General features: G+C 40.4%; 2 protein-coding genes across 2 annotated transcripts; one reads left to right on the plus strand and one right to left on the minus strand.

Annotated features, from left to right (window-relative positions):
- The first annotated feature begins 5,553 nt into the window (after positions 1-5,553).
- On the plus strand, positions 5,554-53,074 carry KPNA3 (karyopherin subunit alpha 3). The gene is made up of 17 exons (XM_014868836.2): positions 5,554-5,807; positions 25,158-25,202; positions 33,282-33,371; positions 33,562-33,591; positions 33,683-33,735; positions 33,820-33,915; positions 35,961-36,046; positions 38,996-39,082; positions 39,488-39,657; positions 40,786-40,830; positions 43,404-43,535; positions 44,682-44,810; positions 46,447-46,551; positions 46,684-46,755; positions 46,862-47,024; positions 47,916-48,010; positions 50,340-53,074. The coding sequence occupies exons 1-17, from the start codon at positions 5,730-5,732 to the stop codon at positions 50,436-50,438; spliced, it is 1,575 nt and encodes a 524-aa protein (XP_014724322.1). The 5' UTR covers positions 5,554-5,729; the 3' UTR covers positions 50,439-53,074.
- Positions 53,075-61,819: 8,745 nt separating this feature from the next.
- Positions 61,820-64,316, minus strand: ARL11 (ARF like GTPase 11). Its single transcript, XM_014895378.2, has one exon. The coding sequence runs from the start codon at positions 63,874-63,876 to the stop codon at positions 63,271-63,273; it is 606 nt and encodes a 201-aa protein (XP_014750864.2). The 5' UTR covers positions 63,877-64,316; the 3' UTR covers positions 61,820-63,270.
- Positions 64,317-70,320: the final 6,004 nt, after the last annotated feature.

The following is a 70,320-nucleotide window of genomic DNA, read 5'->3' on the forward strand; positions in this document are numbered from 1 at the left end:
GTTAAAAAGCATGAACAAAGATGCTGAGCCAGCAACTTGGCTCAGACAGACCACAGAGAACCTATGAATAACCAGAGGTTTCACGGTTCCTCCTTCACTAACAATGTCCCCCAGATTCTGAAAATGCAGGCAGACTATCCAGCTGCTCCCTCAATGCTTCTGTTCCTCATCTGCAGATAATGAGGCATTTGTAAATCCTGACCCTGAGCTGTTCACTGGTTCTCCCAAAGCCAGCCTCATGCCAGCTCCCTCACCAGCGCTTTGTGTTGCTCCCAGAAGTGACTTTTTCCATAAAGGGCAGCTCTCTGGGACTGGTCATGGCACAGAGATACTGAGGAGGGCTCTCATTCCCCTGAGCCCTTTAGCAGCCTGCACAGCTCCTGAGAGCCCACTGGAGCTGCTTGTTTTTTGCAAGGTGCCATTGACCATGCTGCCTATGGGTAGTGGGATGTGGTTACCGCGCTGCAAAGAGAGAGAAAAGACAGTAACACACACGGACTCCTTTTGGGGAAAAAAGGCCAACTTTATTGTACAGACAGCCCGTATTTAAAGTGTGTTACGTGCAGCTAGGACAGGACAGTAGTTCATTGGACAATTGGGACAAACATCTCTTGGGACAGCATGTCCGGATGTCCCGTGGGAAAGACACCAGGTGTTAATCTTTGTTATGACTTCTTTTCTGTTTTTCACCAAGTTATCACTCCGGGGGACTGCCTCCCTTAACTGAAGCTGTAGTCAGCTTGTCAGCCTGGGAATGGACCTGAGAGACAGGAGAAATCCAGGCCTGAAAGAAATTGCCAAGCTGAATTTCCTAGCTCTCTAAATGTGTGTGTCCACAGTGGGATAAGGTGCTCTGCTGCAGAGAAGAGACTTCCAGATTGCCAGGTTTGCTGAGACACTGTTGAAAGACTGGGAAATAACATCAGACATGAGATGCACAGCCCTACTGTAGCCAGAGAGTGTTTCCTTGCATGTATCATCCAAACCTACGGCTGGAGTTTTCCTCCAAAAAAGCAGCTGTTTTCACCCTAGACTGGAGTCTGGCACAAGGTAAGCTGCCTCCAGGGTGGGTGGCCAGAGAAGGGACAAAGCAGCAACAGGACAACCAGGTGATACCCATAACCTGCTGCTTTGAAACTGGAGGACCACACTGTACTCCGGGACTACTTCGGTGTCAAATTCACACTGACATTGTTCACTGAGCACTAATTTTCTACTGTGAATATAAGAACTATTGTGGGTCAGACCAAAGCATGTCTGAATAAGAATTCAGTAAGACTGTTGCATCTCCAAGAGTCACCAGTAAATGGATGTATTAAGAAAAGCATAAGAACAAGAAAAAAAGTGATGCTCCCCCCAATACTTCCTCAGTGTTTCAACTGTTTTCAGCTTAGGGATTTCCTGACCTGGGGGTTGTGGATCTTTCTACACAGCAACTTACCATGGGCTTGTCTTCAGTGGATCTATCTCATGTGTGCATTACCTCTTAGCTCACAAGGCATTTGTTGTCAGCTTTTGACAAACTGGAGTGTCTACCAGGATTTAGCTCACTGTCATTACTAAGCCATTGCTGCAATGAGGTAAGAACATAACTCTTTTCCTATGAAGACAAATTTTTTACCTCAACGTTGGAGGGAACTGCAAACACACATTAATGGTCTCACCAAAACAATACATGTACCTTAAGGGAAAATGAGTGTCAGAGGCATAGCTTTCATTTACTGCATGCATTACTCATCCCTTTTTGCAAGAGAGGAACACCCAAGGGGACGCTGCTCAGCCAGTTGCCAGAGAGCTGTGTGTATGGGACAGCCACAGAGGGCCTACAGGGGTGACATGTGGTTACAGCTTCTGCATCCCAGGTCACAGGTGCTCGGGTATCCCATTCTGAGGTGGGCAAGCAAGGCACGAGACCCATGGGTGCTTTAGGTAACAGCTTAAACTTCAGCAGCAATCCTTGTACCTTTCTGTGATTACAAGTTGCACGATTTTACAGATCGTTCTTGGTGTGTGGCTTGTAGCCAAGTGAGCAGCAGTGTTTCAAGACAATCCCACCTTGCCAGCCATCCCACTCCTCTGCTGGGGAGGTATCCATACCTCCTCCACCCCAAAGGTCTTGGCTTCAGCTGCTCATGGCTGTGATCAGAGACTGAGGAGCTGACATGTTTTATTAGTTTCTCCTGCCTTGCCTTCTAGCACCCATTAGCAGGGTGGGACTGCATCTTCAATCAGTGCACCTAAACCTCCCCAATCTTTCTTGAAGGGATTGCCAGCAAGAATATGACTCAGGTTCATTACATTTCTTTTACACACTGGTTTTCTTGCAGCTCTATTGACAAAATCGCTGGCTGCAAAAGAGCAAGTGGCTGGCAACCACAGGGTGAGTGGCCTCTGACTCTGACACTGCAGGTGGACTCCTGAGGTGACCACAAGCTCTTCCCAAAATATAGCAATATTCATTGGGCTGATCCAGTTTTGCTGGAGCCAACAGGTCATCCCAGAAACAAGCACTACTCAACTCTGTCCAGTAATGGGACACCTTAAAAGTTCTTGTTGTCCCATATCTTTGAATTGTGAAAGATCTTTCCTTCTCATAGCTCTTAAAGCTACAGGGTTTATGTTGTCAGGGTGCTGAAGGCACTCACAGCCAGCCCTTGGTGGCCCTAACCCTTTCCTACCTCCCAGCCAGGACACCCAGCGCCCACATTTGGGCCAGGGCTGCAGTGGAGCATGAGATTGGCACCACTGTAGCACCACTGCAGCAAAGGATGGAAATGGAGCACAGGGAGGCTGCTCAGGGTCAGTGAGTCCTTTAAAGGTGCTCATGGCCCTGACACATACCTGGCAGGTCTTGGCAACAAGAACATATTGATATGAAATTCATGGTGATGAAGAATGGCCACCCAGATCTACATGGTTTGTTCTGTTTTCAAAGTAGCAAAGTACTAATTTCTTATATTTTAGTAATGACTGTTAAAAGTAGTATTTGCTTGACTGCATCAAAATGTGTTCTCTGAGTACATGTAACTTCAATTACCAAGTCAAGAGCTCCACCACAAAGCTTTTTTCAGGCAGTAAAGCCAAGTAAACTTCCATGTAGCTCTGTCTAAGAGGTGTTCAATTCCTGAGTGTCTACTAGGACTAATGAAATGCACAATAGCAACTCTGAAGGGCTTATATCAAGGAAGAAACAGGAAAGAAAAAAAAAAAAGTAAATCCTATCTAGTGGAATGAGTATAAATGTATGGATTGGTAAATCGAGTTATCCCAGCCTGGAGACACTTGATTATTTAGTTGCAAGTTTTCCTTTTACCTCTCAGTTTACGCTGAGTGGTGCTGAATAATAATCTTTTGTTCATGGTAAAGGTGACCAATTCTCCCAGAGGAGAGCAGATCCTGCCGAGCAGGGATCATATCAGCATTGCTGCACTGTCCTTACCAGGCCTGAGTCAGCCACAGCTGGCAGCTGCAGCCACCTTCCCTGGGGTGGGAAGGGGTAAAACAAAGTTCTCTGCTGCTGAATCTGCTATAGGAGCTCTCCTGAAGACAGCTGGACAGCTTTAGACAATTTTCTTTCAAATTTTCCTTTCCTATGTAAGTGACAGAACCTAGAAGCCATCTCTGACAAACGCTGGCCACACCAGTTGTGCCTTTTTTGCTTTGCCTGCTTCTCACTCCTCTTCCACTCCTAGCAACAATGGTGCAGCATGCACAGATAAAGCTGTTGGGAAAAGGCACAGAGGAAAATGTATTGGGAGTCAAAACTACTTGGAAACGAGAGAGATTGAAATGCTATATTGATCCATCAGATAAGAACATTTGGCACGCAGCTCAATGAGGGTGAGGAAGAGCATTAGTCTTCCAGATTTTTACTCATCTCCATCAGGCTGCAATCCTTGTTTTGCCAGAGCTGTGAGGTACAAGTTACAGTCACTTGAATGATCCAAAGTTGGGAGAAGGCAAATAAAAAGCTGAGCTGTCAATTAGAGGGAGAGACTCTGAAAGAGGTCTGTGAAAAATTTATATATAGCTATAAGGATCTGTTGCAGAACCTGATGTGGTATAAGATCAGCTATATTTGAATGTTACATGTTTTCATTATTTTGGGGGTTTGTTTTTCTTGGATAATACTCTGCTCTATGCAAGGTGTTAGATCCCTGCTTACCACTGTCTACAACTACATCACCCACATATATCCGCTTTTCTACCACAGAAATTCCAGGTGTGACTTCAGGGCACTGTATTTGACCCACACTGCTGTGCCCAAGCTGCCATCAGTCTGGAGGTGCTGGGTCTGTCTGCAGTCTGTCCAAACACTCCCAGAGCTGCACATGGGCAGTCGTGGTGCGATAACTTTGGGAACAATTTGTATGGCTGGCAGAGCCCCTTTGTGCTCTGTGTTACACCAGGGACAGGGCTCCAGCTGCCACGTGCACGTGTGGTATGAGGGATGTGTTGGCAAAGCGCTGGATTTGCTTTTTCCAGGCAGGGTTTGCTTGCATGGCAGACTCACTCACCAAAGGAGACTTGAGGCTTCCCAAAACACCTGGATTTCTTATGTGCTTGTTGTGTAGCGTTTCCCAGGCAGCACACAGCAACCTTAGTGCAGTCACGAGGAGCAGAGGGAGGTGCAGAGCAGACCCGGGACACAGCCTTGGCTGGCAGAGCTGCCTGAGGACACTGTGCACGAGCTGTGCCAGTGGGGTCACCCCAGAGCGCATTTGGGGGGAACAAACCCACAGCTAACAAGACCAATGGAATCCTGGAATCCCTGCTGAGGCCACATCTGGAGTGCTGTGTCCAGTCCTGGCTCCTCAGCACGAGATATACAGGGAGCTCCTCCAGCAGGTCCAGGGGAGGGATACAGAGATGATTAAGGGACTGGAGCATCTCTCCTATAAGGAAAGGCTGAGGGAGCTGGGCCTGTTCAGCCTTGAGAAGGCACGACTGAGAGATCTCATCAGTGCCTATGAGTAAGTGAAGGGAGGTTGCCAAGAGGATGGAGCCAGGCTCTTGTCAGTGGTTCTGAGCAATAGGACAAGAGGCAACAGGAAGACACTGATGCACAAGAAGTTACACCTGAATATGAGAAAAAGTTTTTTTACTGTGTGAGTGACCACACACTGGAACAGTTTGCCCAGAGAGGAGACTGTGGAATTTCCTTTCTTGAAGATATCAAGAACTTTTTGGACACAATCCCACACCACGTGCAATAGGCTCGCCCTCCTTGAGCAGGGAGATTGAACCAGATGTCCCACTGCAGTCCCTTCCAACCAGACCTATTCTGCATGCACAGCACCGTGAGGCCCTCTGTTCTCCCGGAGCCGCAGAGCGCCCAGCGTCGAGCTGGAACCCCGCGGCCGAGCCGCTGCTCCACGTGCGGAGCCGCCGTCCCAAGGACTACACACCCCAGAATGCCATGCGGGGCGGGGCGGGATCGGGGCGGGGCAGAGACGGGACCAGAGCCGGGATGCCGCGTCGCGATTGGACGGTGTCCGCCCGCCCTGCGCGTCACGTGCGCTCGCGCCCCCCGTTCCCCGCCCTCCCACCCCTCTCCCAGTCACTCAGCAACGGTGCGCGCGCGCGCGCCAGCGGCTCTCCCCCCCCCTCCCCGCCCGTTTTCCCCCCCTCGCGCTCGTCACGGAGCGCGTCCCGCTTCCCTCCGCCCCTCGCGCGAGCCGCCGCCGGGAGCCGCCGGAGCTGCCTCGCAGGAGCCGCCGGGAGCCGCCATGGCCGAGAACGCCGCCGCCACCGGCCTGGAGAGCCACCGCATCAAGAGCTTCAAGAACAAGGGCCGCGACGCGGAGGTGCGTGTGGGGCCGGCGGGGCCCCGGCCGGGCCCAGCCTCCGCCGGCGGCCGCCAGAGGAGGGGCCGGGCCGGGCCGCGCTCGCGGCGGGAGGAGGCGGCGGGGGGAGCGCCCGAGGGGGGTTTTTTTCTTCGCCGTCATGCGGGCGGGCGCGGCCGGCGGGGGGCGGAGGCGGCGGCGCGGGGGGAAGGGTTGGCGCGGCCGGGCCGCCCGCGGGCCCCTCCGCCGCCTGCCCGACTCGCCGGGGCCCGGGCAGGGCCGGCGGGATGCGGCACCTTCTCCTCCCGCGGCGCTCCCCGCTCACGCCCCGGCGGTCTCCCCGTCCTGCCGCCTTTCCCGGGCCCGGGACTCGGATGGGGCTTCGGACAATGGTGCCGGCCGCCTTTTGTGCCGCCCCCGGGGCGGTGGCGGCCCTTCCGCCGGGGCTCGGGGCTGCCCTGCCCTCGCCCCGCGGTGCCCCTGTCGCACACGGAGGCCTGTGCTGGTACCGGGGACCGCTCCCACGCTCCGGTGAGCCTTGTTACAGTGTGCTGTGCTGCCCCGTTTTGTTCCCTGTCTTACCGTGTATCAACCCATTTTTTCTTTTCATTTTTTATATTTTATTTTCAAATGCTGGTAGGCACATCAGTAATGGTGTGCTAGGCGTCTCCATCTAAATGAGGGAGGAGTGCGGTGCTCGGGTAGTAGTTTACTCCCCCGAATTCGAGAGTTTCAGGGTTTTTGGTAGCTTATTCCCTAGATATGTTCCAGAGGTCTTCTAATCTGTGTCATTATTGGATGCATCTTCAGCTCTACTCGCAATTGAAAGAGGAAATCCCAAATCTCGTGTTTAAGTTTCTCTAATAGGAAAAGGAAGGGGGAGGGAGCTCTGAAATCAGGCTAGGATTGAAATCGGCTTAGGATTCGCTAGAGTGAAAACCTAAATGTGTGTCAGATTACTTTGACTTCACCTGAGGGTGTTTTCCGTGCTTCTTTTGATTTTATCACTTAACTTTTGTGATCAGTAGACTGGAATTTTAGTCCTCTGAAAGCACATTCTGTATTTTAGCACAATTCACACTTCTGCTGCTATTGTTTGGGTGGAGACAATTTCATGCAGGTCAGGCTTAGCAGCAGCAGTGTCTTTAAGATGACATTCACACTGTAAAGTAATCTTTAGTTTTTATTTAAATCTGCAACAGTGAATCTTTCTCACAGAAAATATTGCGTGTATGGAGTATGATAGCTTCAACACTTCTGGCTAACATTAGTAGATGTTAGAAAGTAACTAAAAATTGCCCATCCTTCTGTTTAGCAGTTGCTTCTCAGGGTAAGGAGGGGGGCGTGGTGCATTTCTCTTTCCCCTTCTCATCCAGTGAGGCTCTTCCTGCTGCTCCTCATTCATTTTGTCCTTGTCTCATCTCTCCGTATTGGTTACCAGCTTTGTTGCTGCTTTCTCAGTCACTGGCCTGAATCCATCAGAGCTCTAAACAGGGAAAGGTTAGGTATGTTCATGCCTAGTGTGAGCTGATCTGTCATCCACGCTTGCTTATATTATAGCATGCCCAGGACTAGGGGAATTGAATATCTGCCTCCATGGGTCGGAAGGAGGGAATGGACTGCCTAAGCTTTGCTGAGATTACTTCTGCCAGACGAGCTAAGGTAGCTTGGCTCTCATTTCCCCCTGAAGGGGAGTAATTATTTTGAAGTAGTGTATTTGCTATTACACAGAAGTATATCCCTAGGGTTGTCTTCCAGTGTGCTGACTGATTTCCTTTCTGTGGCTGAGCCTAAGACTAGTGCAGAGCTCCAGTAATGGTAATGTGGTTAAAGCTCTCATATATGCTTTTGAAAAGAGTTAAAATCTAGGTAACATACTTACTTTGCACTAACAAATAGATAGAATGCAGAGGTATTTTAAAGTTGTATACCCATGGAGATATGCTAAAATGAAATTTACGTTCACTTAAAGGACTTTGAAAGATTGGAAGTGTTTCAGTGTCTTTCAAAACAACTTAATTTGTATTAAATATCAGAGATTTTCAACTAAACCTCCTTTTTGACTCTTTTCTGATCTGGGTATTTAAAAGTTCATGTTGGAAGTACCCTTCTGGAGTAAACTTTATCTAACTTAAGCCTCTAAAAGTAAAACAATGTAAGTTGAGTTTAGAGCGGAGATTGGGTGAGCACAACAGAGCTATATAATTGCCATTAGTTACTGTGCCTCTCTTGAGGAACTCATACATAGACTGACGTGCTGATTGCACAGATTCTCTGTGTAGTGAAAGTTACTGGCTCTTCACAAAGTATTTGTTTTCTAAATCAAATATATCTAATTCTCAACTGTCAGCAATTAAATACACTTGGTTTTCTCCTTGTACTGCAATGAAGAGTTTTACATAGAGGTCTTGCCTCCAATTTTCTGTACTCAGCTTTGGAAATCAGGAGGCATCAGTGCTTTCATTGGCATTGATCTACATCTTCTCATTTTGTCAAATTCCACCAAAGAGAAATTAAAGGTTTAGAATGATGGCATAATAAGTCATGGTCTGGTATCTAGATTATATCCTCTGGAAAATTTAAAATATTCAAAGCTGTACAGTTTCAGCTTCAGTTTGAAAACAGTGGCGCTTGAGTCACCTTCTGCCTGGAAACATTCATTGCCTTTGAACACATTCTTTAGTAATCTTCCTTTGACTGCTATTAAATACTTGTGAGTTACTATTGATCCCCTCTGGGTACAGACTCTTCTGGCAGACCAAAATACTTACTCCTTTAATTTGTAGGTAACTCATATTTTATTACTGGGTTTGCTGGGCCATATAATTGTCTTTGCTTTTTCTTAATGCAACTTTAAGGGAAACAAAAGATGAGTAAGTACTTTTAGATTTTGTTGGGTACCCCGTACAGCTTCTCATTGTGCTTTTCTAAGAGCAAAGGAACAGATTTGTTGAGCAGAAATCAAAGCTTCTGAATCTTTGACTTGCACAGGTTCATTCTCCTTTTTCTAGTTTCAGGTTTGGGTGGAAGTTGACATTGTTGTCTTCCTCTTTTAGGGAGGTAGACTTGTTGATGTTAAACTGGAATTCTCATTTTGGGATATTAATATTCCAAAAAATATTTAGCCCTCAAAAGGGGTAATAGCAAAATCAAATGCCAGAAACTTAAGTATTCTTCACTTAATATGAGTTCTTTCTTTTATTAGTGGGATTTTTTATTTTTATAGGTACTGACATGTGATTAGCAGCAGACAAAGTTAAGCTCGACCTGCAGAACTGATCAGTAAGGATCCTGGCTTCATCTGGACAAACAACTGCCAGTTCTCTTCTCACAGCCTTCTGAAATGTGTGTTCTCCTGAGATGTGATAGAGGTTTTTGAATTGTTATGCATGAAATGAGAAGGCTTTCCTGTGTTGATTATGGACATGAGTTTTAAGTCTCAGCGATTTTTTTTTTCTTCCTAAATATCCAGCACTGATTATTCCAGTACAGCTTAGGCTTTACAGGACAAAATTAAACAGTTGCAATCACTTAATTTGTGACACCCATTGTAACTGTGTTTATTTGTTTATATTGATATCTAAGCTAGCCTGGCTTTTAGAAAACCTAATTTGAGCCTTCTGATTTTTGCAGTTCTTTAGCTTTATTCTTTGCTTAGTAACATCTTTCTTAGCCTTACTTACTCCTTCAATGTCTTGGATTAGAAGTGTAGCTTATTCTTCATTACAATAGCAGGCACCCATTTGTTGACTCACAATTCTGTTATTTAAGGTGATGGATCAAACAATCAGTCCATTTCTTTTTGTCAGGATTAGTCAGCATCCCTGACTAAAACTGAGGAAAAAGTCTTGATGAGCAGAGGTGTTACAATTTGGAGGGCTGTCTGCATGACTTGCTGGTGTTTTTTGTGTGTGATATAATGAGACAGTGTGGTCATGTAATTAGCAAAGTGCATACTAAATTAAAACTCTGTTTGCACTCATTTAAAAGAAAACCAACCAGAGAAAGAAACCCAAAGCCTAGAAAGGAGTTAGTGTTATAAACTGAATAACTTTATGTAAAAACACTTCAATGACTGGGATTAACATTTCCTTTTTGTGTGCTTGCCATACCCTTAGTTATAAGTCAAAAGAAGACAAGTCCTTGATCTTCTGTTGGTTAGGCTGTAGCGTTATTGTTCTGAAATTTGTTGAGGGCCATTTATCAAAAGAAAGTATAACCACTCTGTCATCTTTCATGCTCTATTTGATTTTTAGTTTTAGAAGTCTGGTCACTGATGTCTTTTTCGCAGTTACAGGCAGTTGTGTCATCTTTAAGTCTCTATCACCTTTGAGATCCGGAACTTTGAAGGATACGTTTTTATTCTGTACCTTCAGGATCCTCTCCTCAAACGAGGCAGAGAAAGAAAGTGGGCTTAGCCCAGATCTCCATCACCAGCTCTGGCAGATTGTGTATTTACCGCTCCTGTGTTGATAACAGTGGGGATTTAGTTTTTGAGGATGCTCGAGTTCAGTCCCATTTTTCTATCATGTTGCCATGAATTTTTTTTCAAGCAGAGGAACATTGTTCTGAGGAGGCCAAATCTGTGCAGTCTCTGGGCATCTGGGAAAAGGTACAGGTTGACGTGAAGCCACGTTCCTGTCAAGCGTCAAAGGCTTTTTGTAGTGGAGGTTCCATACTTGCACAGTGTTAGTGAATAAGCAGATATGCTGCTACCAGCTCCTTTCTGGGTGCTGTTCTGTGCACCAAATAGAGTTTTTGGTGTCTCCCTGTACTCCCCTCTAGGGCTTCATGAAACAAGTAAGCCTTGTAGCGGTCCCAGAAATCCTGTTACTCCCAGCTACTTTGTACCAATGCAGTTCTTTCAAGATTTCACAATACTGATTGATCAGCTCTCTGCTTTTCAGTTTGACGCAGGAAAGGGTATCAGAAGAGAGTAAAGGTTTAACAGTTGGTTTAGGTAGGTTTAAGGTACTATGGACCTGCTGTCTTTTAAAGGTTCACTGGCTTGTTAAGTCTCAGTAAGTAAAGTGAAAACATAGGTGTCAGGTAACTTCCTGTTGGGAACGAGATGTTATACAAGATCCAGTACTCTCATGTAGAGTTTTTAACTCCTTCTGCTTCTTTATTACGCTTCAAACCCAGTATATATTCTCTTGGGAGAATACAAGTGTACATGTTTGTACCTTGGAAGGAATTGCAAGTAGGTAGGAAGTAAGGTACAGAAGTGGGAAGCCTCTTTGGTTGCTATTGCTGCAGAATTTTCCAAGCCTTAGTCTGCAGGTAAATAGCACAACACTGTGAAATGTTCGTGATTCTTGGCAGAAAACAAACACCTAATAATTCCATTTAGATGTACTGTGTAGTGTTTTCCTTGAGGTTCAAAATCAATTGAATGCATTGCATTTTAAAAGATTTAAATACACAGATACATTAGGAAATCATTGTTTATTTCCAAAATACCTGTGGAGAATGCAATTTGGAGATGGTATCTTATGATGAACATAATCTTCATAAGCTGATTGGGATCCGTGCTTGCTATATTGAGGCCCAATTATTGCTGTTTGCTGTTGTGATATACCAAGCCTCTGGTAATCTTCCTGTAATTACAGAATGTGTTTTTCTTCATTCTTGTGTATTTCTAATACCACAGCAGTGGCACTGGTATCTCTAAAGCTTCTTTTATGAAAGAATTGATTTTTAATTTGTAGAATATTGAAGTCTGGTCACAGCTGGTAGCAGTGTAACAGTCTAGTTTTAAAGAGCTCTTTAACTGTTTTTTACATAAGTTCTTTGAGGCTTTTACAATTGTACAGTTCCAGCACATAACCAAGCAGGATGCTTTGCCCTCTAAAACTGTGCTATATGAAAAGACGACAGTTATGAGGATGCACCACCTACGAGTAACTGATCAGGTTTGTATTTGTTGTGGGATTAGAAGTGGAATGAGGCATCTAATTTATAACAGGCTAGAGGAGGCAATGAATGAGTAAATAATGGGTTGTGTCATCAGGTAGTAAAGACAAATTGTCAACTGATCTGATTTGAAAAAGAAAGCCAAAACCTCTATCTTTTCCAAGAACAGAATCTGTCAGTTGTTTCCAAAATACCTGTTGTGGGAAACTCTGATACTGAATTGACATTCCTGATTACTAATATAGTAGCAGAAACTGGGCTTTGTGTTCCATTTCACAAAATTTGATGTCAGTAGTCAAAAGCATTGGTTTTTCCCAAAAAGTTAGTCCTACATCAGAACTGTCTGTGCCTTGGAGTGAACTAGTTGCAAAGCTCTTCATGTTTCTTTAATTTTCTGCTCCCTTAGCTTCCTGAGCCAGCCCTTCACATCTGGAGAAGACCAGTGGTGGCTCAAAGAGGTCAGTGTGAAGGGGAGAAGGTATATCTTGTCTAGTGGTATTTAACTGTTGGATTGTTATCCCTTCACAATCAGATTAACGTCATTAAGTCTACTGGGGAGGCTCCTCTGGGTCACCTGGCACTTGTCTCCTTTCTCAGCTAAGCAAATTTTGCAGTCAGCTTTAAACTTGATTTTGTGTGTATTTAAAAAGTACAGCAAGTACAAAATAGGAATATATAATGTACTAGTGTCTGTAGAACAGGAGACAAATTTGTATCTTCTTCATTCAAACACCTGTTACTGAATTACTCATTTCCCTCATACTCTGTCATGTCTCATCAGCTGAGGACCTCTTCTTGGGCATTCTTAACCTTTGTCAGATTCAGTAACAGGTGGACTCTGGAGGTGGTGATAGAGTAAGTGATTCGCAAAATCAGTTTGGAGAAAGAGCTTCCTTCCATCAAGACTTGTAAGCCTTGATGGAGATGTGTTTTATTGAGTTTTCAAGCCCTGCTGCAAACTTGCTGATGTGGAACATAGTTCTTCTGTATGGGGAGAACGTTGTCAGTCTCATGGGTGCTAGGGTGGCTTGTGCCCAGGTTTTCACAGGTGCAGTAGGGGATTCCTGACCAGTTGCAGTGTCAGATTTCAGGTTTGAAGTTCTTGGAGTCCTGATCCTTGTGTTTTCTTAGTCAATTGCAGTGTAAGAAGATTGATGAAATTCTGCAGAGGGATGATGTGTCTTGCTCAGGTAACTGAAGTCACCCTAACTAGCAGATACTGTTTGCATGCAGCTTTTTGGCATCAGGGCCTCTCACTTCTTTTCATGCATGTGTAATGTTAGATGCAAAATCAGTGACAGTGACTTCTCTGCAATAAAAATCTGACTTTCAGCCAGATACAGAAGGCTTTCTATATCATGAGAGGGTCCTGAAATGAGAACCCTGCTGCGATTCATCAGGATCCTGTTAACCACAGTTCACCAGGTGTGCAAGAAGAATCCATAGTGTTCATAGCACTGATCAAACAGCACTGAGGAGCAACCTTCCAGACAAAAAGAGGCATTAAAGGAGCACTGACATGTGCAATCAATGTGGCAGCACCTTTTTTTATGGAAGGATGTATAAATTAGAATATCGAGAAACTGAAGGAATCCACAAGCAGAGAAGTATAATACCCAAAATGTTCAAGTAATGGAAGCACACTGATTCTGTGTTTCTGTCACATTAAAAAGTGAGGTAGAAGCATCTAGAATTCAGGATACTGAAATGATTAAATCAAAAGGGCAGCTGACAAGGTTCATAAGATTGTGGGATGTTGCTAGAGTGTATTTTGTACTTCCCAATGCTCCATATTCTTCCTGCGTTGTCAGCTGGGTTTGTTGTTTTCTCTTGCATCTTGAGCAGAATGAACTCTTCATAGATTTAATTAGGCAGCTAGCCCATATTTAATCTTTTTTTTGCCTTTTGATTATATCTTTCAAAAAACAGCAAAAGAAACCTGATTTCATTTGAGCCATGTAATATTATTACCAAAAAAAGTTTGCTGTGGTTGAATATGGCCTAGCTCTCTAGGGACTTGGTTTCTTGGGTTTTTTTACATGGTACCTTGTGAGTGTATACAAGTTGCAATTATTTTCCCATTTTATAGATGGAATAACAAAACTTCTTTCCCCACTTCACAGGGAGGTGCTTATAAATATATCATGTATTCATGGAGTGATCATCTGAGGTACTTTGATATTACAGTTGAAGACTGTTTAAGTATCTGAAAAGGGAGTATTTTATTCAAATACGGATTGCACAAGAAGGCATCAGGCTAGTATTTAGTCTCGTATGTTTTCTTTTCTTTTCCTTCCTAAGGGAAACTAGTATAAATATTTGGCAAGCTTGAGAATCTCTGGTCTTGTGGCATTTGCCCCATAAATCTGTGAAGCCTTTCTGACCAAACACTTAATTTTATAATGAATTTCTTTAAAGTGGTTATCTGCAATTTCATCTAAGTTTTTACATTTGAAAGCGTTTAAATCTTTACCTGGATCTGAAGATCAAAATTTTAGTGAGTTGTTTGCACCTAGTTACCATGAAAGGTCCTAATTTCGCTCTGCTGCTTTGATGTCTGTACATAAGCAAATATGGTATTTTGTCTGTGAAATATGGTATGAGATGGTGGGTTTAGTTTCTGCTAAAATCTATTAGTAAAAAAATGAAACTGTACCTGAATTGGTCTTCTAGACTCTTCTTCAGACTCTTCTACTCTTCTGCACTGTGGGAGGGAAAAAGGCCTCCTTGTCTTTTGTGGAGGCAGTCGCATTTTCCGCTTGACTAGACAGGTCTGTTGCTTTCCCTGCTCAATAAAGGGATGGGGAGGAATGCTTGCTTAGAAACTTTAGGAGAGGACAAAGGGTGTGTCATGTCTTGGGCAAGATCAAGGAGTTGTGTAGGTACTTCATTTGTTCTCCCTCAAGGACAGGTTAAGCTTCTCTTTCCAGGAAACTCTAAAGCGTTTACTACACTGCTCATGCAATATAGGAAAATAACTAATTACCTTTTCAGAAGTTTGTGTATTTGCAAAAGCAGATTCCTGTAACATAGAAGTACCAAATCTCAAATCTTTGTACCTATTTAATGTATCAAGGAGCCTTAATCTTCTAAGTTATAAAAAAGTATGAATACGAACCACTTGTAATTAGACTATCTTGGTTTCCACTATTCTTGGTGTTTATTTGGTGTATTACAATGTTCAGATAATGCAGAGCTGGCATCTTTGTGAAATTCAGTATGCCCTTCTCTTTCCAAAAGATACAGCAGGAGAAGAAAAACTTGATACAGGTATCCATCAGTTTATTTTGGGCTGCAGTATAAATGACCAAGCACCACAGTTAAGTTTTTCAGGGTGGGCCTTGTCAAAACGGAGATGGCAAGTGACTGCATTGCCGCTGCTTTTTGTGACATCCTGTGGAGAGGTTCCTTTCCAAGTTAGGATCACCACTCAAAAGCAGTACTTGGAATTTGTTGGTGATCCTTGCTGCCTGCCTGTTGGTTTGTGCAGACCAGCTGTTGCACAGTGATGAGTTTCTCTAGGGATGCTGTTGAATTAACTGGAAACTTGATTTTGCTTTCAGGTGAAACCCACATAGGTTCGTTGTGGTTTTTGGTCTGATATCAGTAAAGGTGTGATTAATGGTGTTAAGATCTACATCTGAATGGAAAAGCTGTACAACTTCTGACAGGAATGTAACGTTCTTGATTCGCACAACAATAGTAACTGGAAATCGACTAGGTTTTGTATTCCTTCCTTGAGTTTTGATGTTGAATAGAGAATTCCAGCTCTTTTATTCTATATCAAACCAGCAGATAACATGTTCATTGTATTCCAGACTGCTTCATGTCCTTCAATATTGGTGCAGTTTGTGGTGAATGCAACCAACTAACTTCAAGTCCAGTTTCCTGAGGGTTGTTTGATCGGTTCGTGATTGTAAACTGGATAATTGGTATATGGGAAGGGAAACATGAGTGCTCACTTCTTGCTTCTTTGCTGGTAGTAGCTCAGTATGGAGGTTGAACAGCTGCAGAGAGGGTATCAGGACCTCAAAGGATAACCTTACAAATGAGTTGGTAAGAAATAAACATAGTAATTGCTTTTCTTCCAGGATCTTTTGGGGCAGTAGAAGCAGACAATGTGGATGGGCAGCTCTGTCTGCTTCCACAGGGCTTTCAAGTGAGTCAGCATCATGAGCGGTAATAATTGGAGGTTTGTGGCTTTCCATATTGCCATGAGAGTCTGACTTCAGTGAGTCATTACCCACCGCTAAGTAAAAGAGTTAGGGTTGATCTTTCATTCATCCAGTTTGCTGAGGCTAGCCAGGTTCAGATACTTGAGTTATCTTGCCACAGACTAGTTAACAAAAGGCAGCTAGGCTTAATTTCAGGGGCCCCAAACTGAGAATTTTAAAAAAAAGTGTGGCAGCTCCAACTGTAAAAGAACTAGTTTTCTTTTAGTGGCCTTTTTTAACCCTGAGGAACATAGGTCCCAGACAAATCATGGCATAAAAAACAGTAGCATAAATACTGCACTCTGCTCTTAATGTACTGCGTACTATGTTAAATATTACAAGCCAAAAGGAAGCTTTAAAATATAATGGTCCTACAGCACACAGGGAGTCTCAACTAAGTTTTAATATCTTTTGCAAAATAATAGACTGTTTACCTAAAAGAGGAGCAAATTCCTTTTAAGTCAAATAGTAATCAATTTAAATAAAACTGTCATGGAGTATCAGATCGAGGTACAGACAACTTTTTAAGTTTGTTTGGCTGCTTTGGTAAATCTGTTGCTTGTACTGTGGAATCAATGCCCCCTGCCTGCATTTTTAACTGGGTCAGCATAGTTTAATGTGGAGCTATGATAACAAAGCCAGAAGTGACGTTGTTCTAACTTTGTAGTCTACACAACCGGGGAAAAATCCCTTTTTTTTTCTTAGAAGGACAATTTGGAGCTTTATGTAGGAGCGCTTGGTATTTAGATGAGTCTCAAAATTGGGCTTGGGGGAGAAGCGTCTGCCTAGAACATACACTAGGGAAAAAAGATGGGTAATAATCCATGATACTTGTAAATAAGGGCATAAACATAGCTAGAAGGGTTAATTTGGACCAAACATTTGCTTTACTTTGGCATGGATGTCAAATCTTTTTGTATGTCCAAAAGAACTAGATGGTATTGGTGTCCAGAGCATCGCTGTTTTTAATTCCTCCAGTTGTGCTTAAATAGTTACATTTAGATCATCATGATGCAGTCCCAGAATTCTTCTCTCCTGTATTGTGATATACTTGCAATTCTTGGAGTAAGGAATATGGACTTTGAAAGTGTGAACAGGTAGAACAGCAGTGTCACCTCCTGTCAGTCTTCTTTGTCTTTGTTTTTATCTGAAGCCAGCTGTTATCAGAACAAGCAGAACAATATCATCAGTTTAAGCCTCAACTTTAATTATATGCCTATGCAAATTAGGCACATAGACATTCTGATATTAAAGAAAGATAGGCAGCTGACAATCTTAATCATCAATTGTATACAAAGAAGCATTTTGATGGGGATTTTTTCTGCTCCAAACCAGCCTGGCTCCTGAGGCTTCTGCATTTTCATGTACATTACAGTATTTCATACTTATTAAGAGGTGTCACGGAAGGAATAGGGAAAATAGATCAGTAAAGCAGTTTCTAGGGAAGAACAACGTTTACTTCATCAATACAAACATCACCTTTTAATGTCTTGCACCCGCACCTGTGTTGTGAAGCATATAAATTCTACTCAAGGATATGATATGCAAGACAGAAGGCAGTAGTTAAGTCCAGTCCAGCTGTTGGAACTGGGCCAGTTTTTTTTCTTTCAGTTAGGCAGGTGGGAGTAGTCTAGAATTGACTTGCAAACGCTGAGCTATTTGGGCATCTTGTATGTTTAATCAAGCTGCTTTACTAACCCAGGTATGTGTTCAGGGTAGCTCTTTCCTCTAAGCATATAACTTCTGATTTTCTGAGACCTGTTTCTGTAATGTTGAGAGGCAAAAGCAGATATAAAGAATTTAATGATGTTTGTAGATTCAGAGAAATTAGAATTGGTCAGTGAATTTGTTCTCTTCCATTTAATAGCTGAATTTTCAAAGGAATGAAACGCACATCTTACTAGAGTTCCTGGAAACATAACTTTTGTATCCACAGAATAGCCAAAGCTGACATTGGGCTGTGGTGTTCATCTTGTCAAGATGATCCTGGCTTTCCCACTTCCATGGCCTAGCTTGAGGCTGGTATTTGCTGGCTGGCCTGCAGGAGAGTGGGGGTAGGCAGCTAGCTGGTTGTGGGGCAGCTGGCAGTATTGACTTGCTGCCTGGATAAAAACATCTGTTTCCTGCCTCTTCATTTCTGATGGTTTGTGGACTTGCTTGCCCAAGTTGTAATGGAAGTGGTCTAAATGTGTTGATTAAAAGTTGACACTGCTGAAGTATCCCATGTAATGAGGTGGATGCTCAGGATGAGCACCACGCTGAGCTCCCTATCTTGTTGTTACAATGGTAGGTAGATTTGTAGTTGTTAAATGCTGGTTATGCTTTAATCTTCCTTCTGACACAATTGGTATAGCTAAAAGTAGTTAAAATTATTAAAATTCATACCACTTACTGTTGCAGCATTTGATTATTTTTTCTGTGCAGAGAATGTACATTATTAAGCACCCAGTACATGAAACATAATTTTAAATTTTGCTTAAGGATTCTGTATTTTAGCATACAAAATGAAATGTAGTGACCTGACCTTCTGACCAATTGTATCACCCACACATTTAAATAGTTTTGATTTGCTGATTTTTACGGTAACTGGGGATGAAGTAATCTTACCAAGTGTCCAGAATTCTGTGATTCCAAAAGTGATATACTTAAGGGACTTCAAAGTGTTGATAACCAACTAAGATTGAAGTAAAATGAAGTAGAAACTTAAAATTAACAAAAACCCAAAGACTAGTTCTGATATATAATTGTGGATGAGACTGAGCTTGCTTAAACTGGTAACATTGTTTTAAAACATTCTTTCATAAATGGAGGCCTATTCTGACTGCTTTGTCTAAGGTGTGATTTTTATCCTTTTGGATTAGCTTGGGTTTTTTTGGTTTTTTGTTTTTTTCCTGCAGGCTTGTATAACTATAGTAAGGTTTGGTTTTTGTTCCATCGCACTCTGGTACAACACTTTATGTATTTGCTACAGAGGATTTTGAAAAATGTCATCTTGTTCTTATGTACGAGTACAGCTGATTGATTTTGGGGTTACTTGAATTTTTTTCTTATTTTTTTTTTCGTCTACAGAAACTATATGGGTTGCTGTTTCAAGTTTTAGATACTACGCAGTTAAATGTTTTTTATATTAAAAGGCTCGAAAAGCTTGTTAGACTTACCTCCACAGAATCTCAATGTTATTTAACACTTCAAAGTAATCCTTCTTCATTCCAGAAAGGTATCCATGGCTCGTGGTAAGGCACCAAGTGGCAGTGTGACAGGAGTTGTATTGGCTCTTTAACACATAATGAGCATCCTGTGCACCCTCATACGCAGTTTCATGAATGGTACTTGTGCGGCATGTGTGGTTCAGTAAAAGTTCCCAAATATTTGGTCATTGAAAAATAATTCTTTGAATGTGCTGGCAGTACAGCTTAGACTGATAATTCAGAATTTCAGAGGCCATTGCTTTTTGATATCAAGAGTTTGATGCAGTTTTATGTTCTGTCATAAAACAAGTATCAACTGAAAAATAAGGAAGACATTTTCCCTTCGCCTCGGGTGGCTGAAACTGAACTTTTGAGTTTCTTGTCATCTTGTTGAGAGAGATACCACTCTTGTTGAGAGATCTGAAACACTGATCTAATGAGGATAGCTGTATTCTGTGTTCCTTCTGTGTCCATTGAGTGTGTCTGAGGCAGTTTTACAGGGACTATGGCATTCTTTTCCTCTTTTTTTTCCCCAAGGTCTAGTGTCTCTTAAATCTCTTGCCTTTTGTCAGCTTAGCATTTTTATGTTCTGTATCACAGTGAAACCAAGTTCCCTTGCAGCCCTTAACACAGCAGCTCTAATACATGCAGTGATTTTCTTCTTTGGCATATGAAATTAATTTCAGACTTGAGGGAACTAGGTATTATTTTTCCTTCAAGTGGAAGGTGATAAGGAGAGATTGTTCATAGGTAACTGTTTTTATCTGACTTTGGAAGAATATTCAGAAATTCAGGGTAGAAGTGAAACACCGATTTATCTAACAACATCTTGCAGATCTTTTGGGGGTTTTTATGCTTTATTTTAAAAAATAACAAAATGTTGAGGAACTTGAAATTAGAAATACTACTCAGCATCTACTTTTGACTTGTTACAAGACTTACTGTACTTGGCACATTACTGTGGTTATGTCAGCCTGTCAAACATACTGGTAAATAATTGTTCCTTACATATGGTGAACTGGGGGGAAGAAATCTCTTGTTACAAAAGCCTTATGAACTTAAGTTTGCCTTGAGTCAAATATAACAATTGAGATGTAACGTTGTAGCACAGCTTGATGAGTGTTGTGTTCTTATTTCTTAATGCTGACTGGTAGTTACTTATTTTTACTGTTTGCTCTTAGTGCATGGTGCATTAATACCTTGTGCTTAGGAGTGTCCTCAGGGTCAGATGCTGCAGCTATCATAATGTTTGTGTTTGTAGGATTTTGCCTGTGCCGTGTTTTCCCTGACTGAGATTTGGAGATTTTATTTTTTTATTCAGTGAAACACTTCAGCCTTGGCTTGGGTGTTAGTGTTGAGATGTGCTGTTTCAGTGTTCCATGAAGTTACTTGTTTGAGCACATTATGCTGAGATGTGATCATAGTCAGAAGCTGTAGATGTCAAACCCTGTATTAGATCCATAGGTAACCTCTCGATCAGCTTCAACTGGTGTGGTATCTCTAAGACTTCAGCAGATGTCCTCCCAGCCTAGAAACTGGGAATGAATCCTGGATTAAGTTGCAGAATAATTGTGTCTCTTCTCTCTGTTTTATCTGAGTTCTGTTTTATTAGCTGGGGAAAATGTTTAGCCTTTCTGCTAGCCTCTAAATCCATTGTAAATGCATATCAGTTCCCTACATGCTGGGTCTTGCAGGTTGTGTAAAAGTGTTTTATTCTGCTTACAGTGGTAATGATTCCTTGAAGGGAGGCTAGCAGTGGTACTTAAGACTGCTTCTTTTATATGCTATTGCATTATGTGTGTCTCTTCTGAGTCTGTAGGAAGGTGCTGATAACCTGCTGTATTTCTAAAATGGTTCATCTGAAACACAAGCTTTAAATACTTTCCTCTCAAGAAATGCCAAATCAGGACAAAGAATTATCTGAATCATTTGGGTCTGGTTTTGGGGAATAAAATCTGGACTTTATCAATCTATCCCGTCCTACTCTTCCCACCTCACCCCACCAGATAAGACTGGAAATTGTGCCTTTAGGTCTGCAAGTTTTACAATAAAGCTTCCGAAAGTTCAGCAAGAGTATGCAGGATGAAGTTGAAGCATGTTTTAGGTCTTTCAAGGCAAGGATGACTAAATTGTGGACATTCAGAGTCTTTCCATAGAGCAGTCTGTCACTAGTGTATCAGCTCAAATGGTGAAGAGGAGAAACAAGCTGGGCAACAGTCTGGAGAAATCCTCAGTAAGCAGCATGAATAAAATTAGGTAATCAAGCCAGTGTAAAGTACATTCACGTGTTTTTCTTGTACAGTCTATAATTGCCACAATTGACAAGTATGAATTAAGTGGAATTCATGGTCTCAAACACATTGATATGCAGTGGTTATCTCATGTATCAGGGACACAAAGTGTTGGGTTAGAAATACTGTCAGCAGACTTCAAGCAAGGAGCACTGATCATGATCCAGCCATGGCAACCAACTGCCATGAATGCACCACAGGCTCTTTGGGAGCTTCAGTCCCATGTGCTTGTAGGGAGATTCTAGTCCCAACATTGTATCACTGGTTCTTGGTGATCCTGATGACCCTGACAAACAGATTTTTTTAAAGATGCTATGCTAGCAGGAGACTCTGTAAGGCTGGGAGCCCTTAGTGTAGTGGGGGGCAGATAACACTCATTGCTCCATGGAGTTAAGAGAGATCCCAGTTATCAACCTACTTGCTCTGTGAATGGAAAGGCCTCACTGGACTTGGTGGTGAGTACTGCCTGTTCTGCCTTTTAAAGGAGGAAAGTAAAAAGAAAATGTACCAGAGCTGCTTTAAAAGATAAAACACTCATAGTAAGTTTAAAATGAACAAAACAACAGCTGAAAGGATAAAACCCAGGTAATATGGAGATTGCTTTAAGAGTATTAGAGCTCAGAAAATCTATGGTACTGGTCAGCAAAAATATCTGCAGAGGTGATAACCTTTTTTATGGATCTTTCTAAAGAGTGGTAGCTCTCTAAATAAAGAAAAGATGTGAATTAAAAGATGTGATTAAATGTGAAAACCGCATTGGAGTAGTGAAATATTTTGAAGATCAGCTTGATAAACAACAAGAAAAAGAGTAAAAAAATATTGAGTCAGAATTATAATAGGGTAGGATCAGAGAGGCTGAAGTAATGGAAGTATGAAACAAAGAAAAAATCCTAATGGAAAATCTGAGTGAATTATTTGCCCTTAGAAAGAAGATTGGAGTCTTCCCAGTAGAGACTTTATGGATGGCTGACTGAGTAGCTGTCTTTAGTCAAAGTATTGTTAAAGAAGGTTTTAGAGTAAATTGATGAAATGAGTAGTAATGTCTTGCCTGGGACTGCACTGTATTTGGGTTTCTTCTAAGCCAAAAATATCAAGCTGCTGAACTGTTGGGCACAACATATAGTGTTCCTTAAATCTGCGCTGCTTCCAGAAGAGTGGTAGATAAATGTTAAAATTGTCTTCTAAAGAACTTCAGCTCTAGTCTGATTTTTCTATTCAGTATCGGTGTTCTAGAGTATTCTTGCATAGAAAAATGAGTAAATTGTAGGTAGGTAAATTGTGTAAAATCTAAAAGTAAATTGTGCCTTGCATCAGTTAAATCACCGAGACTTCAAATTTGGCACATACAGTATTGGATTTTGGAGAGGAAAATTCTTGTGGATACTCGAGTTGACTGATAGGATATGCCTTAAAATTTAAGTAGGAATAAAAGATGAGGTTTTAAGGGAAGGTGGGATGGTGTTTCTAGTGAAAAGTTCAGTAAAGAGTTTTGGTGTCTAGAACACAGAATGATCAAGAAAAGGAGACTTTACGGCATGGTTTGACTACATTTTTTATTGAAATGCAGAGTTACAGAATCATAGAATGATGTGAGTGGAAAGGAGCCTTGGAGATGTAGTTCCAACCCTCCCACCGTGGGCAAGGATACCTTGCACAAGACTAGGCTGCTCAAAGCCTCATCCAAATTTGGTTTTGAGCAATTCCGAGGTTGGAACATTCACGACTTCTCTGGGAAGCTGGTGCCAATGCCTTCCCACCCTCACAGCAAAGAATTTCTCCTAATATCTAGTCTAAACTTGCCCTCTTTCAGTTGAAGGCTGTTCCCCCTTGTCCTGTCACTCCATGGTCTGATAAAAAGTCCCTTTCCAGCTGTCTTGTGTCCCGCTTTAGTACTGGAAGGCAACTGTCATGGGGAAGAAGTGTTGAAAAACTTCAGTCTATGTGGTGTCCTTAAATTTGACACAGTTATTTAGATTATTCAAATATAAAGTTGTAATAGAACAAAAAATTTGAATTACTGGTCTTGCTAGTTGCAGGTAGAAGTGATGGCTTCTTGGGTTCTTCATTTGTTCAGACAAATGAACCTACCTGATGCCCTCCCATTCCCCAGCTATCCAGTCCTTACTGAGCTGTTGCAGCAGGCTCAGATGGTCACAAGTATCAAATGCTTTACCAAAATGATGAGAGGGGGAAATGCATGCAGTTCTGGTAGGTGCTATAGTGCTGGTGTCCTCTTAACTGTAATGAGGACTTGCTTTCTTTAAAGTAGTAGAGTTCAACCCTGTAAAAGGAGAATTTTGTCCATGTTTACACGAGTGAGCTGGTTAATCGAGCAGTGGGCAGAAAGACAAACCTTCCTTACTCTCAAGTGAACCCAAGGTAATGAATTTCAGAATGGAGATGAGACAGCTTCAGGGAGACCTCGTTGCAGCCTTCCAGTACCTTAAGGGGGTTTATAAAAAGGAGGGAGAGAGGGGTTTTAATATGGGCAGATAGTGACAGAAGAAGGGACAAACTGAAAGAGAGTAGGTTTAGATTAGATGTCGGGAAGAAATTCTTTACTGAGGGAGTGGTGAGGCACAGGTTGTCCAGAGAAGCTGCTTGATGCCCCATCCCCAGCACTGTTCGAGATGTAGTGAGTGGCATCCCTGCCCGTGGCGCTGCTGTGCAAGCTCGCTGAGAACAGTGAAACTATTGTAGTTACATCCTGTATATAGTCATGGTATGAAATCTGTTCATTTTTTCTACCTCTGTTTCATCTTTAGCATGTTTGGTATTTTCTTACATGGCTGATGTGGAGTGCTGGTGTTTACTGTATACTGCTGGTCTTCACTGGTTTTGCTCAGGGAGTTATTTGCCCTAACTCAAAAGGAACATGATAGTGGCAGTGAAGGTCAGTAGCAAGGATAGGACATAGAAAGTATTTTAAAAGGCTAATTTTAGTTAGTGTGGGTGATCTTGCAGGACTGCCAGCAGTCATCCAGTGCTGTTCTCCTTTGAATTGCATTCTGATGGTACATGTCTTTGCCACTGATAGTTGCGTGAAACCTAGGGAAACTGCCTTCAGCAGGCTAAAATTCTTTTTCAATCTTCTGGTCTCTCTTATCTAAGAAGAATGTGTTCTGAGTACCCAGTATCTTTAAGGAGCTGAGATGCTTTTGGGCTCGTTTTCCTTCGCAGTATTTAGGCTATAGATCCTAAGGGGACTCAGTACCACTGTATTACTTTGTTTCCTTTTTCCACAGACCTAATTGGTCGTGTTGCATTGAGCTCAGTTATCTTCTGTCAGCGATGATTGATTTTGGCCAGAGAACTGGTACTGTTTATGTGTTTAGGTTGTGAATGTGATTATATGACAATATGCCATTGTCTCACTTGGATTTACTGCTGCCTTTGGTCTGCACATATAAACACCTGGAGAGTCATTTCAGTGAAAACACCTGGAGAATCATTCTAGTAAAACTCCATGGGGAAGTTGATATTTTGTACCTTTGGGATACTTCTTGTGGTTTATGACAAAGCTTTCTGTAAGGTGTATAATTAAAAGGAAAAAAAAGAAAAAGAGAAAAAAACAACCAAACCAAAAAAACCAACCCAAGTGAAACATCACAAAACACATGTGCATCCTCCTACGAAAGCTTGAGTTATAAATGATGCACAATTATCCATGTCTTTAGATTAATAACTGTACTTTTTACCTAGCAACAGCTGATTACAAAACAGAATACTACTTTCTTGACATACCTTTTTTTTTATTTACAGACTATGAGAAGACACAGAAATGAAGTTACAATTGAATTGCGGAAGGTGAGTGATTTTGTTTATCAACTGTGTTGTTTTGCTTAACAGTGCTCTAGTGTCTTAACTAAATATTTTTCCATAAGCTTTGTTTTATAGCCCCAAACTTACATAGAAAAGGTGTAAATTTGTTAAATACTAACTGTTGATTCTAATTTATTTTTCTTCTCCAATTTGTGAAGCTCAGTATAACAGAACAGGACAGCTTTACTCCACTGTATCACTTGGAAGTAATCCATATTCAGTTTCTGTACCAGTTATTGCAGTGGAGCTGTCAGCTGTTCAAATGTTTAAAATCTCTGAATGGGAAAAAGGAGAGTTTTAGCCTTTAGAAACTGAGGTTGTTAATTTATTTTGTTTCCTGAAAATTGTTTCCGTGCTGCTTCCTTCCTGTAAAGGAAGTTAATTTGGGGCTATATTGGGTAAATGTCAGTATGGCTGGGTAGATCATGAATATGAGAGCTGATCTAGTTTACTGCTCTGCCTAATTAGAGCATTTATTACACCCTTGTCTTTCATAATTCTTCCAACAGCCTTTCTAGGCATCTCAAAGACTTGCTCCTGAAGGATGTTTTACAAGCTAAGAGAAAGGGTAAACTTTGATTTACTTTTGGGGTGCCTTCAGGGTATTTGAGGACTTCTACTGGCCCCTTTAGCTTTATCCTGTTGAGACACCTTCAGTTCTTTACCCTTTTCTTGAATGTTCTCTTTCCTAGATTTGACTTGTTGCTGCTTCTCAGATATAAATTTTTGAAGGTGTGGAAATCTGAAAGGATGAAGGCTGCAGCTGAGTTTTAAATGGAATAGTGAAAAACATATTCTAACACAGTATTCCTCTTCATGTTAAGTATGTTCATAGGCACACACTCTGTGCATGCTTTGTACACTTCTTAGAGTACCACAATGCAGATGTAGTTGTTTTGTTTGCATAGTTTAATAAATGCAGATTTTATTTTTTTTTTACATTTGACTTCTGTCTTCTGAATTACACATGCTTTTTCCATACTTTCCCATTCCATTCCCCAATATGTTTCAGGGCCTCTCCAGCCTTCTCTTGGTATAACCTGTACATTGTATTATTTTCATTAATGACCTGATAAGTGTTTGGTTTGAATATTCTCAGTATAGCCCAAGCTCCTTTTGGTCTCCCATTTGATACTTATCTCCAGTTTACCAGTTGAATCCTTGACAGTTTGAGTGGTGCATGCTTAAGACTGCACACCCATCAAACTCTTTTTTTTTTTTTTTCATTATTTGAAAACTGAGAAGACAAAATTCTTGCTAAAATCAAAGTGAACAGTTTGTAAATAGAAACTATGTTGATAGAAATCAGCTTGACTTGTTTTTGAGAAATTTTGTCTGCACTTACCACCTGATTGTGTAGGAGCTACCAAAAAATCTTGTGCTAGTGTTTTCCTGGAATCCTTCTGTTCCTCTTGGAAAAAGGGACTGTGTTTTTTCAGGTCTTACAGAAAAACTTCTGTCTCATTACAAGATAAACAGTAAATATTTCTAAGATTCATCCTGAGACTGTAATAATTAGTCAAAGAAATCTGATTTGACCCAGATGACTGGCAAATGATCAGCAATGGAAGTTTATGCTGACATGTTAGAGGCCCTCTTTGTTTAGACCTGGTGTAAAACTCACTGTATAACTGTGAAATCTGTACTGGGAAGAGTCATTCATAGCACTTGGGCAGCCTGTGCCTGCTAGCAAAGCAAACCTGTAAAGATGGCTTAACTAATGCAGCATATCCTTATACATCTCATTAAATTGAGATGGAATGTGAGCATCCCAGTGCAATCTTTGAAGAGAACTTTGCAATGCAAAGTGAGACTTTTAATTTTAAATTAATTCTTATAATTGGTTTTCGTAACAGGTCACACTTTCAAGGCCAGTTTATTACAGAAGCATGGTGGGGAGCAAGTCAGACACTTAAGGGAAGGGATTGTCCTGTGTGGAAGAAATCCAGCAGTAATATGTGAATGAAAATGAGGAGGAAGCCTGTGAGCTGCCAGTGGCTTCTCACTGAAAACTGCACATGCAAAGATCAGTTACACATTTAGAGGAGAAGCCTGAGCATTTGATGTAGGTCAGACTGTAAATCAAGAATGAACAGCAGCTGCAGCACTCTTAAATGCAGGTATTGGTGTTCTTCTGGAGTGTTAGTTAAACATCTTTGCTGCAGAGACCAGAAAAAATCTGCTTTAATAATAAATTCAGCATGTGTCAATTCAACTGCTGCTGGTGGGCAGCTGGTTTGCTGTGGGAACTCTGTAGCAGATGAGATTCTGTACCATTGCTTCTGGTACAGAATTGAGATTGAAATGGTAAAGGGATACGTTTTATCAAGTTCCAGCAGTGGAAAGGATAAGTTGTAATATCATTGCTTCAGTCTTTACAGTTAATACTGCTGCTCTAGCATGAGTATGCCAAAATCATGGAATTTTTGGCATGACCTTGGTAATCTACCAGTGCCTCTTCAAAGGAAAGAGATGTCTTCTCTTCATCCCAGCTACCCAGATGCTGCATGTGCACCTGGCTTTGAAGAAAAGAAACAAATTGAGTGTATTCTCAATCTCTGCATTTGAAGCACTACATAGTCATGGGTTTGTCTTTTGAATCAGTGTGGATATAAATATTAAATGAATGGATCTGATGAAATTGCTCACATCTCTGTTTAGTAAGATGGAATAAATAAAAAATCACGGCTTTGAACAGTAGTAAACAATTTCTGCATGCATCAGTGTGAGGTGTTTATTCTCTTGAAATGACAGACATCAAGGTGCATTTGCAACACATTCTGTGTTTCAAGAATATATTATCTCTATTCACTATCTTCACATCACAGCTCTTATTCAGGAAGAAACTATTTTTTCCCTGTTTTGTATTTCTCAATCACTTATTATTTGTTTAGGAATTTAATTAACAAAGATTAACAAAGCTATCTGACATGAAGAGGTAGCAGTAGTCTGGCAGATTCCAGGTTGAGGCATGGGTCAGCATCATGAGCCAGTCAGATGACACTCCTCATGGTCAAGTGCCCTTTTACTGATTCCATATTGGCGTTGTGCTCTATGCATTTTGAGAATGGATCTACTGCATTTCTGGAAAGATATTCTTGGTCTCTGATTATATTGTTTATACAGCAACAGGTCTGAGAGCTTAAACAATGGCCAGCTCCCTTTCCTGACAGATAAGAGTGTCAGGTGATGGAGACTGCATCAGGATTTAGAATATAAAACTTCTCAGTGCAGTGTCTTGGTGAAGTCTGATTTAGAGTGTTCATCACTTGGTTTCAGCATCCCAGAAACCTGAAGGCTGCTCTTTTAGTAACAGGGACCCTGGAATTAATTGGCTTAATCTATTAGTCTCAACCTAAAGGGGCATATAGTGGATGAGCAATGGTTAAGATTCAGTTTAAGGTTCTACAGCTAAATGAATCCTATAACTCCATTGCTCTGAGACATCTTTTGGTTCTGGGTGCTTGGCTTTCTCTGAGGATGAAGTTTGACTTCATCCACTTGTGTGCCTGAAGAAAGGTAGTCCTTAGCCAGGTCAATGATACAGTCATTGAGTTAGATGTCACCCTTCAAAGGAAGCCTTAGCACTCCTAACCTCAGCAGAAACACAGGATACTGTGCTGCTAACTGGAATCTTAAGAACTTCCATGATCTCTTGCAAGGTTTATTTTTGGCTTTCTTGGCAAACTCAGCTGCCCCTGAGAGCTCATAGACATAAGCTCATGAAAGCTCTAATTGCCAATTAAGCTTGGTGCAAGGCAAAGCAATTATTTGCTAAATAAGTGGTAGATTAAAGAGTCACGGGCATATGTATTTTTTTTTTTTACCTCTTTCCCTGGCATACTGTCTTTGTTTCTACTCTGATATTTGTTAAATAAGATTGCTTATGTCCATGATAGCCCCTAAATAAAGTAGAAGACTGCTTGAAGAAAGGAGTCTGTCTTCTCATGTTGCTGGAAACATTGTATTGGAAAAAATAGTTTCCTGATTCTCAATAAGGCTGAAAATACAAAAGAAAAAGAAAATACTTAGTTTCAGGATAGTAAAACATATCAGTTAAGCGTCTTTTCCAGTTCAGTGTGTATATATAGCTTTTCATCTGCTGTAAAGAACATATTTTAGTATATAATGTAAGTCTACCAGTTCGAAGGATGACTCCAATGACAGGGACACTGAAGCACTTTTAGTATGTTCTTCTGGAGGCTTCCCTATCAAGTGTTCGTAGCACAAATTCTTAGCACAAATTCTTGAAAAAGAATTTGCATTTACCCTGCTTCAACTGAATCATTTGAAAAAAAATCCCTAAGAGGAAAATTGCATTCCTAACGGATTCTTTTAGAGGCTTAGTTGAAAAGGACTATGAAGAAATTTTTGGAGGCTTGCTTGCATCCATTTTGGTGAGATCTTACTGTTCCCTGACTTAAGAGGTTTCAATCTTCCATGCTTAGAGCTTAGGCTGTACTGTGTGTCTACTTATTTTTAGTCAGTCTGTCCCTCTTCTGGGAAAGATGAGCACTAACTAAACAGGAACATTGATTGCTCTGTTGTCATAAAGGTGAATTAGCAGAACTCAAATGTAGGAAAAGTTGCCTATGTCTTCTAACTGTCTATCTGTAGCTATGTGCTTTATCTGAAGAAGAATCTTGGAATCTGATTTGGAATCGGTGGTAGCTTAAAAGGGGTGTCCAGAAAACCCAAATCTACCTCCATTACTGGCTTGAGCCCTTAGTCTTTCCTTGGATGTAACTGCAGGGGCAAGAGCTGCTTGTTGTCATATGTGAGTATATCTAATACTGACTAGCATTAGGAACACCAGTTTCTAATCTTGAAGTGTTCTAGAAGTTCTGCTTTTTGTCCTCTGAGGACTCAAACGTAATTATCTTGATTTCATGCCACAAGAACTTCTACTAGCTGCTGAGCTCCTAACCTTTCCCCTGACCTGAAGAAATATTTTGTAATGGTATTTGTTACCTGCAGGCAAAGATTTTCTTGTCTGTTTTTCCTTTTAATCTTGAAGCCTCACAACAGCTGACACTCTTACAGAGCTTTCCTCTGTGTCCAGTGCTGAAAAATATGTAGAAATTAATATCTGAGACCTTTCACAGTTCCGTTAGAGCATCCAAATGGCCATGTCTCCTAGTACTAAATGCAGTGCAGCACAGAGCTTTTTGGATGTTCCCTTTACCCACAAGGAGTCTTCTGTTAATCGTGTTTTTGAACATTGGAAACTTGCTTGCATTTTTCTGTATTTTTTTTAATCCTGTGGCCATCTTCCAAGAGAAACAAAAGAAGTACCAGGATCTGCAGGTTTGAATACTTACTGTTTATGTAGCTTGACCATCCCACTGTCAGTGAAGCAAATGATGAGCATCTGTCATAAAAGTGGACAAGAAAGTGCCCTCCTGGTATCATTACTGTTATCTATTCATTTTGTTTATTTCATTATGTTTACCAATGTCTTTGCTTGTATGGAAAAAACTCTGTAGGCTGCTGTCGTGAGATCTCTACCAGAATGTTGGCAATGCTTATAACCAGCAGTCAGTACCTGTTTATGAACTTCCATACTTACTGTACATGGCACACATGGTTGAAGCAGTGTTGAGGATCTCCTCTTTAGGAGACCTGCTGAATTTTGTTTGTGACAAGTTTTTAGCCTTCATCAGACGTTCCAGTCTGATGCCTCTGCCTTTGAAAGGGCTCTCTCGCCAGGCTTGGAACAGGACAGCTGTATCCAGGTATGTTCATTTGTCTTTGTTTTCACCACAGCACCCTGCAGGAGAGGCCGGTGCTTTGATTTAGGCAAAACGTTTTGGGGTTTGCTACAATATGTCAAAATACAAGCATTTTAAAGCCATGGCTGGCTGCAAATCATCCTCTTTTACCTTATGCAGGAGAGTGACTGGCCTGTCAAATTGCTGGAGAGAGCAGTTTAACTGTCCAGGGATTGGATGCTTTTGCAGATGGACAGAGCTATTTCGAATAGCCTTAGAGACACTGTTTAGGACTGAAAGATTTCATTAATACTTTGACTTTTATTATAAATGCTAATTAGAATAGAAACTTCTAGTACTCTCAATAAGTACTAGCCTCTCTACTTCAGGCTGTTGTGGATGCTCCTCTATATTGGTACTGACAGTTGTTTTTCAGCCTTGCCACCTGCAGACAGTGAGTAGCTATAGGAACGTTCTTGCTCCTTTCTTTCCTGAGGTAATTTTTTCTGGAGCCCATCACACCATATGACTGACAGCCTGAAGACATTGCCTGCACTCACAGAAATTGCAGCATTGGTCATTCTGTGGTCAGTTATGTCCTGTGAAGTTTCTTTCTCTCTCTTAAGGGGGTGTAATATCTTGGCCTTAGAATATGGACTTTTACTCGTACTTATTTTGGTTAAGGTTAACAGTAAGGAGGCATTTTCTGAGGTATGCTGATGGTGCCGAAGGATTGGATAGTTGTGTGTGCAGGTGTAGAAGGCTTACTGAAACAGGAGAGAGCCAGGCTTTTATTCAGCTCAGTGTCTGGTGTGGGAAAATCAGATAAATACATTACAGATCTTTATGGTGAATCTACCAGTTAATGCATTCCTGCCTGATGCAGTTTGTTTGCATAACACTACTTTCTCAGTGTTTAACTGCCTGCTCCTTTCCATCTTCCTTCTCTTCAGATCCACTTGTCAGCAAACTGCCTGTGGTGCTTGTCTGGATGTGATTGATCCATGTATGCAGCCATTGCTGCACAGCACTGGAGAGGCTGCCACAGGCAGTCTAGGTGGTCTTGTGCACTCTTTGAGGATCTAGTGTCTGTACTTTAAACTTGACTAAAATTAAACCATGCTAAGCCTGTGGGATGTTGTCTTCTTGTGCTTGTTTGTTGTTCTAGCTTTGTCTTATCTGAAAAAAATATATATATTGATTGTGAAGATATCAAACTTGTTTTAAGTTCTTTCTAAGATGTCTGAAAGGTGAGCAAGTCCCAGAAATTTTGGACCTGGAATTACTGATTTTTATAATATAAAATAAAATATTGGGAACCCTTAAATACATCAGTCTGTTTAAAGGGTTTTCTACAAATTGCAAACCAAGTGTGGTATAATAAAATCTCTTTAATGAGTACTGTAGTTATCAAATAATTGGAGACTGAAAAGCCTGCCTTTCTTTGCTAGTATACTAGATTTCTTCTAGATGTTGGAGCTAGCTCTTGCTCTTTTTCAACATTTTGCATCATTAAATACTTGAATCTTAATTAGATTATAAAAAAACCTAAACCAAACATAAAGAGTTGCTCAGATATATATGCTGCATCATCATCTTCCATTGCCCCTTTTGACTTTCTGTCTCTGGACATAGCAAAAAAATACAAAGTCCACAATTTAGAAGAGGCCATTTCATAGTTTTGGTGTAATACTTCTAATACGTTTTAAATTTGTAAAAAAAGTGTAAACAATTGATGACTTTTTTTCTTTCTTTTTAAATTACTGTTTTATGTCTTCAAAGTCATTGAATTAGGAATGTTGAAGTGGTAAATGGGTATTTTACCACTGAAAAGAAAATTTTTTGTTTTGTAATTCCTTAAAGGACATAAGACTGGAGGGTGTCTTGTTTTAAGTCAGAAATTAGGCTAACAGCATGACTGGGAAATACTGCAAGTGCTAGTGTGCATGGACTATGCTACTTTACACAGAAAATGCAAAAATAGGTGACCAGGGAGCTTCAAAACAGGTTTAGCTAAAAAAAAAAAAAAAATCATACACTGAAAAAAAATTTGTTATGTGTGGCTAAATGTTAATGTCATGCAGAGCTATGAGTATTTCAAATGCCTGTTAGAAAACTGATCCCCAGACTGCAAGTTTTAATTAATTCAAATGTAATGGATTGTCGTAGATCTGCCTGATTAGCGAGCTGCCAGATTATTACTGCTAAAATACTGCAAATTCTATTTGCAGTTACAAATGCCCTTAAAAAAGGCAACCTTCTCTATACTTACATGTTGAAAGGTCCATTGTGTATCACCACTCTGTACTAATAAGCATTAAAAGTGGCTTTATTTTTTGTCATTTCTTTACAGAACAAAAGAGATGAACATCTTTTGAAAAAAAGAAATGTTCCTCAAGAGGAAAGCTTAGAAGATTCTGATGTTGATGCTGACTTCAAAGCAGTAAGTTCCTTGATTCGGGAATTATTTTTAAAACTTTGGTGATGTCTCTAAACAATGTATTCTGTTATCTTGCAGTTATTTGAAAGCAAATTTATGAACTGATACACTGTTAAGTTTGCTTGTATTAAATGTTTAAGAAGGCTATAATCTATTGGCAAAATTACTAAAACTTTCTTTTTTCCCCCCCAAGCAAAATGTAACACTAGAAGCTATACTGCAGGTATGTTGGATTTAAATTTTTGTTTTTTAAACTAGAAGGGTGTGTTTTGTGCATTTTAAATTTTTACTGGGTTTTTAAATTATGTTTTCAGAACGCCACTAGTGACAACCCAGTGATCCAACTGAGCGCTGTCCAAGCTGCAAGGTAATAATAAATAAAGATACAGAAACATAATTTATACACATTTTTTATTATGCAAGTTACTTACTTTTACTCTTGATTTCACAGAAAACTCCTATCCAGTGACAGAAATCCACCTATTGATGACTTAATAAAATCTGGAATTTTACCAATTCTGGTAAAATGCCTAGAAAGGGATGATAAGTAAGTATTCTTCTAAAAATATTCACTGTTACTGGAAATTTGCATTTAAAAAAATAATCATTATTTGAAACAAAACTGAGGATTCCAGCGCCATATAATCTGACACAGTGGATCACATTCCATGATGATAAGTCACAAGTTCCCCAGGATATTTATTCTGCCACTGAAATGTCATTTAATTTTTTAGAGTTTGTTTGAGCATATCCAGCTAATGGAGAAAACTTTACTACATTTCTCATTGGTTTTGAATATTTCAGCCTTTTACCAGCTGTTCTTAAGAAACCTGCCACAGATTTGTATGTATTTGCATGAAGGCAGAGAACATGCCTGGTTGTGAACAGTGGTCTTTTCTAGAATACATTTGTCTTTTCCATTAAGATTATTAGCTTAAATTTCTGGTTTCTTCTCACTGCAAGGTGTGTTTCCTTCTGGCTCTCTGCTGCTTTATGTGATAGTAGAATATGGTCAGCATGTTCTCTGAGTCTTTATTGGAAAACAAAGAGCTTCAGTAAAGAAGGTAGAGAACACCGAGCATATAGCTGCAAACACTTAATGTGAGAAACAAAACGTCATATTCAACACATCTTGAGCCCCTCATTCAGATAGATAGGGATTAACACAATTGAGGTAAATATTTTAGCCTTTGATCTCAGGCAGACGTGAATGTATTTATAGTATTTGCGTTTTCAATGTTATTTCTGCAGCTGTGAGAGCTAAGAAGTTCAAAAATATGGTTTGGTATTTTTGGTATATTTTGATGGCTGCAAAAGTATAAACTGCGAATAGGATTTTTTTTTCTAGCTTGTTTAACAAAACAGTTGCTTAGAAGGCAGCTGACAATAACACTCAAATCAGGAAAGCATTTTAAAATGGGTCATGGATGCTTGTCTGCTCTAAAAGTAGATGGTTCAATGCTTTGAAAAGTCTTTTAATTTGCATCTTTTACTAGTTTTTGTATGATTTACCCTTGTAAATGTTTAATAAGTCTTTCAAAATTGAACTCAACTTTTTTTTAGGCAGTCCTTTTAATCATGATTGCTATATAATATTTAGCAGAGTTAAACTCTGAAAAGTCTTCGCATAACAAATCATTAAAGCTGTTGTTCATATTATACTTGAAAGCTTATCATGAGAGAAAAAAGGGACTAAGCTAGAGTTTTAATGCATTTGATCCAAAAATTTAAAGGTTTATAGGTAACTGCTGACAGGTATGATTTGTCTTCACCTAATAGTTTTACAATCCCATCCCCAATAAAACCTCAAATTACTTCGGAAATTAATACACAAAAGAGTTTAAAAGAAGCAGGTACTTATTACTGTATATAAAACATGACTGATAAAGACACAAAACCCATGGAAATGAAACAGTCACCTAAATAAACATTCTCTGCTCTTCCTAAATCCGGACACTTGCAGTTGTGCTAATGACCATGGGCTGTAAAATCTTCTGTAGCTTGTAGAACTTTTAACTTTAAGTATTTGCTTGAACAACAGTTTTCATGCAGACTGTTTTATTAAACTGCTGTTGGCATAGACAGCAGTTGACAGACATCTTGGAAAAGATTTCTCCCTTGAAAAATGGAAAAGCTTTCATGACATTTGTAACTAATTTTATCTGTATGTAATAAGTCAGGTGTGATGCTGTCTTTTCATACTGATTCTAGATCTTTCCCCTGTCTGTGATAGTGCAGAAAAATGTGTATATCCAAGTATACCAGCTTGCACTTGGTCTGGAATGCAATGTTGGAAGAATCAAGTTTAATTGGTTGTTTTGGGTTTTTTTTGTTTTGTTGTTGTTGTTACTAATATTAATTCAGAGTGATGGATGGTTTACAAAAGGTCACAGAATGCAAGGTCTCTTTTTGCTTACAGCTTTTCCCCTGAAAAGTCCAGGCTTAGATACTGGAGTTTTTTAAAATTTAGCCCAATGGTACTGCCTAAATGTAGAGTATTTTAGATGGATACAGCTAGTAATAGTGAAATGAACCATAAAATAGTCTTCAGATCATATTTCAACTTACTAGTATAAAATCATTTCATTACAGTCCTTCATTACAATTTGAAGCTGCATGGGCATTGACTAACATAGCGTCGGGCACTTCTGCACAGACTCAGGCTGTTGTACAGTCGAGTAAGTATTACAACTGTGGGGTTTTTGGGGAGGAGGCAGTGGGGGTGGATATTGTGGGAAAAAGAAAGTATTTGGATAACGAATGCCGTTTCTTATCAATACCATTAAAATAATAAATACATGTTTTTCCTAAAGATATATCAGAGATTTCTGAAATATTTCTACATCTGCTCTTAAACATTAATCTGCTTGTCACTAACAATTAATGTTAAAGATACCAGACAGGATTTTCCCATAAAGAAGATAGAGAATGACAGATGATACAAAAACTATGATACAAAAATCTAAGTCCTTTCTCATTCTTGGTTTGATTTCTGAAATCATGTACCATTAATTGCTCTGTGGCTGACACTTATGTTAGGAATTAATTCTTTCTGCCTCAAAGGTGTGTTCATAAATCTTATTGAAGTTGTTAAATACATACAGGTATGTAAGGTTGCACATTTAAATACATTGTTAAGAAAATTACCATCCTTTCCTTGTCTGTATGATTGGTATCTCCTGTACACACGAGTTTGTTGTGCTGCTTTCATTTCTTGTTTAACCAGACAGTGAGAAAGGAAAGAAGCTCTAAAGTCAATTGAAGATGATTTAATAATTTTTTCGGGATTATATCTATAGCTTTTATGGACTGGCATACTTATCTTAAAGCAATCATACTAAATACAACATATTGTCATTAAACAGTAGGTTATAGATAAGCAAATATATAATAAACTGTCTTGACTTACTCATATTCTCATTTTAATATGAGAGAATGGTGACTTAGTTTGATTTTTTTTTTTAAATGTATGAACCTGCTGTTCAAATGAAAATGCTAGTTTATATGTTTTCATGGCTAATAAAATAACTGAATAATTATTAGACTCTGTATAGTTAACATACTGAAGCATTATTATTATTGTTATTAATATTAATATTATCTACAACGAAAATAAGATTTTGATAAAATGATCTTACCAAAATGAACTTTGGATAAAAATCCAAAGGTTTAAAAAAAAACCAAACAAAACAGTATCTTGAATTTGTCTCAAAAATTCCTGATGTGATTTGGACACCTCTGTTTTTAGATTTTCTGGTGTCTAAGTACCTTTGAAAATCTACTCCCAGGTTTTTTCTTCCTTCTCATCTTGCTCATTGGTTAGTCATTGCTTGCTTTCTTTTTCATGTCCTGCAATGTTGTCCTGTTTGAATGAAGCTAACAGAAAGGATGTTTATAGTATTAGCTTTGCAAGCAAAAAATCTCAAAGTGAAAATTAAAAGTAGAATAAAAGTATGTATAGCACAACCAAAAGCATTGCTGTTACCTGAACAATTACTAGAAGTTCAAGCTGGAACATTTTTCTCCCCGAAATCTGTTTAGTTAATGCTTGAAAAGAAGAAAATGTGGTAAATTACTTCAGAGAATCAAAAAGCATTTTACTAATGAAGAGAACACGGGTAAAGTTTAGTCTAAAAGTTTTGTTGCTTTGACTGGGAGATGACCAAGCTGGGAAAACAGTCTCCCAGCTCTTCTCCCTTTAAATTAGGAAAGGTTTGAGGAAACAAAGGAATAGACCCTTGTAGCTACAGAGGAGGCTGATGCAGCCTTAATACAAAAGAAGGCAGCCTCCTGCAATCAGGAGGGACAGATGGTACTTGGAAGGCCGAGCAAAAGAGAAGTACTATATGCACAGAATAGCTCTTGGCAGGAGCCAGTTTGGAGCAGGAGTAATTATTTTTTTTTAGAGTGGTAGGTCAGATAACCTCAACTCGTGCTCTCTCAGGTTGTCCTCCTGCCTGAGTGCTATTATGAAATAGCTTCCTTCCTGGTTTTGAAAGCATACCAGGATTGCAGTGTAATAGAAACTACATAGTTGACCCTCTTCTCTGAAAAATGTTGAATGCATATATGGCTGAATTGTAATCTCAGTAATTGCTGAGAAGGAAGCTAAAATATTCCACTTGAGCTAATGGAAGTGGGATGATTATTATAAGAGTGAGTGTTCTTAAGCAAGTGTGTTGCTGTCCCTGCTTGTCAGTTATAGGCAATGGCTGAATCACTCATCTGGGGTGGGGAAGGAATTTTAGGTTGTCTTTATTTTTCATTGCTCTGTATTTTTCAGGAAAATACATCAGAGTTTTTCTGTCTTATTATCACTTCACATTATCAATAAAATATTGATTCACAGTTGCTCACAAACTGTGTTGCACTTTTTAAGAATTTGTGAAGCTATTTCTGCAAGAAAAAATACTCTTTAACAGTATATAAATTGATCTAGTTTATTCAGACTATAGGATGAGTATGATCATATATAGATTTTTAAAATTGCTGCAATAATTACTGTCTTTCAAACAATATGGGTTGTCTGAAGGAAAACAGTGCATAGGAATAGTAGTGGGATGGTTTCTTAGCTCTGTCAAATATATTTAATTCCACAGAGAATGAGATCTAAAATCAGTACCACTTCCTTAATTTGGTATGTTGCTGGCATTATATAAGAACAAATTAAAACGTGTCTTGGGACTGGCAGATGGATGGAAATCTTCACTGCATATGGAAACTAACTATAGCCACCTCTTGTTTTCTTAAAGTCAAGATTTGAAGCACGTTTGCACAAGTAGGCATGTCGTTCTGCTTGGTATGTGTTGTGATCCTGGATATCTGGAAAATCTGAATTACCGAGACATGAAACCTCACGCCTGCATACTTGAGGGTCTGCCTATCACTTTGAGAAATATGGGGAAATGTTTAAACGTAGGGAACGTTGTTGAGTAATAATTCTGTTATCAAGTCCATTTTTCCCTTCTCTGGATATATATAGAAATGTTCAAGCCGGGTTTTGTGCACCCTTCGTAATAAGAACTTGTATGAGGCATGGTGGAGAATGTGATTTGTGTAAATCAGTGAAATTGTTGCTCATATACCAAGATCCAGTATTAAAAAGATCCAATCTTTGCATTCTGCAGATGCAGTACCCCTCTTTTTGAGACTACTTCATTCACCACACCAGAATGTTTGTGAGCAAGCTGTCTGGGCTCTCGGAAATATTATAGGTAACTTTTTTGTTTTAGTGATTTGAATTCAGGGAGCATTCCATTTTAGAACTTGACTTTTTGAACATTGGCATTATCATAAGAGACTATGTTTCCTCTGAATTCTATGTCTTAATACAATTTTTTTAAAGTATTTATTATGGCCAGAATTACATATATATCTCCTGGGTTTTTTTCTAAATAATAGTATCACTTGTTATGCAAAACATTAATAGGATAAATTTTGTGTTTCCTAAAATATACATACATAATTTTACGTATGTATATTTAATTAAATATGACCTTTTAGGAGTAGACTCTTAGTGAGGAAACATAGAATTTCAGTATCCCAACATGTCATTGCATACATTTCAAGATTTTCCATTTTTAATGTAATTTCTTTTGCAACAATTTTCATTTCTGTAGGTGATGGTCCTCAGTGTAGAGATTATGTCATATCACTGGGAGTTGTCAAACCTCTTCTGTCCTTCATCAATCCCTCCATTCCCATCACCTTCCTTCGGAACGTCACATGGGTCATTGTAAATCTCTGCAGGAATAAGGACCCCCCACCGCCTATGGAGACAGTTCAGGAGGTAAATAAAGAATTATGAGACAGATAATGTTTTATACTCTGGGTTGGAGGCCAAATGTTTTACGTTGTCATAGAACAAATTTTTGCCTGTTTTTTGTCACTACACGTGTTGTGTCATTCTGCCATTTGTTAGATTAAATAATTTGAGCAATTTGGTGGTTCTTAGTACAGCTGTAATGAAGGTATTTATAATGTCTGAAACGGAGTAAGACTAAAGTGATGAGCTATACAACAAAAAATTAACACACTAGAAAGCGTTAAAATACTCAGCATTACATGTTTTCACTAAAAAAAAAGGCTACAATTTGATTCTGTACATAGAAGAATTAAAATGGAATTATTTTCAGCAAAAGGAGGTGTGAGTAAACTGTGACATGTAGTGTGGTTTGTGTTTCAATTCAGTGTGCACATGCAGTCAATGGCAAGTCCCAACTTGAGCAGAAATCCTGAAAATCTTTTAAACTGGTGAATAGAGGAAATGCTCAGTTGATAGGGTCAGTCAGCACAGTTACTAAAATGGAGCTAGTTGACTAGAACTGTAATTGTAGGTTAAGATCTATCTCTTTAAGATAAATTCAAAAGTGTAGATACAGTTTTTGAAGCCCTGTGAAGTATGTTACTGTTAACAGCTAAACTTTAATGAAATATTTTAAATGAAGCAGAGAAACAAGGAAAATTTGCAAGTAATGCTTTACTAAACAAAACACTCTGTTCAAAGCAGTTTTATCACAACCCATTTTTATATTTTTTCCATATGTGATTACAAAAAATTAAACTTGAATCCAAGAGGTTTATATGTTGATACTAGACTAATAATTTTTATTGTGTGTGATAACAAAGCTTTAAAAATAGTAGCAGGGTGTCTTATCTCTGTTATTTGCTTGTTATCCCTCAAAATACAGTCTACATTCTGTGTCTGGAATATAATACTGTCTCACTTTCACAAATCTGAAATACAGATAATACAGATATTTTTATACATACTTTGAGGGAGTGATCAGCTGCTGGGAAGTGTATGATTGCAATATACTAAAGCAGACTCACGTTAAGGTTTGTGATTGCAATACTTGGATTCATAATTTTACCACCAATTTTGTTCTACTCTAATGACTGATGAACTTCTTTTCAGATTTTGCCAGCATTGTGTGTTCTCATTTACCATACAGATATAAACGTAAGTAATTTCTAAAGTTTTAGATATTTAGATTCTTTGTTTTCTTTATAAAGATAATGCTGCAGGATTGTGTTAAAGTGGTAAACTTGGGTTTCTGTGTTAATTTATGTAATTGTCATAATTAATAATAATTAATTATTATAATAATATAATTAAATATATATAATATAATAATAACATAATTAAATATGAAGACTAATGTGACTGTAGTCATTCACAGCATGAAAAAATAGTGCAAATACCATTTCTGAAATACCTTTTGTAAAAGATGGCATTTATCCTGTACATTTGAAATAGCTTTTAAAAAATCCTATCTTGAATTAAGCAGTAGAAAATTAAATAGCCAGTTTTGCCAACAGCTGCATTTAATTCTGCCCCAATATATAATTTTGCATGGATGATATGTAATATGTGTAAAAAAAGTACATGTAGTTCTGTATATCAGTCCAGTCAAATATTGTGATCATAAGGGTAAACCTAACTTCTGTAACCTGTTAGGTGCCTGACTTTGCAACATTTAATTAAAGAAGTCACATATGAAAATATATTTAAACAAACAGCTATAAACTATTGTTTTGTGGCACCTTTGACAATCTTCATGTTTTTAATACTAAACCTTCAGTACTTCCCACATTCCTGATTGATGAGTTTACCTGCATTTTTCCAGGTAATGTCCTAGGGAGTGGATTTACCTCATGAAGCCTTATATATTGCTGCTTCAGAACAAAGATCTGTGTAGCTGAGGGTTATTGAGCTGCTTTTCTCCTTCCATCAGGACTTTGTTATCTCTATAGTGATCCTTTAGTTTTGGGAGGAAGGAATTGAACCCTTGTGTTGGGTTTGGGGATAAAATAAAGCATAAGGTCGGTGGGACTGTCATTTGTTAGTTCAACACTGTAGTAGCAGTGTTTCTGCTGCTTTTTTACTGGTAAAGTGGGCTTGTCTCCACAAAATATTTGTACACTTTAAGCTGGGATTTTGCCAGGGTTTTCCCAGTTTGAGTGGGAGACAGCACATGGTGACTTTTCAATGAGTAATTTGGACAAAGCTGAAGGGAATTCATTGCAAAACGAAATATACTTCTAACCTGTAGGCTCTTTTTCCCTGCCAAATTTTAAAGCTTTTTGCAAGCAATGATTGTTATGAGAGCTTACTGATGTAGGTATGAGACTGTGATGCCAGGTTTTGACTGATCTCAATTAGGGTGTCCGTCATTTTGATCCAGAGAGTCAGGTGCTAGTTTGGAGGTACCAGTCTGGTCCCAGCCTCTCTGTACTGGAGCAGCAAACCTATCTTTGGAGATGAGTCAGTGATGCAGGTAGGTCAGCCCACAGTCCTGTGAGCACTTCTGGCGGCTGCTGCTCTCGTCACCAGCAGGGCTGTGGGGCAGCAAACTGGTGAGGCACCATCTCTCACTGCTTCTGCTGCCGTAGTGGCTCCACTGCAGCACGTTCTGCTGTCCCTGCAGTACAGGAGGTGAGGGCAGCAGCAGGCTGTGGCAGGAAAGCCTTTGGGCTGTGCTGGCTGGCATCCTGAGCTGGGCAGCAGCAGCCTGTGGGTCAGGACTGTAAAGTCCTTCCTATATTCTAGTACTGCAGTATTCAGCTCTTCTCATAGCTGGAAATTTTAAATGGGTATCAGTTTTAAAAGTAGGCTAGATCTAGGTACCTCAACAGATTATGTGGTGTCCAGATTTCTTTTCCTGTAGTTCCTAACATCATCTCTGTGTGATGTGATATCCCTCTCTACTGGCTTTGTTTCTGCTTCAGGTACTGCCTTTCAAGTACTAACTTTTGTACCTGTCTATTTTTGAGGGGTTTCTAATCTTCGTTATCAAGTCATCAGTGACTTGTTTTTTCTTTTAAGATTCTCAGGTGGCCCTGCATGATAGGCATTTCTCTGTAGGTTTTGCTTTGCTTGAACACTTCAACAGTTGCCACATTACAATAGTTGCTAGTCTCTTAGCTGGTATAAGAACTCCTTTGCTATGTTTTTTATTTTTAATATGAAGGCAGGAGAAGGCATACATCCAGACTTGTTTGCAGTTTCACTTCAGAACTGCACTGTGAATCAGAAATGCTAAGGTGTCAAATGGATTAGAGACTTAAGGGAATTTATGTATTCCATAATCATAAAATAGCACAGCTAACAAATTACAGCCATGCTAAGAAGGCTGTACTGGTATTTTCTTCAGAAAGTTACTAGCACAGCTACTTACTTAAGCTGGTTGTCTATCTTGGAATGCAAATCAAGCCCAACAGTTTACTTCTGTGAGATGATGTAAGCTGTCACTTTGTGCACCAATATGTGGTATTTAATTAAAAAGGAATTTGAGAAGACATACAGAAATTACTCTGATTGAACAAATGGCCCTGGTTTTCATAGTTGTACATAATAATCTAACATATTACTGATTAGGTCTCATCACAATCATGTTTAAGTTTTTCCTATAACTAAATTGCATGGTTTCCCCTGTCCACCCCCAGATAAGTGGAATATTGCTCACTAAATTAAGCCCTCATTATGTGGATTTTTCTGTTCAACGTGTAAACCATGTTCTCTCCAATTTGTAGATTCTTGTGGACACTGTTTGGGCTTTGTCCTACTTAACAGATGGTGGAAATGAACAGATACAAATGGTGATTGATTCAGGAGTTGTACCTTTTCTAGTTCCCCTTCTGAGTCATCAGGAGGTTAAAGTTCAAGTAAGTCTGATTCAGTTCTGTTTGAATAGTCCTTTATATGCTGTTTGCTAAAAAAATATGTCTTACAGTATTTATTAGTTGAGTTAGTGAGATGAACATTTATAGCTACATTTTGTGCAAGTAAAACGGAAGAAAAAATGTTACCTACACTGGGGAAAAAATAATAAAAAAAAAGAAAACTCAAGCAAAACAGTACTAACACAGTTTTAAGGAAAGTGACAGGTTAAATATTAACTTCCATTATGTGATTACCCGGATGCCTTCCTTTTGTAGTCCTAAAATATTTGATGACAATAGATTTTATGTTTTCCAGAATTCAAGTAATATGCACTCTTTCTGGTGTTGCATACATGGGTTTGTGCATATTCTATCTAAATAGCTCATGGAAATCAGTATTTTGAAAATTCAGAGTATGAAAATATTTGCAAATGCCGAGTGCTTTTACTAAAGTAAATTTGTAATTAGCTGTGAATGGTTAACTGAGCTTACTTGATTAATTTTAAAGACAATGTGAAACTAAAAGTTAGTTAATGTGTACTGGGTTTTTTATGAACCATCCACTGTAATATGGAGCTCTTCTGTGTATCTGTGCATTTCATGTTCAGTTTGTACTTTGGATGAGATTTGGCTGTCTTGAAACTTGTCAGACTAGTTCACTTGATGAAAGAAGTCTCTTCAGTATTCTGTCACTTGTAAAGCATTTACTGACCAATACATAAAGTTGTAAAGTCCATTTCTGTAATCACCTGAGACTCAGTAAGTAGTTGTGAGGTTTTGAATGCCCTTGTGGGGAGCTGAATGGAGGTGAGCAACCTCAGCAGACAAAGAGGCTAGAAAGAAGCTGGTGTTGGAATTGTAACACAGACCAGCTACATGATGAATTAATCTTGTAAGGTTTTAATATTCTTTTAATTTCTCATCTTTGCACTTTTTGAGTTGAGCTGCAGTGCATTTATTCTGTGGTGTACTGTGTCTTTTGATGAAAGAGTATCCGTTTTGCTGATGTAGCTCAGAGGATGAAGTGCTAAATTGTGTTTTGCGAAGTGTTTTTATAAAGAGACATCTTAAAATTATCTTTGTTATAGTGTAAGTAACAGCAATGTCTTTAACATGCAATTTTTTTTCCTTCCCACTTTGGATATTCAGACAGCAGCACTGAGAGCAGTAGGCAACATAGTAACTGGTACTGATGAGCAGACACAAGTTGTTCTCAATTGTGATGTTTTGTCTTATTTCCCACATCTCCTGACGCATCCAAAAGAGAAGATAAACAAGGTATGATTTGCTTCTTCCTAACTTAGTAATTTTTTTTTAAGAAATAAAACACTAGCCTGTGGAATGTTACAGAAGAATTTCCTATAGTTGTTATATCCGTCATGTGAGCAGTTTTGTATAAAGATGCAGCCCTTGAGGCTGGTGCTTAATTAAGACTTAAACCAGCCATATGGAGTATCCGTGCTTTGGTGTTGATGCCTCGTGCTTTCTGGGAGGACTGAAGGGTTTTGCTTTGAAGTGAGATACTTTCTATTTGCAAAGTGAGTAACTGGCTAACTTCAGTTACAGTTTTTCATCATTTTAGTTGAGTGCAGTGAGTTGCGTATGACTGATCCAGTTTTCCCACTCCACCTTTTCATAGTAAAGTTTGTTCACCTTCAGGGAAGGTGGGTGTATTGCTGTCCTTTCCTGAAAATTGTCTCTGCATTTCATATCCTTCCTTTTGGCAGAAATAATTTCAGTGCTGCAAGGATTGGGTGGAATAGGGAGAGTTTGATGAAAGTGATCAGTGCCTCCTTTTCCAGAGCCATATTTCATGATATTTGGGGTTTTTTTTTAGTCATTGTGCCATTTTCCATTGCAAAGATGGTCTGGCTGAGGAGAAGGCTTTTTTGTTTAGATTATGTGATTCCCCCATATAGAGTATCATTGAGGAGAAATCTGTTTGTGAGGAATCTCTGTTTCTTCAGGCCCTGTCAGCTGTGAAGATCTCTGAAGAAGTTATCTTTGACAGTCAGACTGATGTGATTTATTTTTGCCTGCCCTCTTAACTCTCACAAAAGAATGATGAAGAGCTCTTTTGAATGCCAAGGAAATATTTTTGTACCAAAAAAAAAAAAGTCCAGAAATACTTTGAATTTTGTTTCAAGTCTATATTGTGAGAGGCAAATAGAAATAAAAGCAAGATACACATTTTTAAAAAAGTGGGAAGCCATGTTTTTTCCCTGCAGTGCTTCATAATTGCCTGCTTGCCACGTCTTTTACTTAAGATTGGAGCCTTTTGAAGATGTTCTGGATTGTCATGACAAGTATCTTCTTTGTAACTGGGAATTTATAACTGCCATGAGATAGGTGGTAGCTATGTGGATGAACCTCCTGAAGGAGTAACTGCTGAGCAAAGTCACAGGATGGAGTGTCATGTGTGATACTTGAATGAGATTTGTGGACACCATGTTACACAAAGAAAATGGGAGATGGAATCTTTCTTTTATCATAGCAGAAAGGTACTACTGAGCTGTCAGTAGTAGGATTACAGGACAAGTCCTTTTATTATGATGCTTTACCAGTTTTCCTATTTTCCTTCTAAAACGGATTGAAAGTTTAAAGCCTGTCTGTCACTCCAGCAGTGGGAAATGGATATAAGGTTTACATCAGTATTACCCCTGATTTATGGAGACACTCCTTCTACGAGAGAGAATCTGGCCCTATGAATAATCATATTAATTTTACATTGATTCCTTGTTGTCTTTCACAGTGCAATCAAAGTTTGTATGCTAGAAGTGCTACTGAGGAGACCTGTTTAGTGATTGCTCATAGTATGATTTTAGGTTTTGAGGTGGTTAGGTTTAGTTGAGTTATATATTTCATCTGACTACTTTTTAAAAATGCTTTGCTTTTTTGCTTTATCCCATTGTAGGAAGCAGTTTGGTTCCTTTCCAATATCACAGCAGGAAACCAGCAACAAGTTCAGGCTGTAATAGATGCTGGGCTAATCCCCATGATCATACACCAGCTGGCTAAGGTCAGTCAAGCTATCAGCTATGCAAGTTGTCATCCTCTTTTTATAAATCTGACATGAGGAGTTTGTGATTTTTAATAAGTTTGACAGATGTTTCCATGCTGATTTTAATGAGCTATTAATTTTATTTTTCAGGGGGACTTCGGGACACAAAAAGAAGCTGCTTGGGCAATTAGCAATTTGACAATAAGTGGGAGAAAAGATCAGGTATGTGTAGTGGGATTTCAAGCTGTCACTAAAATGTTGCACATGCAGCCATTTGTGTAGAAGCACAATGTTGAAAGCATTTTTTTTTAAAATTTTAATTATTTAGGTTGAATACCTTGTACAACAAAATGTAATCCCACCATTCTGCAATCTACTCTCAGTAAAGGATTCTCAAGTGGTACAGGTTGTGCTGGATGGCCTGAAAAACATCCTGATAATGGCTGGTGATGAGGCTAGCACAATAGCTGAAATTATAGAAGAGTGTGGAGGTAAGAGCTTACTAGGCTTTTAAAAAATTTAATTGGCTGGATGTCATTCTGTCTTCCCCTTGTTGCTGTTGATGTTTACTGCAGTGTTATTTAACATGGGCTATTTGAGTAAACAAGGGAGACTTTTTAATGAGAGACATTACTTTTTTTTCCTGTTTATTTCAGTTTGGAGATGGCTGTGTAGAGGCAATTGTTGAAGGAGCTTTCTGTAGCTTAGGTATTTTTTAGATTTCAATGAGAATAGTAATTCCTTTAATTTGATAATTGCACATACTTTGTCCTGTGGTAAAACACACTGTTCTTACTCTGGTGCATTGCCTTGGAAGCAGTTTTAGGATCATGATTTCATTACAGACCAAAGCAGGATGAAGTGTCTTTTCAATATCACAATCTAAGTTGTAATGTATGCTAATTAATGTGTTATTATAAAGAGATATTGAAGAACGTAATGCACTGGGAGCTTTTCTCTTGTGTTATTCCACATCCACTTTGAAAGTGGGGCTAGTGTTCTGGCTGCTTTGTTACCTTGCTGTTTTAAACTTACAGGCAACACACAAATGTGGTCTCTTCTTGCAATGACTAACCCAAAAGTTATGTAGTAGACAGAAGTTTTTAAAAATAAGAGTTTTATCTTACTTATCTCAAACAAAGAGAAGACTCCATTATCCATTGTTCATAAAATGGAGTATTCCCTGGCATGTAAAGTTCATAAAATACTTCTTTCCTCTTAGAGACAAAGATAGGTGCTGTGTAGATCATATTTTCAAACTGAGCTGCATCTTTTCTAGTGTGTTTCAGTAGTAATGTTTAATAATTTTTCTTATTTTTTAAAGTAGTCAGTAGCTCTGGTTTAATCTTACAAAACTCTCTTCCATTTTTTTTTTTATTCAGGGCTAGAGAAAATTGAAGCCTTGCAACAGCACGAGAATGAAGACATTTATAAACTAGCATTTGAAATTATAGATCAATATTTCTCTGGTGATGATGTAAGTATCCTAAAGATGGAAAAGTAGATCCACTATGCTCTTAGCATAGTAACTACATTGTCACTGTTCCTCAGCTCCAGTGGTCACGAACATACATTATCTCCAAAGTCAGTTTTCCTGATCCTTGTTCAGTAGAGTTTTCCTCAGTTTAAAGTCTTTGAAGAGTTTCTTAATACCAGGACTTTTCTTCAACAAAATCAAGAGGACTACTCTAGTTTTGCCTAATGAATTGATTGGTGCTCACTTAATTTTGTCAGATTGGTGTGTAATTACTTGTGCTTAGAATCCAGACAGTTCTCTGGCTCTCCTTTTTATTTTTTCTCCTTTTTATTTTCTCATACATCAGTCTTTGAAAGGGTCAGTGGATCCTTACTCTCAGATAAATTTTTGTGTTTAGACTCTGTATTTGTTTGGTCTGGATTCTGCAGTGAAAAGACTAATGAAAACTATTAACACTTTCTGAAACTGTTTGATCTAGACCGTGCAGTATTTTGTTGCACCCAGATTAGGTATTTTGACCCTCTGGTTCTAGCTCCTCCTGCTACTGGCTGCCTGTGGGTTCTTGAGGAGCACTTCAAAATGAAATTCGAAGACAAATTATCTTTTCTATGCTGTCCAGGTTGTCTGTAGTTCTACAGCCTAGCAGACCTACGTTTTCAGTTCTTCTCTTAAATTGAACTCTCCAAATGCCAGCTCTGACTTCAGGACTCAATAATTTTCAATTCATGGGCCCATCATGTGATTGAGAAGTTAGTCACCAGAGGTTAAGATATGTGAAAAGTTCCCTATGTCTGTAGAGATTGTGTGAACAATGTCTTAGAGTCACCACAGAGATCCTAAAACTTCTTTGTCTAACTGAAGAGCACATTCTGGTTGATGTGAATGCAAAAATATCCCTATTGAGGTTAGTACTCCCTTCTGTGCATTTACTTTCTACATTAACACAATCTATGCCTGATGGGCTGAGTATGCCTCTGTATCAAGAGCAGGACTTACTTTCAGATTACTATATTGTTTCTATGTTTTCTGGATCTTCTGAGACTCAGAACTGTAGAAATTCCATAATTGCTCCAGGGAGACAAGAGGTTGGTTATGGTAGTGTTAGATTGACTGTCCAGGAGTGTTCTCACTTGCCTTCTGTCACTTCAGGATCTTCTGTATTCTCATGAGATATTGCTGGCTGCTTGATGTCCCTTCATTGCTAATCCCATCTGTTCGTTTGCTGAGCCCTGTAAAGTGCACAGCCTGTACTTTAGGACCAGCAGTAACAGCTTCCTGACTTCAGTTTCTTGTGTTAAAGGCAGGTGAGCTTAGGTGGGGTTACTTTGTAGTATCCCTGCAGAAGGCAGAAGTGCTAATTTATCAAAACAAAAACGTTTTGCAAAACATTCTGAAACCAGACTCCAAGTTCATGGGGGCATGACGTGCAGATTGCTGTCAGGAAAGGCCTCAATCTCTTTCCCTCGGTTTAAACAGTGTCACCCAAAGTAAAGAGAGAGATTTTTAGGTGAGTCAGTTTTGATGTGTGCACTACTGCAAGGCCAGGTCTCAGAAAGCTGTTCAGACCCCCCACGCAAGGGCTCTTTCCTGCTTCAGAATGACACACGGTCTCAAATGAGGCTCAGAGAACAGTGCAGCTGGTGGTTCGCAGGAGGATGGGTAGAGTCTGAAGTTGTGCATTTTGTTGGCTACTGACCATGTTATTTGCTATTCCTTGAGGCTGTAAATACCGAAATTCTAACGGCTCTGAGGAAGCTGGGTAAAGTTGTCTGCTGATTCCTTTCACTCTCTATCCATAGAGCAATGAAGTACTTCTGGTTTAAAACCAAATTCAGACTGTGCTTATATAAAACTGCTCTGAAATGAGTAGTTCTAAACCTTCAAATTCTGATAGGAGATACTGAGAACTCTCATAAGCTTTATATAAGTATTTCTATCAGCTGCTGATAAAAATATGTTTTCATGTTGAAAGAAAATGGGAAAAAGTACAAACTAATTTAGGAATCCACAACTAGTGATTAGCCAACTCCAGAAGTACTAAAAATTGGCACTGAAAATTAAATTGCACAGCTAAAATAGCAACTGCTTTGACCAAACAGCAGCACTGTCCCTAATCATTACAATTTTTGGTTTCCCTGATGGTATTAGAACAGAGTTGATGCATTGTTCTTTTTAAACTATTTGGGGAATTGAATTGGAAAAATGGATCTAATTTTACTGCAATAATATTTTAAAAATAAGAAAACATTAGCATTTCTGAATGTTTTCTCTGTGTACCCAATCATGCAGGAAGTTGCCACTCATGTGTTGCTGCTGTTGTGTTTTGTAGATCGATGAAGACCCCAGTCTCATTCCTGAAGCCACTCAAGGAGGTACTTACAACTTCGACCCAACAGCCAACCTTCAAACAAAAGAATTTAATTTCTAAGTTCAAAAAAAGTGCAGCTTCTCTTGTCCCACACCAGTACGAAGCACCACCAGATGGCTACCAAGTGAAGAAACAAAAGGCTCCAAGACACACATGCCTCTTCATTTTGATGCTTCTAAAGCAAGCCATGTATTGGTCACTTTGCAGTTGCCAAACATCACTATCACATGGACTGTAAATGCATATGCATGATCTCTTAAACTGTTTCAGAATTCTTTTTAACAGTCCCAACTACCTTTTTTGCCTTTTTCCTGGTGCCACATGCTGACAACCGCAATCTGCAGTTTTGTTAAGAATATTCCATAGTGGTGGCACATTGGCTTTCCACGGAAAAGTAGCTTCTTTGGAAATTGGTGCGCTGTGGATCAAGACACTTTGGTATGATGCATACATTTTGGAAGACTTTACAGGGGCCCAGTTTGCTCTGAGCCTCCATCATCGTCCTCCACAAACATATTTTCATAAACTTTATGTGGAAGAATAGATTCAAAAATGCAAGCCAAATGAATTTCATTGGTGAAACTGAAATAAAAGTAACTTATAAAAACACAACACTTGGCAATTGATTAAACACTTAAGTTTAAAACAAACAAAAAACTACTTCAGTTATCAGTAATTGATGTGTGTTCATTAACTGCCTCAGAAACCAGGGTTGGAGAATGAACTGTAGATTTGGACTGGTAAAGCTTTTGCCATTATACCTAATTTTTGAGAACAGCGAGCCCTATTTGACCACTCACTTCAGCCTGTGTGTTCCTGCTGTTTTGAAGTAATCAAATGCTGTGCATGGTATTTTACCTGAGCTACAACCTGTTACGGACTTGAACTTCTGTTTAAGCTGAAAGCAAGAGTCCCAGACTGTAGAAAAAAAATTCTGTCCAAAAAAATGTATTAGTTAAAAAGAATCTTGCTTTCAACTTTCAGTAGTCAATATCTTCTGTTTTAAATTGATAATTGGATATGGTTGATTTATATTGGGTTTAAACTGTGGAGCTTTCATGTTTACTGTAATTTAGTCTTAAACTATTTTTTACTTAGTAACCAGTGCTTATGATGATGTGGTTGGCAACAAACCAGCAACTACTTAGAAGCGTCATAAAAGCTTCATTCTTGGAGTATTGGAAGAATAATTCACAAGTTAGTCTCAAATCTTATTCATGTGATTAAAAACATACAAACTGGTTGATGTGTGAGGCTGTATGGAAGCTGCCGTTACTCAGCGTAAACCTGATGTGCAGCGCACATTAAATAACTTTATATAAGGTATGTGAAGTCATTGCTTTTGGAAAATCGCCTGACCCAGTCACTTTCAAAGAGATTTTGGTATTACTGGGGCGAAGATCGGTAATTTTGAAATTCTGTAAGCTATCACACAAACTGGTTTTGTTGCTGTTGTTTACTGGGTGTAATTTCCCAATGCATTGATGTGAAGGGATAGAAAAATCTAAACTAATTTAGTTATTGGATGTGGGTTGTATTTACTGTGATGAAGATAAGGACAGATGCCATCAGAGCTTTGTGGATCAGCTGTTTTTCCACTGATGAACAACACATAGCAGGTGTGCATTCATTAAATATATATCTGCCAAGGTGGAGCCACTTTAAAGAGTGAGTTGTCTTGTATCTCAGCTGGATACAAGCGTATGTTTAAACTGCAAGATTTTTACTTGCTAGATAATCTGTTTTAATATAGTGGTTTGGCCTCTGATTATTTATAGGTTTTATAAATTTTAGAATCAATTTCTCTTTAAGGTGGCTCAGATTTTTCAACTCTTGTGCACATAAAATTGAGTTGAAGTTCATTGTGCCTTTTTTCTTTTCCCAGAAGTTGAGTTGAAGCTTCATATGGTAACTGCATCCTATTCACACACTATAGTCTAAAATCTTGAAACTGTGTGGTGTTCGCTAAAAAACTAAACAATAAAAAGTCAAAGTTAGGTAAGGTCACAAAGTTTTTGTGAAATCAGAGTTCCAGCAGATGTTATTGTGAACAAATATTTCCCTCCTTCCAATTCAGTCTTGTCTCCTGAACGCCATATAGACTGATGCATACCCGGTTCAGCCTCCACTCACTGTTATTCTAGAGATTACATACAAATTGATACTGAAACAAGAGTTTTTCTCTACTGTAAAGATTCGATCCTTTTCTTGCACTCAATGCATTACAATAAAAGTGAACATCGGAGAACTGGGTAAGGCAGAACAAAGTGCTTGCTCAGTTCTTTCTGTTGTGACCTTATCAGCTTTTGATTGGGATTGCACCATTTCATAGTTAATAAAGGAAACAAAGTATATTGCTGCACTTTTACGTTTTCAGAACAGTGTTTAAAATTGCATTGTTTTTATTATTTTTTTAAACTATCAGTTAAAATAGACTAAAACGTTCTTTCAAAGAGGCATCTAAATGTGTTCCTAATTTTGTATATGGGCTTAGGTTTTGTAACCAATAAAAAGCTGCTATCAAATACTATAAAACATTCAAGAACTTATTTTGAAGATTATGGAACTGCTTAGTCTTCATGGATTGATTTAGGGGTTTTTGTCTTTGACTAGATATTAGTTAGCAGAACTCCGCATCAAAGTTTGAAGTATGTTACAAGTATGAATAAAGTAAGCTAATGCAGTCATCTCTGAAACTTTGGATACAGAGTTTTATACTTTGTATGGAGATGTTTCCCGGGTGTGTACAGGGGCCTGTGGTAAGTGGGCTGCAGCTGCTCCATATAATTACTGAAATAGTGACTTCAGTTCAAAGGCCTGAAGGTGGACCAAGATTGGTGAGGAGCTTCGACCATTGTCTTCTGCCTCCAGAAACATCCTTTCGGGCTCCTGGTGCAAGGCTGAGTGCTGATTCAGCGTTAATTCAAGCTCAGGATGCTGCACAAAGGGCGCCCAACTCCTGCCCAGTGTGGGTTGGGATGGAGTGTGCACCAGAACTTTCATGGCCAGTATCCCTCTCCCTGGCACAAGTGATCCCATGGGGGTGCTGCTTGAGAACAGCTTAGAACTGTCAGAGACTTGCATTGTCCAGCAGCCTCCTAATTAGTACAGTCCTGCTTTAATTAGAGGCTAGCATCAGTGGAAGGAGACTACTTGAACTGTTTGAAAGGTGTCTGTGACTGCAGCTGTGGCTTTGCCATCCTTTCTCTGTGTCAGTTGGCTGAGTCACCTGGAGAAACCTCTGGCCCCAGGGGTGGGAGATGGAGATGAGCTTCCAGTGCTGCCTTTAAATCTTTACAAATGCTCGTCCATGGGGATATAAAGGACAAAGATTCCATAAGAATTTAATTCCCATTTCCAAAAGCTGTTTAATCCCTTTGGTTCCTTCAGCTTTTTTCTGCGTTGGGTTTTTGCAACCTGTTAATCATCCTCTAGATCCTGGAGGACTTGAAAGACACTACACTGGAATAAATAATACATTAGGACATGTCTTATTTAGAAAGAATAAAACCTAGATGATATCTTAATGTTCCCATACTTGTAAAAGTACAGACACTACAATTTTGTTTGCTTGATCTGCTAAACAGAGAAATTAGTAAGAAGAGCCACTGACAGGCAGATGTTTAATTGATTTTTTTAAAATGTCAGTGGGCTCAGTGAGGGTTGAGGCCCACTTTGTTATTCTCCTCTAATACCCTCGAGATTCTGAATGTTTTTCAAATTAGTCCTTTCCACCAAATACAGTGTTGTGTTCCTTCTATTTTGTTGCATAAAAAATACTCCTTTTTGTGGCATAATTATGCTTCTATTCAAACATATGTAGGACAACAAATTATGCCAAGCCATTAGGAAGCCCTTTTCAGGAAGAAAAGGAAAAAAACCCAATCAGTAGGAAACTGTGGGCTCCTACAGGCAAAGCCTTGGGAGATTTTGCTGCAGGGGTTTGTTATGATTGTCACTGTCACCTTGACAGCAGCGTCAGCTGGAGCTGCCTGAGCTGCACAGGTCTGCTTCAGGCTGGGACATTAATTGAGGCTGCTCAGGAAAACTGTTTGTGTCAAGATGCAGTTAGGAGCTAGAGCAGCTTTCTGCTTCCCTGTTCCTGGTTTGTGTGTGCATCATCCTGCCACAGAAATGGTAATGGGCAGGTCTGCTCCGTGCTGCTGGCTTGGCCCCGGAGCTCTCCAGCTGCTGCTGCAGGCACACGAGCAACTTTGTGTTCAAAGCACTCATAATACGGCTGTCTTGAGCAGCATCCCTGTTTGTAAAGGAACTTAAAAGCTGGGTTTTTTCTAACTCAAGTTGTAAGGTTTTAATGTTGGAGAGATTGCAACCTTGTGTATCACACCTAAGAATGTTAATGATTCTTTTGTTTTTAGATTAAGTTTGGGGTCTTAAGGCTGCTCTCTGCCTTCATCTATAGCAGTAGAATAGGTGAATGTCACCACACAACCTCAGAAGAAAAATGGCAAGTTCTGTGAAGGATTTAGATGCCCTGCAGGGAGACCCTTCCCTGGACAGAGTGGGGGAACTGCAGGAGGAGGTTCGTTGTCCGTTTTCTCAGTACATTAAGTAGGCTCCAGGGACACACAGACATGTGGAACATGGATTAACCATTCTCTTCCCTAAGCAGGGTCCTGTGGAAAACTGGTGGTTGGTTTTTTTTTTTTAATAGGCTGAAACAAAGTGTAAGGGAGCTCATGTCTGCATCTGCTATTTGCAGGCTGATCATCTTTAGTGGCTTTATTTGCTTGTTTTTAACCCTAATTCATGGAGCCAGATGATTGCCCATACAAAATTGTTTTTACACAAAGAGAGAGGATGAAATAGAAATATTTTGCCAGTGGGCTTCAGCAAGTTCAGTTCTAGGTTTGTGCAGAGAAATGCTGAAGGGAAGCTGCAGCTCTTGCCCTGAAATTAGACCCATCACCGTTCCTCTCTGATGCAGTTTGCAGCGTTTCCCTTATATTTAATACTTTTATATTCAGGTAGAGCTCCCTGAAATCTGCATGTTACAACATTGAAAATAAGGGATAAATTCCTTTTGTTCTTGCCATGATGATTCCAGCTTGCATGGGGTCTGGCCCAGTAATTGTGACAGTATTTATTTGACATTGGTTCTCTAGGGGTGGCTTGCCTGGTCTTAGGCTTTGTCATGTTAAGAAAGGCAGGACATAAATCTCAGGAGGTGATAGGTGTAGAGAGAGCATTTGGACTTGTCAAATTCTCACGTTTAAATCAAATGTGTAGAAAATGTCAAAAAATATGTTGCTTTGTCAAAAGAAAAATGTTCTTTTAGTGGTTTCAGATCTCTCAGTCACTGCCTTTACCAGTTTAGAACAAATATTAATTTTTTTTATGAGGCTAAACCCCTCCAACTTTGTAATGCTTTTAGTGTTTGTTTCAATTGCTGCTAAAATGTGACATCTGACATGGAAAAATGTCTGTCCAAAGGGCTCATTTGTGAACACTTACAGGGAGCTGGATGTGCTGGATACTTAGCAATAATATTTCCAGCTCTCTAATCTCAGTCTCAACTTAAATTTCAGGGCTATGTGCTGAAATATTTTACCCTGTGGTGAGAAAAGAGCCCAATCCAAGGGGAGTAATTAACAAGGTGGCACCTTGCTCCTGCAGCAGCAGCACGTTACTTTCTCCCTGCTATCGAACTGCTGAGGTTTTAAAGGCAACATTATTGTCAGCAGCACAGAGCCAAGTGTTTGCACTGAGCTAAGTGTTTGCACTGAGCTTTGCATTGCTGTCAGTATCCAGAGAAGTGTTTTTCTGTGAACTCAACCAGAGGTCATTTCTTGAAATATTAAAAACTGATGGAAATGGAAGAAATCCCTTCTTGTAAAGGTCATGGTTTTCTCTGTATTTGATATTTTAGTCAAATCTAAACTCTTGAATTTTTCCAGGAGTTTTGCTCACCTCAGTTGTGTATAAAGTTTAAGTTTAATAGAAAAATACTTGGCCCCTAAAGATGGGAAAGAAAATTTGCAAATGTGGGTCCTGCATGTTTAGAAATGGAAGTTTACTAAGGTCCATGATTTTTCCTGATGTAAACTGGAGGCTGTTTCTTGTGCTTCCAGTTGCAAGAATACAACAAATATTCCCCAGGGCCTTTGTTTGCTCTTACCCCAGTCCCAGTCACCTACTCGAAGAGAAGCACTGCAAGCACTAAAGTGTTAACACTGAAGACTTGAGGGGAGAGTCTCTTCTCCCCCCTTGAAAACCATCAGACACCAGGCTGCTGAACTGCACTTATGTTCCTTCCAACCTAAGGCTGTGCAAGAGCTAAAAGCAGTGAGAGAGAAGCAAAAGCTCTTTGTTGGATGGGTATCACTGCCAGCTGCAGGCTCTGTGCCTGAGGACTGACTTCCCAAGTGAGGCTGTCCCCCTCCATTACACCAGAGAAAGTTGGTGTGCACACAACTGGCTCCTTACTCAGACTGGAGTTGCTCAGGGTTACAAAGGAGATGGCTGGAACTGAACAGCTGACTTGAGGCTGCCTAAGTTTTGCTTTGCAGCTGCAATTTCCTGCACTGTCCCTGTTTTTTAGGGTTTGGATGTTTGTTTTGGTGGGGTTTTTTGTTTGGTTGGTTGGGGTTTTTTTTAACAGCTATATTATTTATTTTGCTATTCTATCATGAGTATAACATGTAGTCTCAAAACTTACAGCAGGCATGTGATCGAAAGCTCTTTCCTGGGGCACATTTCCTTCAAGATAATGGCAAGAAGATCCATTGAATTCCAGCACCAAAGAGACTGAAATAATTCGATAAGGATGCATCTCCTGTGAGGAAGATGGCAGAGACTGTGAGATGCTCCTGCCTGGCCGTGAACTTGGCGCTCAGGGGGCTGCATTTCTGCAAGCTGCTGGGCCAAGTAACAGGCAAAAGCAGGCGAGCTAGGGCCAGCTCTGAGGGCACAGGAAGGCACAGCCATTCTGTCAGAAGCCATTCTGTGGCATTTTCAGCCTCTCTCTGGTAGAGGCCCTCATCTTTCCCAGAAAATTAATTCTCTATGGATCTGTTTTCCAGCAATTTTCCTGCGATGCAGTGGTGGAGATGGCCAATGGGGTCTTCAGCTCTGCCAGGGGAGGGTACAACAAGGTCATTTGCTACCTCTGCTGATGGTGCTGGGGGAACAGATAGCAATGTGAGTGTTTTTATGCTGTGGAAGAAAGGTAGCGTGCAGAAAGGAACAACAAAAATATTGAGTCTGGATTTTTTATATAAGATAGAGTGACATCTCATTGAAGTAAATCACGAGTGCCTCTTCCCAGGGTGGAAATACAGGAGAATAAAAGTCTCTCCAAAGGAGAAAGCCTGGGGGAACCAAGGGGTCAAATCAGCACCTTCCTGCCTGTATCACTCAAAGGCCTGGGGTTGCCTGCAGCCATCTCCAGCAGGACATGTCCCTCGCCCTCCCGGTCATTCCCAGGCACCATCTTTGCAGAGCTTTTCTCTGAAGCACAGCAGACATCATGCCCATTCTTCCCAGGGCAGCTCTGGAGACTCAGGATTCTTTTCCCATGTTTGCAGCCCAAAACGTGCTCTTCCTGGCTGAGCTTCCCTTGCTTTGCAAGTGATGGGTCCACCCCTTTATGCAGAAATGGGGCATCCTCAGGAATGATCTGTCATATTTTGTCTCTGTATTGTCCTTCCCCAGGGAGAAGCTATTCTCCATCCTTGTGCAAGCTCCACCCTGAGGCACATTGTGCAGACACCTTTCAGCTGGTGCAGTGCTTAACCCCTGCTCCAGCTCTTTACTGACCAAACCTCATCTCTGAAAATACTACCTGTGTTGAAGGGTGGACTTTTAGCAATGGTCTTCATTTACACCATTATTAAACAAAAGGACTACTGTTAAGTGCTGTCAAAAGCCAGAAAATCATGAGGTGTAAATTTTGTGTCTTTATGTTTGACCAGAACAGACTCTCCCCATCCCCCAGGAAATGAGGGCCCCAACTTTCAGCTCCTATTGTTCTTCCCTAGGAAACTCCCAGTTTAGTCTTTCCAAAGTCCTTTCCCACCATTACCAAACCTCAAATGGGTCCATGTGACTTTGTTCTCCCTCTGCAGAAACCAGTGGCTTTGTAACCCCATCACTGTTAGGTTAAAAGGCAAATATTTCTCTTATGCCCAAGGCAAAGCATTGCGCAGAGCCACCGATCATCAAGTGAGGGTTTTTGTTGTGCAAGTGGTTGTAGCCTGTTGGAAAAAACCCTCATTGTCACATCCAAATGTGTTTAGCCAGCACAGGCCAAAAGAAACCTAATAAAAATCTGAGGTGTAAGGGAGAATTAAAGAACAGTTTGTCAGCTCTAGGAGCTCCAGGCAGATTGTTTCTCACAGCAATTAGCAGACAAGACATTGATGGTGCTGGTCTGGTTTAAACCATTTGAACTTTGGAGGGGAGAAGTGTCCAGGCTGGGTTGGAGCAGAAGTTTGTGCTTCTGGTCTGACCACAGAGAGTCAGGTGGAGCACAGGCAGAGGGAGAGACACTTGTCAGGTCTGGGTCATAGCAGTTGGTTACCTTTTTTTTTTCCCTTTGGGCAGGAATTTTATGCAAGTCACACTGTGAAATATGAGATGTGGGGATGATGCACTCCATGGATGCATTTCTGAGTTCCTAACCCAAATCCCAGCCTTCACCTGGCATTTTTAACAATATCCAGATGACAGGCTCAGGGCTTCAACTCGAGCAAATGCATCATGAAAAAATTCAAGTGTGGGAAAGCTTACGGAAGGTCAGTTAATTAAGCCTTTAAAGCCTGTGATATATTGAACAGTATTTTGTCATTTGTCTTAATCATTATTGCATGACTGGCTTTTAATACCATTTGGCACCAGTTTTGATTTTTGTAAGAGATGGCGTCACACGTGGTTTTGCTCCTTGTTTTTTGTTGATGAGCTACCTGTGGAGAATCTTTATAGGTTGTATTTCAAGGTTTCTTTAAGAGAAAGAAACTACTTTACAGCTGTTAGGTGTATTAAGCAAAAAGTCAGACATTTCACTGCATTATATAGATTGTCTCCTAACAAAAAAAGGGGGGATAGGAATCTTTTTTTCCATATTGTGTTTGAAAAGAAAGCTCTTCTTAGTCTTTAAACAATTTCTTGTTGACCTTTCTTCCTGTGCTGGTTTTGCCCGAACCCAGCATTTTCTGAGCTGCTGCCCTAACACTCTCCTCCCAGTGTTACATCAGATCACAGATCCCTCACATGCACCCTGTGCCTGCCTGTTCCCTCTTTAAATACTTCTGGCAACTGCCCATGCCCTCACCCTGCAGCCCTGGGATCTCATGGTTCCCCTCTGATCTCGGGCCCTTCAGCAATATTGAAACCCATCAGGGAAGCTCCACCAGAAAGTGCAGGACAAATGGCACGTAGCTCCATCTGAAAATAAAGCAACAATGCCAACATCAGAAATCAGCTGCAGTGAAAATAAAAACTGTTTTGTGTCATGGACTGGCTGAAAAATTGAAGTTGTGAAGAGAGCAGGGAAAAGGTGAGTCACCCTTCCTGTGCTGGTGAAGAGGGAAAGATGAATCGTCCTTCCTGGTTTTAATGTTGGTTGTTTGGGGATTTTTTTTCCCAGTTTGCTGCTTTCCTGCTCTCTGAAAACTTCTTGACAAGAGTTGAAAAATAAATCTGTGCAGGGTTCATACTCAGGAAGCTGCTTTAAAAACCAGTCCCACAGAAAATTAGTAAATCAGCTAACTGAGGAATAAGTGATGTCCTTTCCTAAACAGTGTGAAAGAGCAATGAAGTGTCTTGGTGTCCTTGAAAAACAGCAAGACACAGTGCTAACTCCCACTGCAGTGATCCCTGCAAAACAGAGACCCAGGACGGGAGGGCTAGAGGCTGAAATTGCTAATAGGGCTGGGCAGGGAGGCTGCTGTGACAGCTCCAAGCAAGGGTAGATAATGACCTGTATGGCTCATCTCAGTGGAGGGGTGGCTGGGAAGATTAATGCACAATTATGGATTCTGGTTATGCCACTGTAAAGGTTAATACACACCAAATGCATCTAAAAAAGTATCTTGAGCAACCAAAGTGGGCTCTGGGACAAATAACCTGAAGGATGCTTCAAATTTCTGAGGAACCTGAAAACAAAGTTCTAAGGATTTTTCTTTCACCTGCTATTCAGAGAGAAGCTGTGTTATTTTTAGGAATCAGTGCTGAGACCGTGACATCTATCACATGCCCAGGAAGATGGAAACTAAGTTTGAGGGTGCTCTCCTGGCTGAAATCCATAAGGAGAGATGTTCTAGGGATTAATATCACTCCGTGTGGCAGGGGCTCTCCTGCAGAATTGGCAGGAAAGAGGTAACAAAATTCTCTCCTTAGGGCTGGCTGCTTCCAGCAGGCTGCCATGCTGCTCCCTTTGAACCAGGCAGGAGTTTTGACACCGAAATGTTTAAGTGCTGTTGGGTGAGCGTCCTGCAAGCCTTTGATTAAAGCAGTGCAGGGCTCATTAGACTGACTTGTTTTAGCAGCTGTCCAACACAGGAGAAAAGAGAAATAATTCTAAGTAAACTCTGTGTTGCTATTTCAAATATTATGACCCATCATTGTTTTGACAGTCTCTAAACAAGGGCATAAATGGGCTGAGTAATGTGACCAAGTGTCCAGAAAAGCCTTACTCCAGAAAACAAGGATGGTAAATCACAAGATGCCCCATGAGATGGGGTGTTTTGCCAAATTACTGCTTCAGGGGAAGTGAGAACAATTTCAGTAACTGGAATGTTCCTTCATCAGTTTCAGACACTCAGGATTGTCATTGCCCTTTCTTCCCCACCTCCCACCTTGCTGTTTTCATTTTTAATTGGTGATATCTACCAAAGGCTGGTGGTTACCTCTATTTGCTGCCAAAGGAGCCTATTTTTTATCTTTTTAAAGAGCTTAAAAAACACTCAGAGGAAAATAGGAAGGCTTCAGTGCCTCTTTTAACTACCCTAACAATCCTGGAGTCAAATGCGGGCATCAAAGGACACTTAGGAGTAAGACATCACCACAACAGCCTTTCAGTCCCTGTTGAATTTACCTTAATGCACAATTCTCTGTTTTGTGCCATGTGAGGCACAAGACCAAAACACTGGCAAACTCAGCAATGGCAATTTTTTTGGCAAGGCCTTTTATGTTGTGCCTCTAGGTGTCCAAAATGGCCAACAGGTGTGCTGGAGCCTTGTGTGCTAGAGGCAAAAAATGACCACCTGCAACAAGCTGGAGGTAGATCAACCAGCTTATGTCACCTGCAAAGATCTGAAGAGGTGATATTGTCCTGCTCACCATGCACATAGGTCATGTAATTATTTATATGATTCAGTGCTGTTTGAATACACTCATAACTGTGATTGCTTAGGCCACATCAACACTGCAACACTGTTTTATAGCACGTAGTAGTTCTCTACATTAATGCAGCCAAAACAGCTGGGAACGATTCTTTTATTGAGGCTTTCCTATAAATGTCTGATTCTGTTTTTTTGTGACTGAGCTCTCTATTCCAGCTGCTGCCTTCTATGAAGTGTAGCTAATAACAGCAGCAGCAACAGCTGGACAATTAATCCCTTAACAACTGTAAAATGCTCTGGTATGAACAGAAGAGGATTTTGCTGTATATTTCTCCTTGGTGTTTCTAGGCTAAGTATGCCGTTCCTTGAAAGCAGCTGATTTCTGAACAGAAACAGAAATGGAAAATTAAAATAAAAATGATGTATCCTATCCCTCCCCTTCCCCCATTCATTTCATAATTAGGCAGGGACTACGATGAAATATTTTAATTTTAACTCTGGGTAACAGAATCTTGGATACAGGGAGCCCCCAGACATGCATTTTGTAAGTCTTTCCAAAGGTAGGTTGAGCAGGATTGGACAAAGACCATCACTGCCATGGGACCTGGTCCTGTTGTGAGCTGCCAAGGGCATTTTCATTTGCCCTGGACACAGCTGAGTGTGGAGAGACCATTGTGCCTGTGCCCATAGGTGCCCATGGTTACCAACCAATGCATGTGGAGTGGTCTCATGCAGTTTCAAAAGTCTGAGAGACAGGGTTTTGTCTTTGCTGTTCAGGCCGTGATGGAGGGTATTTAGAGGTTGACTGGCCATGGAGACATATTTCCAAGCATCTTAAAGTCATCTCAGATTTCTTTATATTTAAACATAATCCAAGGAAAATGAGGGGCCATTTTCATTAAATAATTATTTGATTAAAATGATGAATGGAGAAAGAAAGAACCATTACAAGAAATCCATAAATTAGCATACACATATCCTTGAACTGCATTACACCATCAAATCCCGGCTCGCTTCCATGGCTTGAAGATTATACCTGTAGATGCCACACTAAAACCAATTAGCTGCTTGGCCATTTGAACTCCTGAGATTATGCTGCTCCTGTTCAGCCATTCTTTTCAGAATGCCTTCCTGCATTCCCAGCCAATAACCATGTGATTCATGCTGAGAGAGCAGCAGCATGGGGCACATCCAAGCTCCCCCCGTGTGCGGATAGTCCCATCTGGATGTATCTGGGTTGGGAGATGCAGAATGAAGAAAACTTCTATTCCTTGCACACATCTCTGTTATAATTCATGAATGTTGAAAAGCATCCTCGCTGAACCTCTGGACACACAAGTGCAGTGGATGAGTGGAACATGGTGACAGTGGGGCAAGATGCAGCCAGAGATGAGAGTTCAAGAGATGTGGCTAAAACTGCTCCATGAGTTTTGCTCAGAGATCCTCCTGGTGGGTGTTGGTGGTGAGGAGTTGGGTGTTTCTCAATGTGTGCCAGCCACACCTCTGCTCCTTGTAGGAGGTGGCTGGAGGCTGGAATCCTCCGTGACAAACCTGCTGGCAGCCGTGAGTGGGAAGGGTCCATGTGAGGTTCAGGTTTGCTCTGGAGCTTGCCTCCTCTCTGCCAGCCCCATGATGGGCTGCTCCTGGGACAGGGAGCTCTGCTCTGAGCCCCGCAGCAGCATTCCCAGGATGGCCAGGACTTCTTGCAGGCCCTGGCCAGTGTGGGCACTGCACCCCCGGAGCATCCATCGGTGCCTTGCCAGCCCCCCAAGCTGCAGCATCTCCCCCAGCTCGGCAGGTGCCAGCGCTCCTGGCACGTCCTGCTTGTTGGCCAGGAGGAGCACAGGGATGCCAGCCATGCCAGGGTGGCTCAGGGCCTCCTCCAGTGCTGCCATTGCTTCGGCCAGCCTGGCCATGTCTGCACTGTCAAGCACGAAGATGAGGGTATTGATGTCCTCCAGGTAGTTTTGCCAGCTGGCCCGCAGGTTGTCTTGTCCACCAACATCCCAGAGGGTGAAGGATATGCCACAGGGTGTTTTCAGAGACTCCACGTTGAATCCCACCGTGGGGCAGGTCTCCACAGCCTGGCTGCTCTTCAGTTTGTACAGAAGGGTGGATTTGCCAGCAAAGTCGAGCCCCAGCATGATAACCCGAGCATCTCTTTTCCGCCAGCCTTTGGAGATCAGCTTCCCCATCAAGATACTGCCGCAGCTGGATGGGGGGAAGCGGGGGATGCAGCCAAAAAACAAATAGCAAGCAAGAGTATTTCCTCGAGGATGTCAGTCATTAATAGAGTGCTCAGTCCTGCCTCTCCGAATGAGCCCCTTAGGTTTGCTGAGGAAAGACTCGGGCAGCCGGCTTCTGCTTCTCGCTGTAGCTCAAATGAGGTGAGAGCGATTATTTATGATTATTTATGCAGCAGAGCCAGGGAGCGATGTTCAAACCAGCGCCCAGCTACACCCCAGCTCCGCTGCCTCTCACTTCTTTTCATTCGGGACCCGAAGTGATTGGTGCGAAAGAGAGCTAACATTTTGCAGGAAGAGGTGGGGAGATTGTGGAGCAAGTTTCCTCCTCACCACATACATAAATAAATGAGCTTCTGTTCATTGGCTTGTGTGGGAGAAATCCACCCCCGGCAGGACAGGACAAGGAGGAACCCGGGTTTCAGACCAGGGTTACTCTGGGAATTTGCTGAATCACAGCTCAAGGGTGGGGATTTAAAGCCTCTTCAGCAACAAGACGATTTTTCTGCCAGTCTTACGGTAAAAAGTACAAAACAAATCACTGTATCATCAGCTTTTACTACCTTTTGTGTAAATGGTAACAACAGCAATTTTTTAAAATGCACACGAGCATGTTTTTTTAATGCCTCATTGAAATACAATGAGTCAAAATGCCATTCCTGGGGCAAAAATCCATAAAATTCTTTACATCAAAGTATTTATGACATTTTAACTTTTTTAAGTGAAGCAAAGTGAGCCCTCTGTGGCTGAGGGGGTACAAAAATCCCCTAAAAGAAGAGAAAACTTAAACAAGACATCACCCCTTGCACTTTACGTGCCAGAGGCAAAAATGTGCTGGTGCAACAACTCCCAGACTCACTTGTGCAAGAGCCGCCGATGACAGCCAGCAGAGCCCCAGCAAAGCCAGGATTTATTTCCCTTCTTTACTGACTGGGTTTTGCTCCTAAGAGGCTGCTCAGAGGCGTGCAGAGCTCACCTCACAACAGTAAGGCAGAGCTGCTCTCTAGCTACCTTTATTTGCAAAAGAAATGGGATTCACCCCTGCTTCCCTGGGACCACAGGGGAATTTTTAACCCATCTGTGGGAGATGCAGTTTCCTCAGCAATAGACTTCACGTCACCAGCATTGCTGGGGATGAAGTTCGGCACAGCACATGGAAGGGACTATGTAGTCAGCTGGTCACTGAGAGGCATATTTCTTCCTCTGGGGGCAAGATATTTCAGTTTCCTATCTTTTACAGAAAGGAAGATGCATAAGAAAAAAATAAAGAACACAAGAAGTCCAGCCCACTTAGGCTGCATAGGATTTCAAGAGGTACAAAACAGACCACATATTGCAAGATACCTCTGTGATAAAAGTCTCTCTCATTGTTAACCCACAGAACTGGCTGGCACCAAGAGCCTCCACAAGATTTATGCAGCTTGTGGATGTGTAAGACAGGTTTTAGCAATCATGGAATACCAGGCTGGAAAGACCTTGAGAATCATCTGGTCCAATCAACCTTTCAAGGCCAATGCATGGTCTAAAAGAAGCTCAGTATCCTTTTCAGCCAAATCTGAAGTGTCCCCAGGTGTTGGGGAACACACCACTTCCCCAGGGAGATTATTCCAATGGTAGATTGTTCTCATTGTGAAAAGTTATGTTCTTGTGCACAATCAGTGTCTCCCTAGGAGTAAATTGTACCCATTACTGCTCATTTTTTTTCCATAGACTCCTCGTAAAAAGGGATTCTCTATCTTCTTTGTAACCACCCTTTAAATATTGGAATGCAGTGATAAGGACTTTCATTAGCCTTTTTTTCTCAAGATTCAACAATAAAATTGTGCAGCATATGTTCACACGTGGTCTTTTCTAAAACCAGTCTGTAAGTGCAAAATTGGCAGAAAGATCTCTAGATGTGGATAAAAAAAGACAACTGTAATGTGCAGTGGATTCTGGCCCTTCAGGGCAGTGCTTGCACACCCTGAAGTGTGTGTTGCTAACTGAAGGTTATAATTTTGTCCATGTTCTTCACTTTTTAAAATAAATCCTTGATCTGCTTGTTCACCATTTTGGAACAACCTTCCTTCCCATATTTCATTGTCCTTTAAGATCAGTATAGTTGGGGTTTTTTAAATATAAAAGCGGGTCAAGTGAATTGTATCTTGGTCTTTTCATGTTTCTCCTGCCTTTGCTGCTGCTCATCTTCTCTGAGACTTGGCAGGCAGTGGTGACACACATCTGTTTCACCTGACAGACATTCACAGCACCATAATTTATTTCAAGTAAATTAAAATAGAGGTACAGGACGCAGGGATGGAGACTCTACCATTCAGTGAATAATTGAGCATTTGAAATATGACGTGATGGAGTCTCTGATTGCATCACTCCCTCACATGCTACAGAAGAAGGCTGCTTTAAAAAAAAAAAGAAGAAAGGGAAAGGGAAAAAGGAAAAGGAAGAAATAAAGCCAGAATAAAGGATACAACTAAGCACAGTTTTACTGATGATTCCCTTCAGGTTTTCTATGGCACAGAATACAGTAATTCATGGGCAAATAGAGGAAACTCTGTTCTTCTTTTTTTACATGCTTATACCCTATGTATTGAACCGCAACCTATTTTCTTTCTTCCTGACAATTAGTCCAAACACAGGGTGCAGACTGTGCCTACAGAGCCTGTTCCGCCCACAGCTATATTACAAAAGCATCGTATTTCCAATAAATAATACATAGGAGCAATTACAAGTCTGTTTAAGATAGAATGAAAGAAAAGAAAGTAAAAGCAGACAAGATGAGCTCTGAGTGCATCTACTGCTGGAAAAGAAAGGCCAGGTACTAAATAATTCAGACATTGTGTTCAGAGACAAGGACAGCCCCTATTCAAGCTGTGTCTTCTGTGGACAGAATAAATGTTCTTGTCTTGTGTTTCATGTCCCCGAATTCTCAGGAGCAATGCTAATTCCATTTACAGTTTCATAGAATTTCAGTCAATTTATTTGTTTGCTGTTTTTTAGGCATGCATTTTTCTGCTTCCTAGATATTCATCCCAAAAAAAGCAATAATCAATACTAGTAATATAGGAGAGAATCCCCACTCCTTCCCATGCCCCAAATATTCCAATTAAAGAGATTTTGTCCTGATCACTATATTAACTCACATTTATTCCCACCTGTGCCACCTCTTTGGAAGGCAGGTCCAGGGACACAACCCTTCACAGAGCCAGGAATAACAGGTGTATTCTGGTCCTTACTGTGAACGTTTATCCAAATGGCATCTGCTTGGAACAACAAGTACATCTCAGTCCAGCGAAGGCAGAGGGTGCCTCCCCATCCAGATGTGCTTGTGTCCCTGAGAAAGGCCACCAAAGCCACCATGCACCCAGCCCTGGCTGTTTCCTGCAGGATTTCCTCACTATATCACACGTGGGAGGGTCACCCATGGAGGGCATGTTCAGAGCAGCAGCTGGTGAGAAAGCCTGCTGGGAGCTGAGGGAGGCCCTGGACACAGATGGATGTCTTGACCTGGAGAGCCCACCTGTCTACTGCTGGCAGTCACCTTGAAGGGGACTTCTCTGTGTTTGGCCTGTGACAGTTCCTTGTGAACCTCCTGGGATCACTGGATTTGACTCAGCCAGGCTGAAACCACAACAAAGACAAACGCGATGGTTCAGGCTTAGAGAAGTTTGGCATTTTTCTTTTCTGCATCCTGCTCCATTCCTCTTGTTCTGCTCCCGATTTCTGGCGTGCCTGCAGGAAACTCACTTCTGCTAACAGACTCATGCCAGTTCATTGGCACATGCCGAGGAAACTGCCTGTTCCATCAGGGTCAGTGGGGAGCTGTGAGAGCTGGCAGCTGAAGGCAAGCTGCTTTCTCCCGAGACAAATTCCCAGGGGCTTGAAACACGGCTTAGCATAGTCTGAAAGTTACACAAGACAACCACAGGCTATGACATGCCCTAGAAAAGCCTGCCTGAAGTGATGTCTCTTGACAAGATATGATCCTTTAAAGTTGTACCAACACCCTAAAGTTCAGAATGACAAGACTCACACATCAAAAGACACAGCAGATGTTGAGCACTTGTTCTTCAGGTGCTCATTAAGCACTCTGAGAGGTGTTGGTTCCTCCAGGGCATACCCGGTGGGTTTGGAAATAGAACATTGTTCTCATGTCCAGCTCATCCTGTGGTCCTTGTTTTCCCCTCAGTCCCTGGGACAAACATTTGGTGAAGAAAAATGTTTTCAATAGCATAACTGGCAGCAGATACCAGCTTTGTGCTTTCCAAAGTTAACTCTTTCCAGTAGGGAATGACTCCAGCTGGAAAGCACAAAAGCTCACCTGCTATACCCTCGCTGATGCCATGTCAGAGTTCCCAAGGGAGGAAGCTTGGTCCTTGTCTCTTTTCAGTCCCCACCTGTCTGGCCTGCTGGGACCCATCCCTGTGTTGAAGGGCGGCAGCCACTAGGACACAAACATGCCCACAGATGTGAGATCCTGCTCAACACAGATGCCTGATGGCCAGGGCTGGTCATCCCCCTGCATGAGCCCCAAGCCTGCCTGCTCCCTGGCTGGGGACAGTGGGACAGGTCCTGACCATCAGACCCTGCCATAACTCCCTGTATTGCACCCTTACAAAAAGGTGAATGTGAGAAATATGGTACAGACTTTTTTCCCTCATGTTCTCATCTCTTAGCTGGTAAATGCTTCAACAGCAGGATGACATGGAAAGTAAAATTATTTGCCATGCCTCGATTTCTGTTTGAATCACTATGTCTTTGATATATTACTGTAGAATATTTTTCATAAATATTATTACTCTAGTTTCTGAATTTATAATTTCCAAAGCTGTTTAGAATTTATCAGGATGCAAGACCTCTCTCTAGACATACTTATTCAAGAGCTACTCAAACTGTTTTCGTTTTTCCCACATAAATTGGCAGTGCTCTGTATTCTTCTATGTCATTGAAACTCTCATTCCAGGTCCTTCTTCGTATGTCTTAAATTTGCAGATCTCTTCCTCCTTGACCCCTAACATCTTAGCTTTGTCTCCCCAGGATAATTTAAAACCAAGCTTTTTTGGCATACTTACCTATCCTGACACCATCATTCCCTTTCCTGATATTCATTAACTCTTCTTCTTACAGTTGGTCTCTATCCCAGCTTAGGTCACACACTCATCTATGCCCCACATTGCACACCAGCCATTTTCACCTTAGAAACTAATTAAAATACAGCTCTGACTATCGTGAGGGGCCTTAAGCTCAATTCTTCATTATTATTGTTTCTAGTTGAAGAGAAAAAAGAAAAAAAAGACCAAAAATGTGTATGCTTACAAAAACATTGATGTTATGTGTACCAAAAAAATGTTCCTGTATCCTAGTATTTGCTTCTCTGTCTCTTGAAAGCCATGAAGCAAGGACTGGCTTTTGGGGGCTTCTTTGAGTATTCCTTTGGTTTCTATTGAGAAGAAGCCTTAAAGAGACCATATAATGATGCTTAACCCTACTCTCTACCTGCACTAAACATAATATAGGTATTATCTTATCTGTTATTTCTATTCTTCAAAATTATGTTTTGGAGGTATGCTGATGAAATTAATCTCTCCAGATTAGTTTGGAGGAAATCCTGCTTTGCAATACACAAATCCAGTTCCCTTGAAGGTGGCCTTCTCTTATTCCAGTTCCAGAGGAAGAAAATGGGATTAAAATTATAGTACAAGCATGGACCTGAAAATGTACTTGTGCAACTTGACAGGCTCCAGAGCAACAGCAGTCTCACTCTCAGTGCTCCTGGAGGTCTGGATGCCAGTTTTGTTTTATCATTTGTTTTTAATATTTGCCTTAACTTGCCTGTTTAGGACATTTTATGCCAATAAACAAAATTTACTGAATAGATACTGGAAATTTTCAACAAGAATAAAAGCTACAAACTGTTCTTTACTACATTTCTGTTTGGTAAAATGGAAGAAAGTGACAAAAACCTGTGAAATTTCAGAAGCTGCATTTTATCTGTCTGGCCACAGAGTGTCAATGTTTTCCCACACATTTCTCAGTGGAGAGCCAACCTCCAGCGGAATCAGCTCCTACTAAACAGCAGATGTCAGAATTCCTGCTTTGATTTAGGGGGAGGCCCTCGACACCCTTTTGCAGCTGGATCACTTTGAAACAGGTTTTGCTGAACAGCAGCTGTAGGTTTGTTTTGTGTGCCACAGGTGATGATGGTGAGCACTGCAGAACAGAACTGGAGTGAGATGTCAGCTCCATGCAGGTCACACTTAGCTCCAGATTGTTTTCACATCAGATGTAGCTGGCATTATATCCTAGGACTCCAAGGTCTGAGTGAAAACAGTTAATCTACTGATGGAAAAATATAATGCTTAATGAGGAGGAAAACAGAGGACACTTCAAAGAATTGTCTTC

Source organism: Sturnus vulgaris, chromosome 2 (genome assembly GCF_052056855.1).
Source record: "Sturnus vulgaris isolate bStuVul1 chromosome 2, bStuVul1.hap1, whole genome shotgun sequence".
NCBI lineage: Eukaryota > Metazoa > Chordata > Aves > Passeriformes > Sturnidae > Sturnus > Sturnus vulgaris.

Excerpts from the sequence above, each read along its gene's own strand:
- KPNA3 (XM_014868836.2), top strand. The coding sequence starts at position 5,730 with ATGGCCGAGAACGCCGCCGCCACCGGCCTGGAGAGCCACCGCATCAAG. Across the intron at positions 39,083-39,487 it reads GGCTCTCGGAAATATTATAG|GTGATGGTCCTCAGTGTAGA; the intron begins GTAACTTTTTTG and ends TCATTTCTGTAG. Across the intron at positions 39,658-40,785 it reads CTATGGAGACAGTTCAGGAG|ATTTTGCCAGCATTGTGTGT; the intron begins GTAAATAAAGAA and ends ACTTCTTTTCAG.
- ARL11 (XM_014895378.2), bottom strand. The coding sequence starts at position 63,876 with ATGGGGAAGCTGATCTCCAAAGGCTGGCGGAAAAGAGATGCTCGGGTT.